This window comes from Theropithecus gelada, chromosome 3 (assembly GCF_003255815.1).
Source record: "Theropithecus gelada isolate Dixy chromosome 3, Tgel_1.0, whole genome shotgun sequence".
Taxonomy (NCBI): Eukaryota; Metazoa; Chordata; class Mammalia; order Primates; family Cercopithecidae; genus Theropithecus; species Theropithecus gelada.
Window position 1 is genome coordinate 160,358,368 of NC_037670.1, and position 72,089 is coordinate 160,430,456.

Consider the following 72,089-nt stretch of genomic DNA (forward strand, 5'->3'; position numbering starts at 1 on the left):
AGCTGACATCCTACTAGGGGAGAAAAACAGCAAACAAGTAAACCAATCACTGAATAAGGTTATTCTAGGCAGTGATAAGAGCAATTACAAAAATAGAACAGGGCGATGTGACTGTAGGTGATTGTTAGTGGGTGGGGATGACAGAGGAGGCCTCTCTGAGGAGGTGACATCTGATCCAAGTCTTGAATATCAGAAAAACACATTTGCCATAAAGATCCAGGAGACAAGAACGTTACAGGTAGAGGAAACAGCTTGTACAAATGTCCTACCTCAGTGGTTCTCAATCAGGGAAAATTTTGTCCTCCTGTCTAGTGACATTTGGCAATGTCTAGTGACGTTTTCTGTTGTCACAACCAGGGACGTGCTACTGGCATCTGGTGGATACAGACCGGGAATGCTGCTAAGTGTCCTACAGTGCACTGGACAGCCCCCCATGATGAAGAATTATTGGACCCAAAATGTCATTAGTGCCAAGGGCGAGAGACCCTGCACTAAATTAGGAACACGCTTGGCCCGTTTAAGGAATAGAAAAGAGGTCAGTGTCTGGGAATCAGTAAGCAAGGAACTGAGTGGTGGAACCTGTGTCAGAGAGGCAGGTCCCAGATGACAGAGGCCTTCTAGAACTTAGTAAGGGCTTTTTACATTTTACTTCCTGAAGTACCATAGAAAGCCATTAGAGAGTTTTAAGCAGGGAAATGACTTGATCTGATGTGCATTCTAAAATGATACTCTGGTTGCTGTCTGGAAGCTGGATTATAGTGGGCAAGAGTAGGAACTGGGAGGCGATGGCAGTCATCAGGCGAGAATGGCAATGACATAGAGTGGATAGTGGGAGAAGAATCGGATGTAAGCGGGAAATGAGGTAGAGCTGATGGGATTTTTCTGACGGATTGGGTTGAAGGTTGAGGGAAAGTAAGGAATCAAAGATTATTTCTAAGGTTTTGGTTTGAGCAAAAGTTTGGGAGAAGGTGCAGTTCACTGTGATGAGAAGACTGGGCAAGGTCTGGGCTTCAGAGAAGATATAAAGAGTTTGAAATGCATATTAGGGGCATCGTTAAGGTAATGGATGAAGGTTTAGTTATGATCATGTTTATCACAGTGCTGTTTGAAGTAGTTGTAAACAACCTAATTATCCAATAATAGAGGGTTAATTAAATAAATTTGGAACCAGTGTAAAGTAATATCATAGAAATCTATTTATTAACATGGAAATATGATCACAATGCATTATGTGAAAAAGATTATAAAATAGTATGCAGAGTATGAGCCTGTTGGATTCTTATCTCACTTTTTCTAACAAAATATATACTCCATGAAGTAACAATTTATTTTTATTTTTATTTTTAAGACGGAGTCTTACCCTGTTGCCCAGGCTGGAGTGCAGTGGTGTGATCTTGGCTCACTATAACTTCCACCTCCTGGGTTCAAGCGGTTCTCCTGCCTCAGCCTCCCAAGTAGCTGGAATTACAGGCACCCACCACCATGCCCAGCTAGTTTTTGTATTTTTAGTAGAGACGGGGTTTTATCATGTTGGCCAGGCTGGTCTCAAACTCCTGACCTCAGGTAGTCCACCTGCCTCTGCCTCCCAAAGTGCTGAGATTACAGGCGTGAACCACCATGTCTGGCTTTTTGTTTTGTTTTGTTTTTCTGGCCCTGAAGTAAAAATTTGATGTAGAAGTGAAATTATAAAAATACTAGAAGAAAATATGTGTGAAGTTTTTGCAACCATGATGTGGTAAAGCCTTGCACAGCAAGGTATTAAAAGCAGACACCACAAGGAATAGATGGATACACTTGACTATGTGAAAAGTTGAACCTCTTGTTGGGTGAAACCCATAGATTGAAGAAGACAAAAGAAAACTGGGAAAAATTATTTGTGATCAGCATTATAGAGTTAATATTGCTATTAGCCAAGGAAATTTTGTAAATTGAGAGACAACTGAAATAAGTTTATTTTTTAACTATCAGATTGGCAAAGATTAAAAGATTGATAAGATCTGTTGCTGCAGAAGGTGAGGAAGGGTAAATTGGCATGGTCTTCTTAGAGCATAATTTGGTACCATCGAAATTTAAACATGCTTATTCTTTTACTAAGTGAGACTACTTTTGACTGTTTAGCCTCCATTGAATAATTCAAAGACATAGGTACAAGATGTGCAAAACTGCATTGCTGGTAATGATAAAAACTCCAAAATAACACAAATATTATGCCACAGGAGTTACCTAAATAAATTGTAGGCCCTAACATGTGATAAAAGTATATGCAACTCTTTAAAGAAATGATGCCAATCTGTATGTCCTGATTTGCAAAATCATTTATGATGTTAAGAAAATCAAGTTGCAGAACAGTCTGTATAATAGAACCTCATTTTGTAAAAACCACTAAATAAAATCATAGATTGGTAGATATGGTTATATGTGCTTAGAAAAAGCTCTGAAAGGCTTATAAAAATTATTCAGTGTTATCTTCTCCAGGATGTAGGATTGTGGGGGATTTTCAGTTTCCATTTTTTTACCTTTTTGTATTGTTTAACTTTTGTTTCAAACATAGTGACATTTCTAAATATGCTTGGTAATGTTAATTATGCTGGTAATATAAATTATACAAAACATAGTGGCATTTTGGCAAAGGTGGAATTAACATAATTATGAATGTAAAATATGAGTGTAAAATTCTAGGCAGATGTCAAAGTCGTCTGCCTAGAATTTTCACCATTGTCCCTTCATATCTTAATATCACAATACATGCGATTAGATGATAAATGAATAGTGTCTTATTATTTGATAAAGAATTAAGTAAATATTACATCCTTTAATTCCACTGTTTCCTGACACATAAATGGATGCACCAAGTTGTCACAGAACCCCTTCCTTAATGGGAGACAATCTTTTATAAATCTTTGGATAACACAGAAGCAGCAGAAAACACAAGCTACTGCTGATTTATGTAAGATATGCAAAGATAAAACAAAGTATAAAAATACTGAGTAAAGAAAAGACAGCAGCTGTGGACTATAACATTCTACAAGCTCACTATGCCAAAAAAGAAAAAAAATGGTAGTACTGGATAAGGAATACACCTGTGTAAATAAACCATCTGAATCTCCTGTAATCCTGTATTGTTTTTTAGTGAGATACCTGTTTAAACCCACTAAATACCTATGAAAATATGCATAAAATTTACTTATGTATATATTTTCAGTAGTACATATATGTGTATACATGAATTCAAATTCATTCAAATTTGCATTCTGCAATAATGAAGAATTCTAACTCACACGTTGAAGTGTGTATGGTGTGTGTGTATTCTCTGTACATCTCTTTCTCTTGCTATCTACACATACAGATATACACAGAAGGTTATCCAGGCCTATATCAACCTGCTAACCATGGTTGACTTGGTGTGGATGAGTTTAAGAATTTTATTTTTTTAATGTTCATTTTAGCTGCCTGAACTTTTTAAAAATTTTCTATGATAAGCATATTTTCTTTCATCATATGAAAACAAACCCAATTATATATGTATATTTTAAAAAGAAGAAAGTAAATAGATGTCAATAACCTTTTCCGGAGATGTCAGGGGTGGGAGTGAGGTGGCTGTGGCTTAACCATAAATGGACGATGATCAAGTAGTGGCAGGGAGCATGGAAAATTCCTTTAATAGTGTTGCATGAGGGTGAGGAAAAGGATCAGACAGAGCTAGAAGTGGACATAGAGGCCAGCAATGGAAGGCTCACTCTATGTGTAAGTGGAAGTCTGGAACTCCAGCACTCCTGGTGGGTTTTCTGCAAAGCAGTCTTACTTTTTGTCTTCCATTGTCCCTTTAATCTGCTCAAGACACTGTCATTTCTCTGGCTCCTTTTATGTTAAAAAAAGTTTGGAATCACATTAGGTCACAATTGCAGCTAATTAACTCTAATTCTAAATTAATTAACTCTAATTAATTCTAAATTAATTAAGTCTACTCCAAGATAATAATCAATTGGAACTTGGTTTAATGTTACCTCTTCTCTCCTCTCCCCAGCGGGTCCCTGGCTGTAATGCTGGGGCTCTCAGGGTCCTCCTCTCTCTCTCAACCTCACCTTTCTTCTCAGTCCGGGCTTGCTAACTGTGCTTCTCCCACCAGGGTCAGACCAGGAGGAGGGATGCAAGTGAAGCTGGCTCTGTAGCAAGATGGCTTTGCCTTCTCTGGGCCAGCAGATGCTTATAGCCAGCCATCTCTGTACGTTTCATGGGTTCCTTGAAGATTTGCCTAGTGAGCCCTTCAAACTGCACCTTCCTAGCTGGCCTGTCACCCTTAATCCTCCCTCAGTGCTGCCCTCAAGCTCTACCCACCAGAATCACCCAGAGCCCCTGACTGCCGGGTCCCCTCTTTCAGGTAGCCTCTGCCTGATCAAGATTCTTACTTACATTTGCTCCCTGGGAGTGAGAGAACTTCCTAGACTTTGTCCTCTACCCTGCGGCCACAGGCTGCTCTGACCTTGTCAGGCATGGTCAAGATCCCAGTCCCTCCAGCCTCCCAACTGCAGGGGGCACATATTAATCTTGCCAAGCTTTCTCACCAGCTTGAGGTGAGGGCAGACATCCCTTTCATCCTTCCGTCCTTTGGGGATAAGACACACAGCATGCTAATGGCTCTGCTCAAAAATCCACTCTCAGTCCCCCTCCTTGGACCCTTTTTGTCCTCCACATGAATGAGATAATTAAAAAGTCATTATACTGGTTCTTCGTTGTGCTGCTCTGAAATTTCACACCTGGTATAGCAGGTGTGAAAACACCCGTTGGAATGTAGCAGTTATTACGTCATGGTGCCTTGGTCTCAGCTTCTTACTTAACATTCTGTTACAAGCAAATGGTGATGAGCCAGCACCAATAAAGAGGGGGAAGCTGAAGATGCAGGAGACACAGGCTGATGAAGTTGAGGTCTGAAAATTGATGAAGGAATTGGCCTAGCGGGAAGGAGGGGCCTCTATTCCACTGGGGCAGAAGGGATGGTAGAAAGCAATTTTTAGATTAGAGGAGGCAGGCAAAAAATTGATAGAGCTTCCATCTGAGGATTTCTATTTTCTCCCTGAAATAAGAGGTCAGAGGTTTCCTGAAGCACAGTGAAGAGGAAAAATCTTGATTGAATTGTTCTGAATCATTTGTATGATGAAATTCTGATGAAATTTTCAGCCCAGCTGAAGGTTGTAATACCCACTCCAATGGTGTAGGCTGCTGAAAGGGCTGATGAGTTCCCTCTGCATCAGGAGAAGTCTAGGTTAATGCTTCCTGGGCTGTCGGGAGAGAAAAGATGAGATGTACATAGACCAAAGAAAGAAGGGTGTTACATGACAAAGGAAGATCAGAAAAGCCCAAAGATAGCCAGACTCCCTGGGTTAGAGTGGAAAATTTTTATCTTTGCAAATAGACTCAAACTTCAGGTTTTAATGCCCTGAGACATAAAAGCCTTTACTACACATGAAGCAGCACCCAGCTGAATCCCGCAGCTGAAAAGAGGAAGATGATATGAAAGAGAAGTCCTAATGTGGTTCTGCAATTACTGACAGGTTTCAGGGACTGGTGACAGGGAAGAATGAAGTTATTTGGGCTTATTCATTTTCAGAAGCCACAATCTCGGAACCTCTGGTTTGTTCAGACCTGGTTAGACTCTCAATTTTGTTTCAGAGGAGTACATTGATATGCACAATTGAGAATGAAATTTTTCTGTGTCACAAGCCTCTATATCTATTGAATGGCAAGGGCAACTGGGACTCTGTTTAGTTGGTATCATGTATGAGCAAATGCTCCTTTAACTGGAGAGATAAAATTATAAGAATGGAAACTAATATTTTGACGGCAATACAAGGCCAGGGGGAGAGGGAAGAGAAATAGAAAGTGAAACATAAGAAATTCTCTCAAGGCCAGGCGTGGTGGCCCATGCCTGTAATCTCTGCATTTTGGGAGGCCGAGGCGGGTGGATCATTTGAGGAGTTCAAGACCAGCCTGGCCAACATGGTGAAACCCTGTCTCTACTAAAAATACAAAAAAAAAAAAAGTTAGCCTAGTGTGGTGCTGCATGCCTATAATCCCAGCTACTCAGGAGGCTGAGGCAGGAGAACTGCTTGAGCCTGGGAGGTGGAGGTTGCAGTGAGCCGAGATCGCACCACTGCACTCCAGTCTGGGCGACAGAGTGAGACCCTATCTCAAAACAACAACAACAACAACAACAACAAAAACCCAAAAACCGAATTCTCTCAAAACTAAACTGCTATTCACAATCAAGGGAAATTAGCAGAAATTTATGAGCTACAGTTGTAAGCAGGGAACCCTTCTTAGCATTCGCTAAGATAAATTGTGTGGGTGAACTCGAATAAACCTAAGTGACAGGCCAGTCTGATTGTTACTGAGTCGTGGGCTTTCCTCTTAACGTGCATAGAAGCCAATACTACGGCACAGGCTTTTGAGAAAAGAAAAAGCTTTATTGCAAGGCCAACTGGCAAGGAAATTGGAGGCAACACTCAAAATTGTCTCCCCAAGTCAGGGCCTGAGAGCAGGTTTTATACACAGGGAATAACAATCAGAGACACAGGAAAATGCAACGAGGCATGATCTGATTGGGCCATGCAAAGAGGTGGTGAGGTGTCCTTGCCTTTTAAGTCTGTAATGCAACAAAACACGGCACCCCTCTCTTCTTAATTTGATCCCTCTTCTTCAATCTGAGTACTTAGGTTCCATATGTGGTTGATGTTTTCACTCTGGACGCCTACAGGGTCACGAATTGGGTGGGCTTGGTTGATCTGGGCGTGCTCAGGTTATGTGACTTGCAAGCTGGAGGTCCGCTGCAACTGAAAGCAACTCATCATTTTGTTACATTTTGTGACTGATAGAGCTCAATCCCATTGGACTGATTCTGTTATTACATGATTAATATTGGCTCTTAAAATGAGCACTTCTGCTGAGGATGGTCACCTTACGTTGTCCCCTGGATCTTCCAGTGATTTTCATGGAGTTATGTTGTATTATTTATTGGACCACTGAGAAGCCATTTTGAATACTTGAGAGAATGAGAAATAATTTCTTTCTTTTTTTCTTTTTTTGAGACGGAGTCTGCTCTGTCACCTAGGCTGGAGTGCAGTGGTGTGATCTCAGCTCACTGCAAGCTCTGCCTCCTGGATTCATGCCATTCTGCCTCAGCCTGCTGAGTAGCTGGGACTACAGCGGCCCGCCACCACGCCTGGCTAATTTTTTTTTTGTATTTTTAGTAGAGGCGGGGTTTCACTGTGGTCTGGATCTCCTGACCTCGTGATCTGCCCACCTTGGCCTCCCCAAGTGCTGGGATTACAGGCGTGAGTCACCGTGCCTGGCCATGAAAAGTAATTTCTAAAGTGGAACTTGGGTTTTACTTCAGAACTCCCAGTCCTAGTCTTGTCACATTGGAAAGATTGGTGGGGTGGGGCCCTGGTATTGTGATATTGAATGTATGTATATGATGTGAACATTGTGATATTGAATGTATGTATATGATCTGAACATAATTTTCTTTAAAGGGATCAAAATCTTCCATCTGAAAAAAGTGAAATGTGGTCTAGTGACTTTTTATCAAAGAGTCAGTATCTATCAGAGCAAAATCTTGAAGACAATTGGGAATAAAGGAAACAAAACAGATCTCCTCAATAAGATTCAAGGCTTTTAGACTGCAGTCTATTTAAAATGTCCCGTGCTAATTATTGCCCGGATTTGTTCAGCTGAGAAGCTTCTGAAGTTGGCTTGCTTGAGTGTGAGGTACTCCATTTTAATGTTGCAAAACCTCCTAAGTAACCACAAAGGCAACTGTTTATCTCAAGCTTCACTTAAAACACCTGCTTACTGATACTTGATTATGTGTTTTGAGGCTTGTGATTGAGAGCCTAACACCTGGCTGATTAGACTGATGTTTGATCATGTTTTGAAAAGCAATTTTACTACTTAGCAAGCAGTTCTATGCTGAAGTGCATTAACTGGATCGAATGCCCCAAACCCTTATTGTTGTTTTTAAAAAATAACCATTACAGAATAATAGCTTGTTTTCATTAAGGAGGAAATGAACTTAAAAATTCTTACACTATTATGTAAGAGTATGATGCAACCTGTTGTTCATTAAGACAGTAGGTTTCAAAGTGTGGTACAAGGAGAACCTGCATGGAATTCCTCCGATAGATTATCTTGAATTGGAATCTGTGGTGGTGGGGCCCATGATTGACATTATGAGCTAATTCCTTATGTTGAGAAATGCTACTTTAAGGGAAGACAACTTTCACCTGGATCCTGAAATAGACCAGGTAGCTTTCTGGGTAGAAACTTACAGCTCAGAGCTGTGAAATCAGTCTGCACTGAGAGTCGGGAGGGTTTCTGTCTTTTCTTCAGAGAGCACGGTGCAGGTATGTGAGATCTTGTGTCTTGGCTGGCTGGGTAGTGAACCCCTCTCCAAGAGCCTAGGAGGTGAGTGAGTTAGGTACCCAAGGTGGTGACAGGTACCCCCTTTCCTCCTTTTCATTTTACAAATGGAAAAATTGAGGCCCAGACAATGGAAAGGATGGATTGAAGGTAGCGGAATATGGAGTTGAGGCCAGATCCCTGGTCTCATTGTCCTCACTTATTGCTCTTGAGCCAAGTCACCAAAAGGAGCTCTGTTTAGAAGGTGGGGCCCCAGCATGTCTTCTTTGGGTCTCTCCAGGGCCGCTTTCTGCTCTTTTCCCCTGTGCTGTGCCCAGGAGGCCAGCCTGCTGGAGCTACAGCGAAGAGCTCCCTGCCCTCTGGCGTCTGGGTGGATTTGGCCAGTGGGAAGCACCACTGCTCACCTAAGGGTACTGCATGGGTTTGGTGACAGGAATAGAATGACAAACTCTAATAGCCAGGTTCTCCAGAGAAGCAGGGCCAAGAGGATATGAATATATGAGGAGACTTATTGTGAGGAATTGGCTTGATTATGGAGGCTATGAATTCCTACATCTGCCACCTGCAAGCTGGAGGCCCAGGATGGCCAGTGGTATAATGCAGTCTAAGACCTTAGGCCTGAGAGCCGAGGGAGCAGATGGTGTGCATCCCAGGGCAAGGGCAGGAGAAGGATGTCCCAGCTCAGGCAGGCAGGCAGGAAGCAAAAGGGGTAAATTTCTCTTTCCTCTGCCTTTTGTCCTATTTGGACACTTAACAGGGCTGGATGACTCCCACCCACCATGGGGAAGGCCCATCTGTTTTATTGAGTTCACACATTCAAACAGTAATCTCATCCCAAAGCCCCCTCACGGACACACCTAGAAATAATTTTAATCTGGGCGTTGTTGGCCCAGCAAAGCTGACACAAAAAATTAACCATCATAAGTCCACCCCTTGTCACCTTGGCATCCATCACATCTCCTTAAACCACACTTAATATCCAAATAAAGACAATATCAAAGGTCATCATTCCATCTAACATGATACACACTCATCCTGTGTACAACTGAAAATGCACAACCCCTTCCCCAGTAGAGGCGGAAAAGTCCTCGTGTGATGTTTGCTCCCCTCCCTATATCCTGTAACTTAGAGTCTTGTGTCACTTAACAATGGAGACGCATTCTGAGAAGTGTGTGAGGTGACTTCATCATGTATGAACGTCATAGAGGGTACTTACACAAACCTAGATGCTACAGTCTGCTACACACCTAGGCTCTGGGATAGCCTACTGCTCCTAGGCTACCAACCTGTACATCAGGCTATTGTATTGAATACTGCAGGCAACTGTAACCCAGTGAAAAGTATTTGTGTATCTAAATATTTCTAAATACAGAAACAGTACAGTAAAAATATGGTATAAAAGATTTAAAAATGGTGCACCTATGTAGGGCACTTCCCAAGAAGGAAGCTTGCAGGGCAGGAAGTTGGTCTGGGTGAGTCATTGAGTAAGTGGTCAGGGAATATGAAGCTCTAGAACATTACTGTATAATACCACAACTTTATAAATACTGTATGCTTCAGCTACACTGTAATTCAGAAAAACTTTTTTTCTTCAATAATGAATTAACCTTAACTTACTGTAATTTTTTTACTTTATAAACTTTTAAATTAAAAAAAACTTTTGGACTCTTTAACACTTATCTTAAAATATGCTTTGTACAGTTGTACAAAAATATTTTCTTTTTTATTTAGAGATAGGGTCTCGCTTTGTCTCCCAGGTGGAGTGCAGTGGCACAGTTGTATAACCACTATAGTCTCAAACTCCTGGGCTCATGCAATCCTCCTGCCTCAGCCTCGTAAGTAGCTAGGACGCAGGTGTGCATCACCATGCCCAGATAATTTAAAAACATTTTTAGAGACAAGGTCTCGCTGTGTTGCCCAGGCAGATTTTTTTTCTTTATATCGTTATTCAATAAGCTTTTTTTTTTTTTTGCATTACAATTTTTTTTTTAACTTTTACAACTTTTTTTGTTAAAAACTAAGACACAAATACACACACTAGCCTAGGCCTACACAAGGTCAGGATCAGTATCACTGTCTTCCACTTTCACATCTTGTCCCACTGGAAGGTCTTCAGGGTCAATAACATGCATGGAGCTGTCATCTCCTCTGATGATAATGCCTTCTGAAATACCTCCTGAAGGACCTGCCTGAGGCTGTTTAATAGTTAACTTTTTAAAAAAATATATAAATAGAAGGAGTATACTCTAAAATATTAAAAATATAGTATAACAAATAAATAAACCACTAACAGTTGTTTGGTGTTATTACATTTTGTACATAATTATATGTGCTATATTTTTTGTTTTTTAAAATTTTATTTATTTTTCCATAAATTATTGGGGTACAGGTGGTATTTGGTTACATGAGTAAGTTTTTTAGCAGTGATTTCTGAGATTTTGGTGTACCCATCACCCGAGCAGTATACACTGAACCACAGTTGTAGTCTTTTATCCCTTGCCCCCTCTCATTCTTGCCCGCAAGTCCCCACAGTCTATTGTATCATTCTTATGCCTGTGTGTCCTCATAGCTTAGCTGCCACATATCAGTGAGAACATATGATGTTTGGTTTTCCATTCCTGAGTTACTTCACTTAGAATAATAGTCTCCTGTCTCATACAGGTCACTGTAAATGTTGTTAATTCTTTCCTTTTTATGACTGTGTAGTATTCCATTGTGCATATATATACCACAGTTTCTTTATCCACTCATTGATTGATGGGCATTTGGGTTGGTTCTACGATTTTGCGATTGTAAATCATGTTGCTATAAACATGTGTGTACAAGTATCTCTTTCAGATAATGAGTTCTTTTCCTCTGGGTAGATACCCAGTAGTGGGATTGCTGGATCAAATGGTAGTTCTATTTTTAGTTCTTTAAGGAGTCTCCACACTGTTTCCCATAGTGGCTGTACTAGTTTACATTCCCACCAGCAGTGCAGAAGTGTTCCCTGATTGCTGCATCCGCGCCAACATCTACTGTTTTTTGTTTGTTTGATTATGGCCATTCTTGCAGGAGTAAGGTAGCATCGCATTGTGGTTTTGATTTGCATTTCCCTGATCATGAGCGGTGTTGAGCGTTTTTTCATGTTTGTGGGTCATTTGTATGAGAATTGTCTATTCATGTCCTTAGCCTACTTTTTTGATGGGATTGCTTGTTTTTTTCTTACTGATTTTAGTTTGTTGTAGATTCTGGATATTAGTCGTTTGTCAGATGTATAGATTGTGAAGATTTTCTCCCACTCTGTGATGGGTTGTCTGTTTACTGTGCTGACTGTTCCTTTACTAAAGAGCTCTTTAGTTTAATTAGGTCGCAGTTGTTTATCTTTGTTTTTATTTTTATACAACTGGCAGCACAGTAGGCTGTTTATACCAGTATCACCACAAACTCGTGAATAATGCATTGCACTTTGCTGTTAGAACAGCTACAGTGTCACTAGGCGATAAGAAATCTTTAGTTTCATTATAATCTTATGAGACTACCATCATATATGAGGTCTGTCATTGACTGAAATGTTATGTGGTGCATGACTACTATGATCTAAAATTAACAATACTTAAATACTATGATATAAAGTCAATATATTTTATGTTATATGGTAAGGGAATAAGAGGAAAAAAGAGATACACAAACACAAATGGATTCACAGCAACATGTGGAGGAAACGCATGACAATTACAGGCCTCACTCTGTAACTTGTCACGTAGTCATAGCTGGTATTTATAACTACTTTCTTCCTCTGCCCACTCTATATTCCCTTTGTGTTTGGCAAGCACTTCAGCTGGCTGTGGTTCTTTACCTGGTGGAGTGACCCAAATCCTCATTCCTGAAGGGTCTGGCCATTTGCAGTCCTGCCTGGATTGGGATTTCCATCGACCTAATCACAGGGCATGATAATACTAAGAGATGCCCTAAGGGGTCTCCTGTATTCCAGCCACACTCTTCCTTACCTCAGTTGTGGAGCAGTAGTCCAATTTCCCATTGGCAGTCAGGGGCAATCACCCCTGGCAGCACTGTAACTCCTATAACTCCCTTCCTGATTCATAGGCATGAGGAGCCCAAAGTGTCTGGGCAGCAGTCTTAACTTCCGGGTCAGTGGAATCATTGTGTGTCTCCTGGTGGAAGAATTCCTCCCTCTGGAAATGAGATCTCTGGGCCAACAGAGCATAAAATCTGGGAATAGAAGGCAAAACTTTTGCCAGTGAGTCACTAGGAGTGATATTTAATAGTGCCACTCCAATTTCTACCTCTCGATTTATGGACCCATAAATCCTGGTGTAAGAGATGGGAAAAACCAAAGGTGTTTGCTACCCTCACACTCAACATAGAACACTTCTATGACCAGATGTGTGGTTTTTTCCCACCCAATGCAATTCTTCAACTCTGGATATCAGTTGGGTGTCCTATAATTCAATAAATTCTGACTCTGCCTACATGTAGTTAGAGTCAGATCCCACAGGTTAAGGGCTCAGTCCTACAGGCCTGTACCCCCTTTAGATGTCAATTACAAGGAGTAGGTTGTCACATATCACCTATACTTGTGACTAACGAGCTATAAGTTGGGTTTTCCACCACCCCTTTCTTGGGTTTGCTTAATTTGCTAGGAAGGCTCTTAGAAGTTAGGAAAACATATTTCCCAGTTTATTACATTAATAAAGAATTTGTAAAAGGATACAGATGAAAGCCAGATGAACAGATACATAGCCTGAGGTCTGGAAGGGTCCTGAGCTCCTGAAGGACCAGGGGCTTCTGTCTCTGTAGAATTGGGGTGCACACCCATACGGATGTGGTAGGCAACCTGGAAGCTCTCAGAACTCCATAGTTTAGGGGTTTTTATGGGGCTCTATCATGTAGGCGTGACAATTATTAACATCATTTCCAGCCCCTCTTCCTTCTCTGGAGAACAGGGGGATGAGGCTGAAAGTTCCAAGTTTCTAATCATGGCTTGGTCTTCCTGGGAAGCAGCCCCCATCCAAAAGCCCCACCAAGAGTCACCTCATTTGAACCAAAGATGCTCCAGTTACTCCTATTGATCCATATTCCTGACGCACAGCTCCTAAATACCGCCTATACCTCAACCTGGAGGTATTAAGGAGCTCTGTGTCAGGAATGGGGATCGAAGATCGAATACAAAATATCCTCCTGGCATCCCTAGCTGCAAGGTTTTAGGAGATCTATGCGTACATTTCTTTTTCTTTTTCTTTGCTTTTCTTTCTCTTTGAGACAGAGTCTCGCTCTGTCATCCAGTCTAGAGTACAGTGGTGTGATCGTGGCTCATTGAAGCCTTGATCTCCTGGGCTCAAGCCATCCTCCCGCTTCAGCCTCCCAAGTAGCTGGGACTACAGGCACATGCCACCATGCCTAGCTAATTTTTTTATTCTTGTGTAGAGATGGGGTCTCACCATGTTGCCCAGGCCGACCTCAAACTCCTGAACTGAAGTGATCCTTCTCCCTTGGCCTCCAAAATTGCTGGAATTACAGGCATGAGCCACTGTGCCTGGCCTATATTTCTTCTTATTTCACATCTGGCTTTAGAAGAAACAGCACCATGTATTACATTTGATGCTGATTCGCCAAGCATCCCCATTTGCCTGCACTGAAGGGTTTCCCAGGACATGAGCGTTTCCGTGCTAAAACTAGGACAGTTCCATGCAAACTGGAATGAAGGAGCTCTTTTAAAATTTGACTGGAGATAAATCAAAAGTGGCTCAGGATTTCAATTAACAACTGTGGCTTGGTATAGACCACTTTACTTCTCCCATTGGTCTCTAATAACCAAGTGTAGTTGCTGTTGTTCTTTTAAAAATAATTTTTATTTTATATTTAAAAAAAAAGAGTTAGTATGTGATACAAAGTTAAAATGTCTTAAAGGGATATGCTGATAAGAAAGTCTTTCTTCAGTCTTGGCCTCCGCCAGTTTTTTTTCTTTGGATGGAAACTGTAACCAGTTTCTCTGAATGTCTTTTCAAAGATATTTTATGCATGTTTAAGTATATAAATTTATTATTTAAAATATACACATGGTTGCATACTATACACAGTGTTCTTCTCCTTGCTTTTTTCTCTTAACAGTGTGTCTTTGAGGTTGTTCAACAATAGGTAATAAAGAGCTGCCATTTTTCTAAGTGGTTTAATAGTATTCATTTGCCAGATTTATTGTCATTTATACATTTGGAAAGCACCTACTAACAGACTTAGAGTTTGCCTCTAATTCAGTGTTGTTATTAACACAAACTATGCTGTAATGAATCTTTGAGCATCTGAGTCAAAGGGAATGTGCATTTAAATCTGTGAGATTTAATGTCAAATTGCCGCCCATACAGTCTGTGACAATTTACACTCCTACTGGCTGTATAGAAAAGCACCTGATTCCCCACAGCCTCAGTGGACATACACCGTCTTACTCAGCCAAGGTCAAGACTCGGTCAAGGAAATCCTTGTTTTTGCTAGTAAATCGGATCTTCTCCCATTTTACTTCCTCACTGGTCTCTACCAAGGCAAAACGAATCCTCTAGCCAAAGCCATTTCCTGCCTTTAGGCTGCCTTTGCTGAGTCAGCTCATTAGCCTTAATTGTCTTCAAAATGATCCTCAGCTGTGTCATTCTTTCAAGACCTGCAGAGTTATGGGAAATGCTGTCAAAGCCAGGGGTGTGTCTGTAGGGATAGAGTGAGGTCTGCGCAACCAGTAGCCAGAGTTGACAAATGGAGAATAAATCATCATTTTGGGGGCTCTGAAAATAGGTGAGTCCACTCACAGTGAGGAGTTGGAGAGCTTCATGCCAGGGACACACTAGAATTTAGACTTCGTGCTTTTTAATATCCATAGTGATAGTACTTGGGAGTGCACAGGATATCTTTTTTGTTGTTGTTAATTTAAGTTCTGGGGTACACGTGCAGAATGTGCAGTTTAGTTACATAGTTATACACGGGGAGTGCACAGGATATCTTTGTGGGGCAGTGAGATTGCCTGATCCAAATCTCCACCATCCATACCTCCCACCTCCAAATGCTTTGTTTACATGGAGAAGGAGATGTGACTCTCTCTCTCTCTCCCCGGGTCTCCTCCATCCACCAGTGGTGCTGGAGTCAGCTCACACAGCATGCGAGAGATGATAAGTTTTCAGGAATTTTCCAAGCTGTTTGTTAAATATAGCCATTATAAAAATTAGAGAAATTTACAATTAAATATATTTATTACAAAGGTCATAAATACTCAAAACACATTTCTGCCAAATTATTTCCCTACATTTTATTTCTGCTTTAGAGGATTTTTACATCTCTTGTGTCTATATGGTGGAAATGCTATACAGTGTTGTGCTATGGTGTACCTCTTCTCAACTATGTAGTTGGTGACTTCACGCTGGTGGCTTGAAATTGACCATGGTAGGAGTACATGCACCTCAGAATTGGCAAATACTATAAATCAGTGCTTGATTTATTGTTTTGTTGGCCATCTAGACTTAAGCAAGTAAAGGGGAAAATGTGAATTATTCAGATTAAACTTAAAAATCTGTCATGACCAGTGCTGAAGCTGAAAGAAAATTGAATTCAGTGAACATAATTTGTACAAGAGTGGGGTTATCACTGTAACTGGATCCTTGGGGTGTTGCTTTGCCAGCCAGAAACTTCTGCTGCCAGTGGCACCTTTGCCTGAGTTTTGCTCTGGCCTGATGGCCGCTCAGCCTGGCAGGCTGTGCTCAGCTCATGCTACTGGCCTGGATCCTGTACCTGCCAAGGGTGAGCCAGGCAGGAGCAGTGAGGGGTGTGTGAGTGAGCATGGCGTCTGGACACTGCACACAGCCAGACATGCCGCTGCAGTGGGGCAGGCAGCTCCAGGTACTGGCACGGGCACCAGCTCCCTTCAAGGCTGCAGCTAGACTAGGCATACTTTAAGCAACTTCCATAGTTGACACCAGGGAATGTGGTGGCACCTGGAAGCTTGGAGATGACAGGAACCACAGAGCCCTGAAAAGGGTGTCACAGTCCTGGCTCAGGGATCTCCTAGGTGTGGGCTCCCTGAAGGGCTGCAGCTCTTCTCTCCTTTTCTCTTCTCTCCTTCTTGTCACCTACAAAGTGGTGAGCAAAGGGCATGTTTCAGCCCTGTCTGTGTTACAGCTCTTTTAGCTCTGCCATTAGATGGGTCCTGAGTTCTTGTCCTGTGTCCAGGAAGAATGAGGTACGTGGAAAAGTGGAGGGTGAGCAAGATGAAAAGGAGATTTATTGAATAATAGAACAGCTCAGAGGAGACCCACAGTGGGTAGCTCCTCTCCCTATCCAGGGTGTCCCAGTGAGTGGTCAGCTCTCAGCAGAGAGGGTAGCTCCTCTCTGCAGGTGGTTATCCATCATCTCTCTGTCCTCTCCTTGAGTCTGGCTGAGTCTGAGGTTTTTATGGGCCTCAGAGGGGAGGAAGTGCATGCTGATTGCTTCATGGGTGGCCATAGGCGGGCCCTGGGAAAAGCACCACAAGTTCCCCTCTTGTTTGTGACTGGCAGCCCAGCCCCCAGACTTCAGGCCCTCCTTGGCTTGAAAGTGGGTCTTCACCAGGGGCCCACGCCCTTCCACCCAGGAGCCTGTCTGCCTCCTGCCACTGTTCATGGCATCCAGGCTGTTCATGCCAAGGGGCACCTATAGGCCAGAGCCCAGCTGTCCTCAGCTCCCCCTCAGCCTCCCTCCCAAGCTTATTGGTGCCTAAAGTCCAGAGGGGGCTTCAGCGGCAAGGGGGTGGTGTCTCAGTGTTGCCCTGAGCATGTGCACACCCAGCTGGGCTGCTATAGCACCTGGGCTTGGTCCCTACTTTGCTTTGAGATAGGAGTGGGTGCTGACAGTGGAGAGAAGCCAGGCAGTGGGAGCAGGAACTTTTGAGCCTGTAGGGGGCAGGAGGACCTTCCTAGGTCCCCAAGAGTGCAGAGATGCCTGGGTCTGCAGTCATGGCAGGGTGGCTGCAGCTGCACCTGGGGAGCTCCTGCCTTGCCAACTTGGAAGGGGTGAGGCTCCCACTTTTCCCTGGCTCCTGCCAGCTCATGGAGCATGCAGCCCTGGCTATACCTCCTTGCAACCTGGGTTGGGGGTTCCAGGTCCTCACTGGGCCTGGACCAGCATCCAGCTCAGAGGTGATGCGGCTGTGAGTTCTTCCTGTGGCCCTGGTGCTCAGGGGTGGCCTGGGGCTCCCCTTTGCCTGGCTTGTGGCCCTGCCTGCCCCAGAGGGGCACCTCTGGGAGTGGATCTCAGGCCCCGGACCTGGTCATTGGGAGCATCAGGCTCAGCGGTCACCTCAATGAGGGGCAGATCCTGGGGACATGGCCTCAGGTGGACCCCTGCAGAACCTCTTCCTGAGGTGCAGGGACTTGGCACTGTCTGTGGGGTGGGTGTGGTGGCCATGTCACTGGCCAGGTCCTCAAAGCGGGCACCTCTCCCACTTTCCACCCTGGGCCCCTGAAGTGTGGCCCCAGCTCCACATTTCAGGTTTGGTTCCATGCTCCATGTGCAAGCATGGCACTGCCCTGGGCCCAACTCTGCCTCGGGGCTCCTCTCTGCCAGCCCCTCTGTGCCTGATTGACTGCTCTCCCACTGGTGGGTGGCTCAGCCTGGCCCCATGGCAGCAGCTCCCAGGGGCAGGTTCCCAGGGTGGTGGGTTCACGGAGACTCCCCGGGACGGGCTCTGGGGACTGCCCACCTTGCCATCTGCACCTGAGGACCCATGGCCTGCTCCTGTACCCCACTGCAGCTGGAGTCATGGCAATGGCTGCTTCAGACAGACTGCCACTGCCATCATCAGTACCTCTCATCAGATGTAAAGAGTTAACCGTGAGATGCAACTCCATTTGTCAAATCATGGTTAAATTGCAGCCATTGTTTAGTAAAAGATACAAGTCTTCAGCAAAAATCAATGAAAGCATTCTGGGAGAATCAATTGATTCTATGGGATCTCCAGTAAAGATTATCATGTATTTTATTATTATTTATAAATTGTGTCACACATCCCTTGTATCAGTAAATGTATAATCTACAAAGAGATATGCTTACCTTCACTTTTTTTTCCTTTGAGAGCTGGTTGTTAATTTTTTAAAAAAAAATTTTTTTTATAGAGACGGGGTCTTCCTATGTTTCCCAGGCTGTTCTCGAACTCCTGGGCTCAAGGGATCTGCCTACCTCAGCCTCCCAAAGTACTGGGATTCCAGGCATAAGTCACCATACCCAGCCTGGTTGTTGTTAAGTGTTGATGAGCACACTACTGTCTCCAGTTTCAGAATTCTGTGACTATGTATTGATTTAATGCTATTTTCTCAAAATAAATGATGCCATTTTCATTAGTCCACACTGTATGCAGTAAGGTTGAGAGGTGGTGAAGAGGATGAGTTTACCTAACCACTGTGTGGCACTTTGATTATGACTAGCACTGAGGAGCTGGCTAGCTTGGGACCAGGCCTTTTCTTCTGAAACTTCCTTCTGTTCAATGGCTAGAAGTTTTTAGCACTTTTCTAATTCAGGAGTTGGAAGCCCTTCTAAATTAACAAGCCAAGTTCTCATTTATTCACTAAGGTAGCACGTACCAGGGGTCCATTTTAACTTGTAAAAGTTATCCAGGTTGTGGCCAAAGTCACCATATAGAATTATTTTATTAAGATAAAGGTCATTGGAACATAAAACCAAATTATGTGATTTTTTTTTTTTTTTTGAAACAGAGTTTTGCTCTATCAGCCAGGCTGGAGTGCGGTGGCATGATCCTGGCTCACTGCAACCTCCGCCTCCCAGGCTCAAGAGATCCTCCCACCTCAGCGTCCTGAGTAGCTGGTATTCCAGGTGTGCACTACCACATCTGGTTAATTTTTATATTTTTCTATAGAGACAGGATTTCACTATTTTCTTCAGGCTGGTCTCAAACTCCTGAGCTCAAGTGATCCACCCACCTCAGCCTGCCAAAATTCTGGGATTACAGGCACTAGCCACTGCACCTGGCTATGTGATTTTTTTAAACTTCTGACATGGACTTGATATTTTTATTTTACTCCTCCCCTGCAGGGAGATTCACACCTTGCATTTTGTGATTCCAGCAGTAGAGCACATTCCTTGTAACAATGCCCCAAGCCACTGCTCCAGGGACCCAGAAAATCTGTGTTGGTACCCAAAGGCCAGGGTGTCCTAGAGATATCTGTCAGGGGTCAGGAATGTGGGTTTGTGATGCTTTTTTGACTTGGTGTGTCACCTAGAATTCTTCTAGGCAAACAACAGATACTACCTCTGCTTGTATAAATAGTAAGGAGATTTATTGAATGGAGAATAACTAGATCAAGGAAACCCTAGGAAGGTATCTTAGCTTAGGCTGTTGTAACGAAATATCATAGACTGGGTGACTTAAACAACAGATATTTATTTCTTAAAGTTATGGAGGCTGGGAAGTCCAAGATCCAGGTGCTGTCAGATTTGGTCCTTGGCGAAGGCTCTCTTCCTGGTTTGTAGATAGCTGCCTTGTCACTGTGTGCTCATACGACCTTTCCTTGGTGTGTGCTTGTAGAGAGGAGAGAAGAGGGGAGGAGAGAGGAAGATACTCTCCATCTTCCTCTTCTCATAAGGCACTAATCTCATCCTGAGGGCCTGTATTATTAGTCTGTTTTCATGCTGCTGATAAAGACATACCTGAGACTGGGTAATTTATAAAGAAAAAGTGGTTTAATGGATTCACAGGTCCACGTGGTTGGGAAGGCCTCACAATCAAGGCAGAAGGTGAAAGACATGTCATACATGGTGGCAGGCAAGACAGAATGAGAACCAAGTGAAAGGGGTTTCTTCTTATAAAACCATCAGATCTCGTGAGATTTATTCACTACCATGAGAACAGTATGGGGGAACCACCCTCCTGATTCAATTATCTCCCACTGGGTCCCTCCCACAACGTGGGAATTATGGGAGCTACAATTTAAGATGAGATTTGGGTGGAGACACAGTGAAACCATATCAGGGCCCCACCTTCATGCCCTAATCTATTACCTTTCAAATGCCCCACCTCCAAATACTATCATATGAGGGATTAGGGCTCCAACATATGAATTTGGGGGGAACACAAACATTCAGTCCATAACAGAAGGCCATAGAACCAGGTTTGGAAATCAAGCATGAACAAGAAACTAGGCATCAGCTAGGACTACAACCCAAATCACATTAAAAAAAAAAAAAAAACAGCCTGGCGAGGCCCCTACAATTGCTCTTGCCATTGCTGGACACTGGACACCTCTGTTTGTACCACCTCTGCTGCTGGCCCAGGGCATGGGATGTCCCCACCCCTAGACATTCAAAACTGCTGCCACGGCTGCTGTCGTGATACTGTAGGGATGCTCTGCCTCTTTTCTTTGTGTGTAAAGGCCTGAAGGACTTTCCTAAGGCCTGATTGTCCAGGATGCATGAGTCTCAACCCTTTGCCTGGGCATAGCTGCAAGGGAGGCTGGGGAAAAGACTATTTGGCTTTTTTCAGGATCTCTAGTGGGAAGAGATCTGTGTTCTACTTAGGAGCACAGGGAAATGTGCTCCAATGGGATTCAATTGCTGAGTAGCCACAAAAGAAATAATGTCCATGACATTTGGTCACATGTACTGCAGATTTATATGCTCTCATGTGCCACAGCTCCCTGCCACATGGGAACTTTCTGGTTGTCTTTAGCTCCATGGGACCACTACTCACTGGGCCTTCATCCTGTTCTCTATTCAAGATGCTCTCGAACCCCCTTCTCTTCTGTGGGGGTGAGTCTGGAAAAGATGCCGGTACGACCTTGTTCCTGTTGTATGCCCCCAGCCCAGGGCTCCCCCAAGGCATGCTGGATCATGGTGTTTCTCCTGCCATGTGGCTCAGATCTCTCCTTACTCAGCAAGCAAAAGGGTGTAAGAAACAGGGCTGGGTCCTTACATCTTTGTGCTTCCTGTGGCGTCTCCACCACTGCAGCGTAAGTCCAGTGCTAAGACCTTATGTGTCATAAGGAGGCAAGATCTCTTCTTTGTGTTTCATGCAGAAAAGTGCCTTGTAATGACTTTTGGTTAGAAAGTGTCAAAATAAAATGTCATATTTGTTTGGTGCTATAGAGTTTTCAAACATTTCTGCAATAATTAGCTCATTTTACTGTCGTAGCCATCCTCTAGTTATTATTTCCATCGTGGAGATCAGGCTGGTGAGACCTAAAGGGCCCGAGATTGCACAATTGCCAACAGGCAGGGCTGAACTTGGCCCCAGTTTTTCTTATATCTCACTTGATGCTCCATGGATGGTAACACGGTGTTGTGAGGCTTCTAATGGCAATATCATGTGCAGCTATAGAGAGGCCAGTCACTCAAGACCCAGTGTCCTTGCTTGACAGTGGTACCTTCCATGGAGTCTGCAGGGCTCTGAAGGCCCCTCTGTGCTAGTTGGCACCCTGTCCAGAGCTCTGTCCTGGCCCCTGAGACAGCACGTATGAGCCAAATTCCCCCTTCAGGTGGAGGGAAGCTCTCAGCCAGAGCAGTGTCCTGGGTCTCCCCAGGCCCCTTCTTGCCTGCAGGGCTCACTCACTCAGCTCAGGAGGCTCTTCCTCTCCTGCTGCTTAATGGAATCTCTCAGAGGCAGGCCAGAGCGGCTGGTGAAGTGGCCACACAGTCCTCTAAGAGGAGCCCAATGGGTGGAATTCACGACAACCCCAAGCCCTGAGGTTTAGAAGACAAATGACTTCTGTTTCAGACAAACGGGAGTGTCAAGTTATTCCAGTCTGATGAGATTACAGCTCAGGGGATCATGAGGAATCAATTCCTCTAGCAGAGGGGAAAAAAAACAAAAAACAAAAAAAACAGCTGGCCCGGGAGCTCTCAGGGCCTCCTGCTGAAGGTAATGTGGGGGTCACAGGCTGAAAGGGTTCAGGTGAGGATGGGATTAGAGCAAGAGGGAGCTGGCATATAAAACAAGCCTAGAAAATAGGAAGCCACGAGCCCAGGGAACGTCAGGAAGGTTTGCAAGCAGAAGCATGACTTTGACTATCCAGCGATGCCAGCTTCTGGGTCTCTCTCCTCTGTAGAGACACAACAGAGGAGAGATAAGAGTCTAAAAGAAATGTAAATGAGGTGGGGCTGTCAAAGGAAAGAACATGGAAAGAGAGGAACACAAGGAGATGGGAGAGAGCGAGACACTTGCCTCAGGCCCAGAATGTAATGGGGCACCCACAATCTTGGAAATCAAGATAAATAACATTTTAAAGCACTATTTATAAAACCCAAAATTAATGCAAAATAATCTATGATGAGCAAAATGCCCAACATTTTAAAGAAAGACAACATCAGTAACAGTGATGAATTGAACCATATTGGAACCTGAGGCAACAAGAAAAATCAATAATATTGATCCTGTCTTTCTTCAAAATGTTGGCATTTTGTTATCATGATTGTTTTGCATTCGTTTTGACTTTTAAAAAATATTGAATTAGAGTATCAATCATCTTGATGGCTGAGTTTTTTGGTGCCATCTTAAATTTTGTGTCTAAGGCAAAAACCTTGCCTCAGCCTAGTCCCAGCCCTGATGCATAATAGTCCTTTATACCCTGTGGCTCATCCTGGCCACAGTGCAGAATGGAGCTGCAAAACACTTTTCCAGAACCACAGGAAGACCCCTCGGCAGGTCTTTGATTTAGTGTTTGTCCTTATTTGGGGTTGTTTTTCCATTTGTGAGACCAGCCGACACAGAGTCCCCTGAGTGCAGTGTGACACTGGCACAGATCTGTGAAGGAGCTGCTGGCATTGGCGTTTGATCTGTGACAAAGAGATACCATCCCGATCAATGGGATGCTAATTGTTCTGAGCAGGAATTGCACCTGTCGGCACTCTTGATCCTAAATTTCATTAGCAGTACTTAATTCTACCCAGTCCCCTTCGTTTTCTTAGCAAATGAGTTTCTTTTCCATAAAGCAAACTGTCTTAGTTTATTTATGCCACTATAACAGAATACCCAAGACTGGGTAATTTAAAATGAGCAGAAATTTATTAGCTCATCATTCTGGAGGCTGGGAAGCCCAAGATCAAAGGGCCAGTGTCTGCCAAGGACCTTCTTGCTGCATCATCCCATGGAGGACGGCAGATGGCAGAAAGGCTAAGAGGGCAAGAGAGAGAGATGAAAGGGGACTGAAGTCTTTTTCTTTTTTTTTTTTGAGATGGAGTTTCGCTCTTGTCACCTAGGCTGGAGTGCAGTGACGTGATCTCAGCTTGCTGCAATCTCCACCTCCTGGATTCAAGCGATTCTCCTGCCTCAGCCTCCTGAGTAGCTGGGATTACAGGTACCCACCACCATGTCCGGCTAATTTTTTATATTTTTAGTAGAGACAGGGTTTTGCCATGCTGGCCAGGCTGGTCTTGAACTCCTGACCTCAGGTGATCCACCCACCTCGGCCTCCTAAAGTGCTGGGATTACAGGCATGAGCCACCGTGCCCGGCCTGGACTCACCTTTTTATAATGAATGCACTCCCACAAAAATAGCATTAATTCCTTCATGAGGGTGGAGCCTTCATGGCCTAATCACCTCTCATTAGGCCCCACCTCCCCACACTGTTGCACTGGGGATTAGGCATTGCATACTTCTTGGAGGACTCAGTCAAACCATAGCACAAACTTACAAGATCTTGGTAACTGTCTCCGATCCTTATTTTGTTTTGTTTTGTTTTGTTGTTATCATCAGTAAGAAGAAAAGAGGCCCCAGCCTTGGAGTAAAATGTGAACTGCATTCTGATACAATAACTTTGGACAGCTTGAGCACATTCTGGAATTGCAGAAATGAGCTCATCTGAGAAGCAAAGCAGTTCTTCTCTACTTGTTGATCAGGAGAGGAAAGTGAAAGTGCCACCGACGCCCATGGCGATCCCAAGCACCCTCTGGGCTCAGAAGGTGCCTTTGAGGACAGACACCTTTGGGAGGCCCCAGACAGGTGCCCACCATTCACTTCTTGGGAGTTCTCCTGACAGAGCAAATCACTTGTTAATTTTTTAGATAAAATGTGGGATTCCCAGGTTGTAATTTTCCATTCCCATTTTGGAAAGTCTCTTATCCTTGCAGTGAAGCTCTGTGTTCCAAGGTTGGCAAATAGTCTCCTTTGTTCTTATGCTGGTCCTAGGCCATAGCAGCTTTCTGTTTGTTCCTCATCTCACCCCAGGGACTTTCTGTTCTCTTTTCACTTGGTTGGAAACTGGCTAGGAACTAGAAGTGGAGCACAGTATGACATTTTACCATTGACTTGAGGATGGGTGAGCCACTTAGCTTTTTGCTTCAGTTTTTTCAATGGCTCAATATTAACATCCGACTTCCCACTACCTTTTGTTTCTATTAAGAAGAATGCCTTGGCCGGGTGTGGTGGCTCACGCCTGTAATCCCAGCACTTTGGGAGGCTGAGGAGGGCAGATCATGAGGTCGGGAGATGGGGACCATCCTGGTTAACACGATGAAACCCCATCTCCACTAAAAATACAAAAAATTAGCTGGGCGTGGTGGCAGGTGCCTGTAGTCCCAGCTACTCGGGAGGCTGAGGCAGGAGAATGGTATGAACCTGGCAGGCGGAGCTTGCAGTGAGCTGAGATCGCCCCACTGCACTCCAGCCTAGGTGACAGAGCAAGACTCCGTCTCAAAAAAAAAAAAAAAAAAAAAGAATGCCTTTAGTGTGAGAAGATATGTTGATTAAACATAAAACTGTATGGATGCATGGCTGCTGATATTCTACAGATAATTCTGAGAATCCTACTATGTGCTAGGCATCATTCTAGGCACAGAGGGCATAAGGATTGCTACAACATGGTTAGGGTACAGTTGGGGACACAGACAAGTCAGAGGCTTTGATGAAAGTATTCATTTAGTACAGCACCTGGTACAAATAGCAGTCATTGTTTCTACCCTCTTTCCATCTCCCTGCCTCCCCCTCCTCCTCAGCATCACCATGCACTGTCCTGGGCCTTGGGGATACAAAGATGAAGAAGCTATAATTCCTTTCCTCAATTTACTAAAAATCTAGAGGGCAAGTAGACATGTTAACTTATAATTTGTGTGGATGAGATAAAAGCTATCACAGCCATCTGTCTCAGTTATTCCTCGCAACAACCTGTGAGGTGTGGGGTGCTGTTCACATTTTGCAGATTAGGAAGCAAAGGCTCAGAACACTCACAAGACATCCTTCAGATATGCAACCTGTAAAGCAAAGTCAAGATTTAAAGGTATCCTGATGCCAAAGTCTGGGCTGTTCTGTCTTATAAAGATGTTGAGCAGCATTTGTCAAATGAATATTCTTTCATGGGATGCATTCTAAATACCCAGAACAGGTAGAGGAAAGGGCACAAGAGATGCTTAAAAGATTTTAAAAGAATTTCTACATTCCTGTAATCCATACATATAGAGGAAAAGAGAAAGAGAAAACAGCATCCAAAAGCTATCTTCTGTGAATCAGTTAAGCAGAGAAAGACACAAACTCAATCAACATTCAAACTTTTGCAAAACATTACGTTACCAGATGATGATTGATGGCTGAAAACTGTTTTCTTCTGCTGGGAGGGTTTGGCTGTACTGTCCTGAGTTACTGTGTATTCTATCTGTTGCCCAGGTTGGAGTGCAGTGGCTTGATCGTAGCTCACTGCAGTGTTGAACTCCTGGATTCAAGCCATCTTCCTGCTTCAGCCTCACTAATAGCTGGGACTACAGGCATGTGCCACCATGCCTGGCTGTTTTCTTCTCCTCCTCCTTCTCCTTCTCCTCCTTCTCCTCCTTCTCTTCTTCCTCCTCCTCCTCCTCCTTCTTTTTTTTTTCTTTTTCTTTTTTTCTTTTTTGAGACGGAGTCTCACTCTGTTGCCATAGCTGGAGTGCAGAGGCACGATCTTGGCTCATTGCAACCTCCGCCTCCCGGGTTCAAGCAATTCTCTGCCTCAACCTCCTGAGTAGCTGGAATTACAGGTGCCCACCACCACACCTGGCTAACTTGTATTTTTAGTAGAGATGGGGTTTTACCATGTTGGCCAGGCTGGTCTTGAACTCCTGACCTCATGATCCACCTGCCTCGGCCTCCCAAAGTGCTGAGATTACAGGCGTGAGCCACCATGCCAGCTGATTTCTTCTTTTAGTAGAGTTGAAGTCTCACTATGTTGCCCAGGTTGGTCTCAAACTCCTGGGCTCAAGTGATCCTCCCACCTTGGCCTCCCAAAGTTCTGGGATTACAGGTGTGAACCAATGTGTCTGGCCAATTCTTTTTTGTTCTTATATGAAGGAACAAATTTGGGTGAGTGATGGAGAAGCTGAGGTGGGAAGACAGCTGAGACAGGCAGGGCTGGTGGTTACTTTCAGTTCTTAGGAGTATTTGATGAAAACTTTACACCCTCTGGCTGTCAGGTCTATCTAAGGCCTCAAAATATACCTTAGCATATTCTAAAATGACAGGTTTTCTCCTAACATGAAAATTGCTTTTTTAAAAATTATAGGCCGGGCGCGGTGGCTCACACCTGTAATCCCAGCACTTTGGGAGGCTGAGGTGGCAGGTCACGAGGTCAGGAGATCAAGACCATCCCGGATAACACGATGAAACCTTATCTCTACTAAAAATACAAAAAAATTAGCTGGGCATGGTGACAGGCACCTGTAGTTCCAGCTATTTGGGAGGCTGAGGCAGGAGAATGGCGTGAAGTCGGGAAGAGGAGGTTGCAGCGAGCCGAGATCCTGCCACTGCACTCCAGCCTGGGTGACAGAGCGAGACTCCACTTCAAAAAAAAAAAAAAAAAAAAAAATTATATATATATATATATATAAAAGTAGGAGGCCTGGTACAATGGTTCACACCTGTAATCCCAACGCTTTATGAAGCTGAGGTGGGAGGATCATTTGAGGCTAAAAGTTTGAGACAAGTCTGAGCAATGTAGTGAGACCCTGTCTCTAAAAAAAGGAAGGGGGAGAGAGAGAGGGTGGGGGAGGGAGAGAGAGTGGGGGAGGGAGGGGAGGGAGGGAGAAAGGAAGGAAGGAAGGAAGGAAAAAAAGGGAAACAAAGAAACAGGAGATATACCTAACGTAAATGACGAGTTAATGGGTGCAGCACACCAACATGGCACATGTATACAAAGAAATAAATAGCAAGAAAAAGATCATAAAAGTAATACATGTTCATTAAAAAAAAGACAAACAGAAAAGTGTGAAAGTAAATGAGCATCATTCGTTACTCCATCATGATATGCACACCCACATACACCCACACACATTATATTACAAAAATGAGATCATACTGGTAATAAATACCTCTTGGGTGCCTGCACAATTGTCTTATTTTGGGAACATCTCAATAATCAAAGTTGGATGGGTCTTCAGAATCAAGTTTATGTTGTTTGATGAGCCAAAAGTAATTGGTTTTGGTAGACATTTGATCCAGTCTAGACGAATCTAGATCCATTTTCCCCCAAAAATTGGAAATTTTTTTTCTGCTATGGTTACTGAAGCTATTCTGGTTTCTTCCCTTTCCTCATTCTTAGTTATTTCATTTGTTCTTCAATGCTAATTCCAAGAAATAGCATAATATCTTCCTAGTAAATCCATCTACCTTGCCTTGACTTTTCCCTCTTCCTTCTTTTTTCTTTCTGTTTATGCTAGCTAGAATCAATTCTTCTTGCTTACAACCTGAAGAAGCTTAATACATACAATATCATATTTATTGCTTCATAGCCTTCTCCCACTTGATAATACGTTCCCATGTCCATAGATGCAGAGACCCAGGTTCATGTCTAATGGTTGTGTAGCATTCCACTGTATGGATGTACCATATTTATAAAACTGGAAGAAAACAATTTTCAGCTCTTAATTCTGAAACCATTGTCTAGAAATTAAAAGCTCCTTTTTTTTTTTGAAATTTATGGACAACCTTGCGGCAAATATTATTGTATATGCATCTCTTTGTACTTGTTTTATTATTCCTTATGACAAATTCTAGAAGTGAAGTTAATAGATCAAGGAGTTTGTATATTTGAAAATTGTATGTCTATTACCAGATTATCTTCCAGAAAAATTGCACCAATTTATACTACCAATAATAGAGTATGAGCAACCAACCTAGATATTATGGATCTTTCTGTTTATTGGCAATATGATGGAAGAGAACTAAAAAAAGGGCAATATATTTTTCGTTTTGTCTATAATATACTTCTGAAGAAGTTTCAAGAAGAACATACAGCTATGATGAAGGCAAAACTCACTCCGAATCCACTACCCATTTGAGCCAACTTCCCCTCACATATTTTTCTATGCATATATAGATAGAACATGTAATTTTAGGTAAATAAGAGTTTTTAAAGAAACAAAATACATTAGACACATTAGAAACACCCAGCGTAGATAATCATTCCCAACCCCTCTGTCCTGTTAGAGGTAGCCACTATCTTCAATGTGATGTTTATTATTTTAATGCGTGTTTCTATACCATTATAATAGATGCGTAACCATGAATAACGTATACTTTTTTACCTATTTTAAAATTATATGCTGTATCATATGGTAACTTGCTTTTTTTAAACTCAATATTACATTTTTAAGATCTATCAGTGTTGATAGATGAAGCTCTAGTTTATTCATTTTAACTGCCGTAGATTATTTTGTTGTTTTGACTTACTCCATGTTTTAAAATATACATTTTCTATTATCTATTGATAACTAGGAATTCTTTATATATTCTGGTTATTTGTGATTTAAGTATCTTCTTTCAGTGTACAGCTTATCAAATCACTGCACTTTGTCATTAATTTAATGCCTTTTAATCTTAATTGTTTATTTTGTGTGTCTTGTTTATCTCTAAATTCTAAAGACACAATATGATATTTTCTTCTGAAAGTTTTGAAGTTTTGTTTTTCACAGTTAGATTTTTAACTCAGCTGAAGTTGATTTTTGTGAACAGGATAAGGCGTAATTTGGACAACTAACTGTCCCAACTCCTGTTGGTTAGTGAGTCTTCTCCTTGTGGATTGGTACAGCCATGACTCTCATATATCAAGGTCTGTGTCTGCATTTAACCTATTTTGCTCTATCGGTCTATGTTTCTTTCTCTGTGTTAATGCCATGCTGTCTTAATTGCTATAATTTTCTAAGTCTCTTATTTGATAAGATAAATCTCCCTAACTCTGTTCTTCAAACAATCCTAACTCTCCTGGCTCTTTGTATTTTCTTAAAAATTTGAGAATCGATTTGTCAAATTTGGTTAAAAAACCTATTGTGATTTTGACTGAATTGTATTGGTTTGAATTGACATCTTTAAGATATTGAGTCTTCACATCAATGAACATGCTATATAACACTGTTTAATTAGGAGTTTCATGTTTGCTAACAATACATCATAGTCTTTCTCCCAGTAGGTTTTACACATATTTTGTTAGATTTCTCCTTGCCTCATCCCCTGAGAATCTTACCATTTTTAGGGCTGTTGTGTATGGAATCCTTTTTTGGTTGAATATTTTCTAATTTGTTATTTGTGTGTCTACCGAAAGGCTATTGATTTTTCTGTGTTGCTCTTGCATCCAACATCTTACTGAATTTTTAATTAAATAGAGTATATATAGATTATTTTTTATATTCTATGTGGATAATCCTAACATCTGCAAACAAAGATGGTTTTCTCTCCACTTTCAGTGCTTACTCCTCTTGTTTCTCTTAAGAACACTTTTTAAGAATGCTGTATTACATTAGAACCTACAGAAAATATTAAATGACAGAAATAATAGTGGGATTATTGTGCTATTCCCGACTTTAATGGAAATGTTTCTAATATTTTACCACTAAGTATGATGTTTGCTGTAGGCTTTTTGTTGTGGTTTGAATTGTGCTCCCCCAAAAGATGTGTTGAAGTCCTAACTCTGGATACCTGTGAAGTGTCTTTATTTGGAAATACGGTCTTTGCAGATGTAACCAAGTTAAGATTAGGCCATACTGGGTTAGGGTGGGTTCTGATCCAATAACAGGTGTCCTTATAAGAGAGAGATTTGGACACAGGCACACACACAAAGGAAGAACACCACATAACTATGGAGGCAAAGCTTGGAGTGATGCATCTACAAGCCAAGGAACCCCAAGAAGTGCTGGCATCCACTAGAAGGGAGGAAGGGGTGAGGAAGACTCCTCCCCTAGAGACCAGAGAAAGCTGGTTCTTCTGACACCTTGATTCAAACTTCTAGCTTTCAGAATTATGAGACAATAAATTTCTGTTGTTTTAAGCCACCCAGTTTGTGGTAATTTGGCACAGTTGCCCTAAGAAATGAATACACTTTTGCTATGTACTTGATATTAAGGATATTTTCTTTTATTCCTAATTTGTAAAGGGACTTTATTTTTTCATAAATGTGTGCTAAATGCTATGCTTTTTTTTTATCATATTGTTTTTTAATTAATCAGTGTTAAGTATATTTTATTATATAACTTCATTTTCTGATATTGGAATATTCTTTTATTACTAGGATAAACTGATGAATTAAATTTGGTAGTCTTTTGTTATTTTATGTTGACATTTATAAACTTCATTTTCTTTATATTTTTTTGTGCCAATATTTATAAATGAGTATGGCCTTTAATTTCTCACAATATTTTGGATCAAAACAATATAATAGATTTTTGTCTTTTTCTAGTCTCTGATACAACTTGTGTAAGACAGATATTATTTGTCCTCAAGGTGGGTAAACTTGCCTGTAAAACCACATGGGCCTGGGGTCTTTTTTTTCTTTCAGGAATTGAGGGTGATGGGGAAACTTTTGGTTACTAAAGCAATTTATTTAATAATTATTGATTTTTGTCAGGATTTATCTTTATTCTCTCTTCTATTTTGTCTAAGATGAGGTTTTGCTCTGTTGCTCAGGCTGGAGTATAGCGGTATGGTCATAGCTTACTGCAGCTTCCAACTCCTGGGCTCAAGCAATTTTCTTGCCTTAGCCTTCGAGGTAGGTGGGACTATAAATGTGTGCCACCACTCCTGGCTAAGATTTATGTTTATTTAAAAAATTATTTTGAGACAGGGTCTTGCTCTGTTGCCCAGGCTGGAGTGCAGTGGCTCCCATCACGGCTCACTGCTGCCTTGACCTCCCAGGCTCAAGCAATCCTCCCACCTCAGCCTCCCAAGTAACTGCGACTCCAGGCATGCACCACCATGCCTGGCTAATTTTTCATTATTTGTAGAGATGGAGTCTCCCTATGTTGCCCAGGCTGGTCTCAAACTCCTGGGTTCAAGGGATCATCCTGCCTTGGCCTCGTGAAGTGCTGGGATTACAGGTGTGAGTCACTGAGTCTGGCCTATCTTTATTCTTGAGTCAATTTTGTTATGCTTTTTTCTTTAGAAAATTATTTCATCCTACCCTTCAAATTTATTTGTATTAAAATTTATATAATATCTTATGATTTAAAAAATCTATACTCTAGCCTTAGTTTTGTGTGCTTTTTTCTCTATTTTTGTTATTTTTCCCTATTTTTATTATTTATTTTTTAAAAACAGAATTAAAAAAAACCCATTTTTGATAGAGGTTTTTCTTATTTTAAAGAACCAGTTTTTAGATTGTTTATCTTCTCAGTTGTCTCTTTGTTTTCTATTTTAATATTCTCTGTTATTTACTTTCTTCTCTCATTCTTTTACTTGCTCTTTGAGTTAATTTTTAATTTTCAATCTTTTTCTTATTTGTTTCAAACTTGAATGTACTTAAGGTTCTAAATTGCTCTCTAGGTACAACCTACACTGCACTCAGAAATTTTCTATTTTAATATTCTCTGTTCTTATTTACTTTCTTCTCTCATTCTTTTACTAGCCCTTTGAGTTAATTTTTAATTTTCAATCTTTTTCTTATTTGCTTTGATCTTGCTGAATGTACTTAGAGTTCTAAATTGTTCTCTAAGTACAACCTACACTGCACTCAGAAATTTTAATACACAATATTTTCATTGTAGTTTATATAAAAAGATTTTATGATTTCATTGTTATGTCTTCAACATATGCATGATTTAAGAGTGCATTTTAAGCTTTCAAACATAGGAGCTGTTGTTTGTTAAAACTATCTTGGGCCTTAAAAGAAGTTTCAGCATATTTAAAAGGATTGAGATCATACAGAACATGGTCTCCAATCCAGCATAAATTAAGCAAAAAACAAAAAAACAAAAAAAACAAAAAAAAAAACAAAAAACAAAACAAAACAACAACAACAGAAAAAAGGACTCAAAATCTCTTATGTTTGGAGATCAAGAATACTCTCACAAATAACTCATGTAGCAAAGAAAATGACAATGAAAATTAAATACATCTTGAACTGGATCATAATGAAAATATGACACATCAAAACTTGTAGGATGCAGTTTAAGGACTTAAAGATAAATTATCACATGAAAATGCACATATTCTAAAATAAGGGTGAAAATCAATACACTACTTAATCACCCTTCTCAAGATGTTTGGAAGCAGCAGTGGCGGCAACAAATAAGAATCTTCATTAAGGTGCCTACAGGGTCGTCTTCAATGAGGGTTTGTGTTTATTTCTGCTCGTTTTGCTTTCATATCTAGAGTTTTATGGTTTTGCTCCTGCCTTCATCTGACCTCTCAGGCTCTTAGTCCAGATTCAAGTCTTAGGATGGTATATTGGGATTCCCACTCCATGGAAATATTGGGAATGATACAAACCAGTGGCCTAATTCCTGATCATGAGGTTCTACTTTCATCTCAGACAGCAGATTGGTAGCTTTGTTTCTTAGCCTCTTTTCATGAGTCTGGAACCCAAGTCCTCTTGTTACCCCTGATTCCAACGGTGAAGCAGAGGCCATTTTTTTTTTCCTGTTATAGGCTGAATGTTTGTGCCCCTCCAAAATTCATACGTTGAAGCCCTAACTCCTAGTGTGGCTATATTTGTATTTAAGATTAATTGAGATCATAATGGTGGGCCCCTTATAAAGAGAGACAGTAGAGAGCTTGTGTTCTCTCTCTCAACCCTGGCATGAGTGCAGAGAAAAGGCCATGTGATGACATGGTAAAGAAGGTGGCTGTGTGCAAGCCTGAAGAAGAGCCCTTACCAGACACTGACCCCTGCCAGACTTGATCTGGAACTTCCAGTTTTCACAGGTGTGGGGAGATACATGTGTAAGCCACTGATCTGGTATTTTGTTACAGCAGCCCAAGAAGATTGAGACACCTTCCTTTGGGAGATGGAGCCATTTGCCGCCCCTCCTGCTTTTGGGCTTCGTAGCCTGTATCTTCTGTCCTCAGCCCTGATCACTTTGCATTGCAACAGCTCCACAGAGATGTTTATCTTATTTTTTAATCTATGACTTCTAGTTTTTTTCTTCTTGCATAGTTTGTCTGTTGTCAGGTGAGCTAGGGGGTATATCATAGTGTGAGCATACGGTTTGAGATCCTTAGTGTTTTCCAGTAAGGAAGAATCACAAGGAGACAGAGATGCCATTAAACTTACCCTAGAAATCTGTAAGTGTCAAAGGCCTGACCAAATTGCCTTTTTTTTTCCTTGTAGGGATAAGTGTTTAGAATCAACTGGTTACTGTTTCATAGACACTAATTCACCTGAGGCTTCTCTATTGACCTGTACTTTCCAGACTGTCCCTGGGGAGGGCTGTCCGCCATGTTTTCATGGGGGGATGAAACATCCCCTAGTCTACTGATCCCAGTGTCTCTCCAAACTTAGCTCACTCTGGCTCTTTGTGCTTTTCCACCCATGTGACCTACACCTCCAGGCTTCACCTGGCCAAGCAAACATGGCTAAGTTGCATCTTTTCTATGCACAGAAATGAGATGTAAGTTGGGCAACAAACCCAGTGATATATTTGTTTGCAAACGTGTCAAAAGATGCTCCTAGACATGATATGGAACTCTTGGTTTTCTCTTGCTGCTCACTCCATGGTGGCTGTTTAGCTTGGAGAGGCAAACTGTTATTTGCAGGCTGTATAACATTGGTGATATGGAGCCTTTTCCTAACATTGCCTCTTTGTATTTCTCATTGCTATAGGATTATATAGTTGCATCTGTGGGTTTCAGCATGTGGCGTTAAAGTTTAACAAACCAAGAAGCAAATGGAACAAATGGCTGCAGATGCATTTCTCATGGCTTTAAGGGGTCTGTGTAGTAAAGTTGAAATATGATGGGCTTTGAGGTGGTTCAAATCTCATTCATCTACCCATTGGCTGTGTGACCTTGGGCAAGGTCTGTGGGCTTAACTTTTGTGAGCTCACTTATGCAAAGAGCATTGCAATGCATATTCACAAGGTTAGTGTGAGAGTTAAATACATGGAAAGCACCCAGCCTGTGCCTGGAGGTGCTCAGAATATATTCGTTTTCTTCCCTCCTTTCTCTGATTATTCTGCTAGTTGCCAGACTGTAGCAAAGTCGCCCCACCTCACTGCACCGTGTCTTTCTAGTTTTCCATGAAAAACATGCAAAATCAGTGGTTTGGTGACTCAGATGTTCTTCTAACTCTGTAATGCTGGGAGTCTGATGCAACAGCTACTGTTCAGGCTACTTAGGCAGTTTTTCTGGTTTGTCCGTGCTCCCCGCCATGCCCACCCCTGCCATGATTAATTCCTTGGCTAAGGAGTCATGCAGCTGTTTATGACTAGATTGATTAGGGGAAAAGTAAAGATCATTTTTAAAAGGCTTAAAGGGACAATAGAGTGGCTTAGAACTTGCCAGAAGAGGGGTTGAAATTTGAAGTTGCTGAACACACCAATGGGAACAATCCCTTTTCCATCCGAGAAGGCCGACTGCGTGACTGCATTTCTGCTCTTACAGAATTCATTGCAAGGAAAAGGGTAAATAGTGGATTTGCTGGCTCAGGCAATTTTAAACCCTGGAAAAACTATAGAAAAGTTGAACTCTTTCCTTGACACCATCCCACCTCCTCTTTTTGTGTCGTTTCTTTCCTTCCCTTCATTCTGTCCTATGTGGTATCCCATAGACCTGACTTCCCCAGTTCTCACAAAAATCTACCTTTTCTTCCCGCAGATCGAGTGCTGTCTTGGTGCGTGATTGTCAGACGGCTGACAGGGGAAAATAGATTTGAGAAATCAATTCAGAATCAGGCTTCTGTCTATAAGGTTATATGTAAACTCTTCTAGGGGCCTTTGCACGCTAAAGGAATTGCTTCTTAATGTAATCATATATTTAATTGGGTTAGGTTATTCTACGCAAATTGTAAAAAGAGTTAATGGTACAATGTGACTGCCTTAAGAAGCTGGATAATTTCAGGCTGCATTCATATGAACACATACCAAGGAGGAGGCGTAAATCCCAGTCCGACTCCACGGGGATCCGGCTTCCTGAGGTCTTTACGTGTAGTTCTGGGCTTCTCTCTTTAAGAGGCACCTAGACAAAATGGGATACATTTGGTTCGGGGAAGAGTGAAGAGCAGAGGGAGGGCTACCTTCCACTCTCATGTGGAATGCCTTTTAGGAAAGGGGCAGCCCTGTTCAATAGCATGGTGCCAAGAGGAAGAAATAGGAACAATGGGTGAAAAGTACAGGGACTTTTTTTGCCCAGTATGAAGATGGCGCTGTTTGAGTCAGAGCTGCCCAAAGATGCCATGGGCTGTCAGGGGGAAGCTCTCAAGGAGATTCCAGCCCAGATGAGTGACCACAGCTGTTCTTCTTTCCATCTCTTCCAGCCCAGATCACCAAGGCTCTCCCTGAGTGAAATCCCAGGGATCATCCTGTGACTGGAGGTGATTCTTGGAGTGGGGAAAATTCCCTCCCAGAGATTTGCATCATATTCCCCAGGCAAGTGTAAGGCCGAGCCCTGAACAGAGCTGGTATTATTCGGATGAGAAGAAATAAGTGATTTCCAGGGGCCAAGGCTTTATTTCTCACATTGACATAACATTCCAGCTGTGGGAAATAGACATTTCATTGATTTACTGTGGCGGTAGCTCTCTGCAGGCTCCTGAATGCTTATGGCTATGAATCACTTTTACTTTGTCTCTATGGACAAATCCCCAGCAAGGTAAGGAGGCATCCTGCCAAATCCAGATATGCTGTTTAGGTGATGGAATAAATTTAAATTTTTTGAGGATCAAATTAATTTTTCTGACCTAGACAATCCCTCTCTTCCAAAGAAAACTATTCTGAAAGATTTATAGAAGCTATTCAAGGATATTTGGATCTTATGCAAGTTTGACTTAATCTTACCTGTTCTAGTAGAGCTTTAGGAATTACATTTTCTATAAACTAACAAGAAATGAGAGAAAGTAGTGCTTGACATGCACTTTTGACTCTCTCACAGCCCAGAAACTTAAAGACCAGCCGTTTTATGAGCTGTATTTTATAAACTCTGTATATCCAATTGTGTTCCTTTCTTCTTTCTTTGTTTTTTAAAATTAGAATTCTTTCCTTTAAGAATCAATATTGGTGTTTAATAAATCATTATTTACAACAATGCTATAGAAAGTTTTCTAAATTGCTAATGACTCAAATAAATGAGACAATACAGCAAGTATATAAAATCAAATATATAGATAAGTCACAACTTTAAAATTCCTACTTGACTTTTCTTCTGTCCCTGAGGACTGTAAATAATACTGCCATAACAAAATACCATAGGTTGCATGACTTAAACAACAGGGATTTTTTTCTCACAATTTTGTGGACTGGAAGTCTGAGATCAGGGTGTCAGCATGGTTGGGTTCAAGTGAAGGCCCTCTTCCTGGCTTGCAGGTAGCAATGATCTCATTGTGTCTTCACATGATAACTTCTCCTATTTGTGTGCATACAGAGGTACAGAGAGAGAGAAGAGAGAGGGCTTTGGGCAAAGGGGTGCACACACAAACTCTCCAGTGTCTCCTCTTATAAGGGTGCTAATCTCATCAGACCAGGGCCCTGCCCTCGTGGCATCATCTAACCCTAATTACCTTCCAAATGTTCCATCTCCAAATACCATCACCCTAGGGGTTAGGCCTTCAACATAGGAATTTTGGGAGGACACAAATATTCAGTCCATAGTACTTGGTATTCAGTAGTGCTTTTAAATGGAAATACATTTAGTAATCAAAACTGATTAAACATATTTTTAAAAGGACCTATGTACAAGACATTTTATTCAGCAGTGTTTTATATTTCTTCTTGTAGAGACCTTTCACCTTCTTGGTTAGCTGTATTCCTAGGCACTTCATTTTCTGTGTGGCTATTGTAAGTGGGATTGTGTTCTTGATTTCATTCTCAGCCTGGATATTGCTGGTGTGTAGAAATGCTGATCTTTTACATTGATTTTGTATCCTGAGATTTTATTAAAGTTGTTTATCAATTCTATGAGCCCTTTGGCAGTCTTTAGGATTCTCTAGGTATAGAATCATATCGTGAGCAAAGATAGTTTGACTTCTTTTCCTATTTGGATGCCTTTTATTTCTTTCTCTTGCCTGATTGCTCTGGCTGGGACTTCTAGTACTGTGTTGGATAGGAGTGGTGAGACTGGGCGTCCTTGTCTTCTTCCAGTTCTCAAAGGGAATGGTTTGAGCTTTTGCCCATTCAGTATGATGTTGGCTGTGGGTTTGTCAAAGATGGCTCTTATTATTTTGAGGTATGTTCCTTAAATGCCTTGTCTGTTGAGGTTTTTCCTTTGTCGTGAAAGCATGTTGAATCTTACTGAAAGTATTGTCTGCTAAAAGAAATCAGATATGACACAAATAAATGGAAAAAACATTCCTTGCTCATGGATTGAAAGAATCAATATCATAAGAATGGCCACATTGCCTAAAGCAATTTTCAGATTCAGTGCTACTCCTCTCAAACCATCAATGTTATTTCTCACAGAATTAGAAAAAACTATTCTAAAATTCATATGGAACCAAAAAAGAGCCTAAATAGCCAAAGCAATCCTAAGCTAAAAAAACAAAACAGGCCAGGTGCGGTGGCTCAAGCCTGTAATCCCAGCACTTTGGGAGGCCAAGGCAGGCAGATCACTTGAGGTCAGGAGTTTGAGACCAGCCTGGCCAATATAGTGAGACCCCGTCTCTACTAAAAATACAAAAAATTAGCTGGGTGTGTTGGCACGTGCCTGTAGACCCAGCTGCTCAGGAGGCTGAGGCAGGAGAATTGCTTGAACTGGAAGGCAGAGGTTAAAGTGAGCCAAGATCACACCACTGCACTCCAGCCTGGGCTACAGAGCAAGACTCCATCTCAAAATAAAACAAATAAAACGAAAGTTGAAAGCTTTTTAAAAAACACATTTTATTCAACCTGAGAATATGTTGGTATACAATGGATTTTGAATAATTGACCTAGGTCAAGGCTAGAGGTTGGACCCATGTTCTCACTCACACGTGGAAGCTAAAAAAAGGGGATCTCACAGAAGAAAAAGTAGAACAGAGGATACTAGAGACTGGGAAGGGTAGGGGAAGGAAGGATAGGAAGAGATTTGTTAAAGGATACAAACAGCTAGACAGGAGTAATTGGGTTCTGTGTTCTATAGCACCTTAGGATGACTGGAGTTAATATAATAACATAGTAGGCCAGGCACAGTGGCTCACGCCTATAATCCCAGCACTTTGGGAGGCCAAGGTGGGTGGATCACCTGAGGTCAGGAGTTTGAGACCAGCCTGGCCAACATGGTGAAACCCCATCTTTACTAAAAATATAAAAATCAGCCAGGTGTGGTGACACATGCCTGTAATCCCAGCTTCTCAGGAGGCTGAGGCAGGAGAATTGCTTGAACCTGGGAGGCGGAGGTTGCAGTGAGCCGAGATCGTGCCCTGAACTCTAGACTAGGTGACAGAGTGAGACTCCGTCTCAAATAACAACAACAACAACAACAACAACATAGTATATATTTTCCAATAGCTACAAGAGAGGATACTAAAGATATACTAATTACCCGTACCTTATCACCATACATTGCATGTATTAATACATCACTGTACCCCATGGCTATGTGCAATTATTATTTATCAGTTTAAAAAATAAAAGCAAAGGAAAAGGCTAGAGGTTAAGAGCCACTCTTGTATTTGTCTTTCCCATTTCATCAGTGCAGGGAGCAGCACGCAGTCGTTGGCTCCTACTTAGTACAGGTGCACTGAGAGTTCTGCACCAGGGGCACGAGTGTGAACAGACCATGGCTGCTGCCCTCAAAGTGCTCCCATCCTGGATTGGGAGCCCCTGGAGAGCAGGGATTGTGTCTGGTTTATCTCTGTGCTTTGCCAGATTACCCAGCACAGTGCTTCACATGGAGTTGCTGCTCCGTAGACATTTATTGAATGAATAAATCGAATATGTGGCAGTTCATACTGTTTGAGCAAGAGCTTTTTACCAAGCAGAGAAAAGGGCTTCTAATTTCCTGTGACTTCCTCTCTTGCTTAAGGTTACATTTTTTTGAGTCAGACAATCCAGAAAATGTGGAAATAAGTCTCAAAATCCAGGTGGAGGCAAACGGGTAGAATGAATAACGCCTGTCTTTTTTATCTTCTTTTCTCTGTCTTCTTCTGCAGAACTTTTAATCTGTCCGTCTAAGGCAAGGTCAGCTAGCATTTTCTGTAAAGGGCCAGTTAGTAAGCACTCTAGGCTTTGGGGGCCACTGGGACTCTTCTCCTTTGAAACTACTCAACCTTGTTGTTGTAGAGATAAAGTAGCCATGGACACTACGTAACAGATAGACATGGCTGTGTTCCAATAAAACTTGACTTGAACAAGCACTGGGCTGATTTTGGCTACAGCCCGCTGGCTCCTGTTGTAGGGTTTGGATCAATTAGCCAGCATTCATTGAAGTCAGCAGAGCTACATTTTAGCCTTTAGGTGGTGGGCCTGCTCTTCAGTAAGGGCCCTCTGGTTTTCTGAAGAAACTGAGATGTGTTTTGAATGACACCTGAAAGCACATGATCCAGAGGGTTGGAAAGCCATTCTGACATGCTTGACGTAGCTACAGTGCCCTGACACTTACAACTCACGTGATTTTGTTTGGCAGAGACATCCATGGTAAACACTGTTTCAGTGAAGTGGTGTGGATGGGAGCTGGATTGCATTTGGTGGCAGAGTAAGTGGGAGGGGACACCACAGTGGGAGGCAGGGACAGACTTTGTGTCAGGGGTCCCGCAAAGCCCCTATATTCAGAGATGTGTTAGAAGCACTCACGGGACTCAGTGTAAAATTGAGATTTATTGCAATAATGTAATAAGGGTACACATCCAATTGTAAGGGAAAAAGAAAGTAGGCAGCTCTGAAGGAATCCACACGCAGATTCTAGAGGAAGCCCCTCCAGGCTTCCTTATTCTCTCTCCCTCCTATGAGGGATCTCATAGAGCTCACACTTAACCCATCAGTGAAAATGCAGCAACATGTGTGTGATGTTTCTGCCCAGGGAGTTCCCCTGGAGACTCCCAAGGTTTTTTGTTGGGGGCTGGTCACATAGATGCCTATCGCATGGCTCACACCAAAATTCCAGGCTCCTAGAAGGAAAGCAGGTGTTTAGCATAAACCACATTGTTTGCATGGGCAGGCACTATAAACCATCCTTATCATTTAAGGAACGTTTGAGTGTCAAGTTTCAAGACACCAACCTTGCAAGCAGACCTTTCCAAGGGTAGTAGTCTCAGGTCAGATATGTTAACTCTTTTATTTTCTTTCTTTCTTTCTTTTTTTTTTTTGAGACAGAGTCTCACTCTGTCGCCAGGTTGGAGTGCAGTGGTGTGATGTCAGCTCACTGCAACCTCTGCCTCCTGGGTTCAAGTGATTCTCTTGCCTCAGTCTCCTGAGTAGCTGGTATTACAGGCATGTGCTAAGTTTTGTATTTTTAGTAGAGATGGTGTTTCACCATGTTGGCCAGGATGGTCTCAATCTCCTGACCTCATGATCTGCCCACCTCGGCCTCCCAAAGTGCTGGGATTACAGGTGTGAGCCACTGTGCCCCACCATGTTAACTCTTTTCTCCACATACCTCTACTCAGAGACATTTGAATAGATAAGGGAAGAAGCATGATAGGGTAGGAAGTAAAGACAATGGTTATTTTGTGTCTGGTATGAATTTCAAGTCTTCATGTTATAATGCTGTACAGGCATACCTTGTTTTTGTGTGTGTGTGTGCTTTGCAGATTTTTTTGTTTTTTGTTTTTTTTTTTAAATACAAATTCAAGGTTTGTGGCAACCCTGCATTGAGCAAGTCTATTGGTGCCATTTTTACAACAGCATGTTCTCACTTTGTGTCTCTGTGTCACATTCTGATAATTCTCACAACGTTTCAAACTTTTGCATTATTATTATATCAGTGACCAGTGATCCTTGATGTTACTATTGTAATTGTTTTGGGGTGCCATGAACCATACACACTTAAGATGGCAACTTAATCAATCAATGTTGTGTGTGTGCTGACAGCTCCACTGACTAGCCGTTCCCCCATGTCTCTCTCCCTCTCCTTGGGCCTCCCCATTTCCTGAGATACAACAATATTGAAACTAGGCCAATCAGTCACCCTAAAATGACCACTAAGTGTTCAAGTGAAACAAAGAGTCACAGATCTCTCACTTTAAATCAAAACCTAGAAATGATTAAGCTTAGTGAGAAAGGCATGTTGAAAGCTGAAATAGATTGAAAGCTAGGCCTCTTGTGCAAAAGTGGTAGCCAAGTTGTCAATGCAAAGGAAAAACTTTTGAAGGAAATTAAAAGTGCGATTCCAGTGAACACACAAATGATAAGAAAGCAAAACAGCATTATTGCTGTCATGGAGAGTTTTAGTAGATAGAAGATCAAACCAGCCACAACATTCCCCTAAGCCAAAGCCTAATCCAGAGCAAAACTCTCTCTCTCTCCAATTCTATGAAGACTAATAGGGGTGGGGAAGTTGCAGAAGAAAAGTTTGAAGTTAGCAGAAGTTGGTTCATGAGGTTTAAGGAAAGAAGCCATTTCCATAACATCAAAGTGCCAGGTGAGACAGCAAATGCTGATATAAAAGCTGCAGCAAGTGATCCAGAAAATCTAAGATAACTGATGATGTGCCTCCATAAAAAAGAATGAAATCATGTCCTTTACAGCAACACGGTTGGAGCTGGAGGCCATAATCCTAAGTGAATTAACCCAGGAACTGAAAACCAAATACCACACGCTCTCACTTATAAGTGGAAGCTAAATATTGAGCACCCATGGACATAAACATGGAAATAATAAACACTGCTGGCTACCAGAGGCAGAAGGGAGAGAAGAGGGCATGGGCTGAGAAAGTACCTGTTGGGTACTATGCTGACTCCTGGGTACAATACACCTATTCATGTAACAAACCTGCACATGTATGCCCTATATCTAAAATAAAAGTTGGAAAAAAAACCCAACAAAAATCCATAAATGAACAAATAAATTTGAGCATTGTTTAAAAAAAAAAAAAGGAAGATAATTGATTATGGTGGCGACACTAAACAACAGATTTTCAGTGCAGAGGAAACAGCCTTCTGTTGGAAGAAATTGCCATCTAGGACTTTCACAGGTAGAGAGAAGTCAATGCCTGGCTTCAAAGTTTCAAAAGACACGTTGACTCTCTTGTTGGGGGCTAATGCAGCTGGTGACTTTAAGTGGGAGCCAATGCTTATTTACCATTTGGAGAAATCCTAGAGTTCCTTTTTTTTTTTTTTTTTTTTGAGACTGAGTCTCGCTCTGTCACCCAGGCTGGAGTGCAGTGGGGTGATCTCTGTTCACTGCAAGCTCCGCCTCCTGGGTTCACACCATTCTTCTGCCTCAGACTCCCAAGTAGCTGGGACTACAGGCGCCCGCCACCATGCCTGGCTAACTTTTTGTATTTTTTTTTAGTAGAGATGGGGTTTCCCTGTGTTAGCCTGGATGGTCTCGTTCTCCTGACCCCGTGATCTGCCCACCTCGGCCTCCTAGAGTTCTTAAGGATCATGCTAAATCTACTCTGCCTGTGCTCTAAAACAAAACAACAAAGCCTGGGTGACAGCACATCTGTTTACAGCATGGCTTACTGAATATTTTAAACCCACTGTTGAGAACTAGTGCTCAGAAAAAAAATTCCTTTCAAAATATTACTGGTCACTGACAATGCACCTAGTCATCCAAGAGCTCCGGTGGAAATGTCCAAGGAGATGAATGTTGTCTTTGTGTCTGCTAACACAACATCCAATCCCAAGCCCGTGGATCAAGGAGTAATTTTGACTTTTGAGTCTTACTACTTAAGAAATACATTTCATAAGGCTATAGCTACTATAGATAGTGATTCCTCTGATGGATCTGGGCAAAGAAAATTGAAAACCTTCTGAAAAGGATTCACCATACTAGATGCCATTAAGAACATTCATGATTCATGGGAGGAGGACAAAATGTCAACACTGGCAGGAGTTTGGAAGAAGTTGATTCCAGTGCTCATGGATGACTTTGAGGGGTTCAAGACTTCAGTGGAGGAAGTAACTACAGATGTGGTAGAAATAACAGGAGAACTGGAATTAGAAGTGGAGCCCAAAGATGTGACTCAATTGCTGCAATCTCATGATCAAATGTGCACATATGAGGAGTTGCTTTTTATGAATAAGCAAAGAAAGTGATTTCTACAGATAAAAATCTACTCCTGGTGAAGATGCCACGAATATCTTAATGACAACAAAGGATTTAGAATATTACATGCAGTTATTTGATAAAGCAGTGGAGGGTTTGAGAGGATTAACTCCAATTTTGAAAGAAGTGTTACTGTGGGTAAAATCCTATCAAACAACATTGAATGCTATAGATAAATCTTTTATGAAGAGTCCACTGAACTTCATTATTGTCTTATTTTAAGAAATTGCCACAGTCACCCCTACCTTCAGCAACCACCACCCTGATCAGTCAGCAGCCATCAGCATCAAGGCAAGATCCTTCACCAGCAACAAGACTATGACTGCTGAAGGCTGGGATGATCGTTAGCATATTTTAGCAATAAAGTATTTTAAAATCAAAGTGTGTCTATTGTCATTTTTTAACCATAATGTTATTGCATGCTTAATAGACTACAGTATATTATAAACATACCTTTTATATGCACTGGGAAACTAATAAATTTGTGTGACTCATTTTATTGCAATATTAATTTTATCGCAGTGGTCTGGAACCAAACCCACAATATCTCCGAGGTGTGGCTGTATATGCCCCAGAGGGAGGGTGATGAGGTGTTGCGCTCTGCCTCCCCCAAAACATTACGAGTCTTCCTGGTTCTTTATTGCTGGTCATGCCTGGCTGGAAGAATCTCCTCCTGGGTCTTCCTGCCTCCAGTCTGCTTATTCCAGGACATTATGCTCAGGCTGCCGGGACATGACTTCTTGGCTCTCATTTGTTCTATTGCTTCTTATGGTAAAAAATCTAAACTGCCTTCCTATTGCCTATTTTATTGAGAAACTGAAGTCATTATATTTATTTAATGTCATTTACCTATCTTGCTTCACCTTTCTCTCTTAACTGAGGGCATAAAATATCCCTGTCTCTGCTGAAGGCTGATGCCACCAACTGTGTCCTAAGTCCCATCCTTTGTCCTCCTCTCCCATTTCTCTTGATCTAACTCCATCACTTATCTCTCCTCTCCTATATTCAACCTCCTCCTCTTCAAGGACTTTTTATCCTTAGAGCACAAACATACAGTAATTGAGTTACTTCTATCATTAAAAAATCCCCCAAAAAGCCTCCCCATGATCTCTTCAGTTGCTGTTCTTTCTTCTTCCATTCTCATTCAAACTTCTTGAGAGAATTATTTTTTAGCCAGGTATGGTGGCTCACACCTGTAATCCCAGCACTTTGGGAGGCTGAGGCAGGTGGATAATGAGGTCAGGAGATCAAGACCATCCTGGCTAACACGGTGAAACCCTGTCTCTACTAAAAATACAAAAATTAGCTGGATGTGGTGGCACATGCCTATAGTCCTAGGTACTCGGGAGGCTGAGGCAGGAGAACTGCTTGAACCCAGGAGGTGGAGGTTGCAGCGAGCCAAGATCTTGTCACTGCACTACAGCCTGGGCAACAGAGCAAGAGTCTGTCTCAAAAAATTATTTTTTAATAATCTCTTCACCTCCAATTCCATCTTCATTATGCTGAAATTTGACTTCCACCTACACAGTTCTACTGAATGTTAGGAGCCTATGAGCACCTAATTGCCAAATCCAATAGGCACTTTCTATTCATTATTTTCCTTGATCTCTCTGCTAAATTTAACACCATTAATCACTCCTGCCTCCTTCGAACTTTTATGTTCCCTTGGCTTCTGTGACACATAGAAAAATGTTCTGGTTCTCCTCATCTCTATTTGACTACTCCTTTGTGGCTCCACTTCCTTCACCAATCTTCTAATTGTTGGTGTACCTCGAGGTTTTGTCTGTTGTGTACTTATCTTCTTCTTATGTTTATTCTTTCTGAGCAATTACTAGCTGGATACCAACTCCCAATTTATGTAAGTGCAGACATGTCTCCCAAGCTCCAGACCCATATATCCATCTCCAGCTAGATGTTCCAGAGGAACCTCAAATATATCATATCCATAATTGATTTAATCAGTTTCTACTTCTTGGATTCTCCATCTAACTTAGTAGCACCACCATTCACTAGATGTGTAAGAGAGAAATCATCTTTATTTCTTCCTTCCTTCATATGCTCCCTCTTTTTTCAATTACCAAGTCCTATCGATTCTACCTCCTAAATATTTCTCAACCAAATTACCTCCCCATCTCTGTTACCAAAACCCTAGCTTAGGCTTTCTCTATTCTTGCATGGATGACTTCAAAAGCTTCTATTAGGTTTCCCTGGCACCCATCTTACCTCCAACAAACCCATTCACTCAACAAATACTTATAGAGCATCTACCATATGCGTTGTTCTGGGGGTTATGGATATAGCAGTGAACAAAAGAGACAGTGTCTGTTGTCACTGAGCATATATTATGATAATAGGTGAGAGAGAGAGAGAGAGAGTGTGTGTGTGTGTGTGTATATAAGTGTCTAAATAACACATTAAACAAGAAAATTCCAGATACCAATTGAAAGACAAGATAGTGGAATAGAAGGTAACTAAGGGGTAGATATTCAGAATAGAGTTGTCTGAGCCAGTAACATCTGAGCAGAGACCTGAATGATGATGAAAAAGAGCCAGTCTTAGAAGATCTGAAGGAAGAGCATTGTGGGTAGGAAGAACAGCAAGTAGAGGCAGGTTCTGAGGCAGGTTCCCGTTGGTGTGCTTGAAGAACAGGTACTAGGCTGTTGTGGCTGGACAGTCTAAAGTGAAGGGAATAATAGTCTAAGAGGAGGAAGGATCATGTTGAGCTTTATAGGCCATAGGTAGATTTGGGAATTTAGAGTATCTTGGGGAGCCATTGAAAGGTTTTCATCAGGACAGGGATATGATTTGATCTACCTTCGAAACAGACCATTCTAGTTGCTGCATGGAAAATGCATTGTAGGAGCAAGACTCAAAGTTGGGGAACAAGATAGGAGATGACTGCATTATTCAAGTAAGAAATGATGGTGGCAGGGCTTAAGGGGGCAGCAAAGAAGATGGCAAGAAGTGATATTAATAGAATTGGAAGAGAATTTGGATGTAGAATCAATAGGTCCTGATAAGGAAAGAATCAAGAAAGTCTCCCTTCAACCTCCATTAGTAGCTCAAAAGTGATTTTCTAAATGCAACTCAAGCCATAGTATACCATTCAACCGTAACCCTCGGTAGTTCCTTTGTGCTTATCAATTAAATGCTAAACTCTGTAGCCAAAGAGACAAGGCCATCCCTGATGGGTTTCTGCTTTTCTCTTCAGAATACTTCCTTGGCACCCCTCCCTCCCTGGCTGTTAGATGCCTCTTTTGTGTGTGTGTGTGTCTCAGCATCCTGTGCCTTTGGTACCTCTATCATAGCTATCATAGCACTAACATCATATTGCAATTGCCTGTGTATATGTTGATAAGCTCCTACGATGTGAAGACTTGGTCTTGTTCCTCATTTTATTTCTAGTGCTTAGCTCCTTGGTGCTTAAAGTTTAGTCCTTGAGCCAGCAGCACAGGCATCGTCTGAGAGCTTGTTTGAAATGCCAAAGCTCAGACCTCACTCCAGATTTAGTGAACTGGAATCTGCATTTTAGCAGCCAGATCCCCGGGAGACTTATATGCACCTTGCAGTTTGAGAAGCTGGCTTGTTTCCTGACATACAGCAGACACTCATCAAACCTCGAATTGAAAAGAGCCAGCAAACCAATCCAGACTCCTCAGAGCTCAACAATGTTTCCCTTTTGCTGAAATAAATCCAAGTCAAAATTAGCTTTACTGAAGTTAGTTACATCCTACTAGATGCTATGGACACATTGAAAAGTGTCTGCCACTGCATGACTATTGACTCCTGTTTAAAGTAACATAATCAGTGGTTACGTTCACTTCAAGGATGGGAGCTAAGCACCTCAGGGATTTCAGACTTGATTAACTCAAATGTACTCAATTAACTCAAATTCTTTTCTTATAGAATACATTGTAATTTTTAGTAAAGTCACTCATATAATCCAACACCTAACTTTTTCCTTTGAATAGTTAATACTCTAATTAAGTGTCAAGAATAAACTTTTCCATACCAAAGGTTCTCTGTTCCCATAGGACCTATTAGCAAACCATGCACAAGTGCTAATTAGCTCATTAACACTTCACTGTTATTCTGGAAGATGCTCTCAAGTTTTTTTTTTTTTTTTTTTTTTCCCCCCTAAATAAATCTATAAGGTCAGAAGTTTTCAGTTTTACCTTTTATCTCTCTCTCTCTGGACAGTCTTGCTCTGTTGCCCAGGATGGAGTGCGGTGGAACAGTCTCGGCTCACTACAACCTCTGCCTCCTGGGCTCAAGCGATTCTCCTGTCTCAGCCTCCTGAGTAGCTGGGATTACAGGCGTGCACCACCACGCCCAGATAATTTTTGTGTTTTCAGTAGAGACAATGTTAAGTTTTGCCATGTTGCCTAGGCTGGTCTCAAACTCTTGACCTCAAGTGATCCACCTGCCTTGGCCTCTCAAAGTGCTGGGTTACTTTACCTTTCTTATAAATGTGGACAAGTTGTACCTTATCTGTACAAACCACAAAATGGGACTAGCAGTCTACTCCCTACCCAGTTCCACAGAGCCTTCCAGGGTGATGAAGATTTAGGAATCTCAGGTGCAGGAATTCTGATGTGCATTACAGACTTCAGTCCGTCTGGTCACTCATTGTCCCTCAGGCATGGGTGTCAACACCAGAGCCCAAGGACAGCTGTGCCCGGTCAGCTAGTAGCAGACAGGCAGGGACCTTATCTTCTCAGCATCTTAGGTACTTGGAATTCACTGCTGCATGAGCTCAGAGGTTTCTCCTTCACATAAACCCTGACTCCAGAAACCTTAATAATCCCATCACCTGAAGGCAGATAATCCACCTTGCTGAGAACAGCTCTCACTCCCTCCCTAGAAATCATCAGAGAAGCAAGAAGTGGCTCTTTTTCTGTAAAACCTATAGGAAATTACTGAACTGGTTGCTTCTCAGGTTGAGGAAATGCATGGTGAAAATCAAATGTTTCATGCTGGTGGCAGTGGCTCACGCCTGTAATCCTAGCACTTTGGAGGCCAAGGTGGGCAGATGGCTTGACATGGTGAAATCCTGTCTCTACTAAAAGTAAAAAAATTAGCCAGGTGTGGTGGCACGTACCTGTAGTCCCAGCTACTCAGAAGGCTGAGGCACGAGAATTGCTTGAACTCGGGAGGCAGAGGTTGCAGGGAGCCAAGATCTCGCCACCGCACTCCAGCTGGGTGACAGAACAAGAATCCATCTCAAAAAAAAAAAAAAAAAAAAAAATAAATCAAATATTTCATTTTCATTTTTAAAATGGGAAAATTTACTGCAGGGACATTGGAGTGAAAGCAATTATTCTCTTTTGCTGTTGTTTTTGTAGCATCTGTGTGGGATGTTACAGAGAGCAGTGGCTGGAGACAGGGTTCTGGATCTCGTTCTCTTTGTCCATACTTGTTAGCATTACATTCTTGTCACCTCTCTTGTCCATAGTGTTTTCACTAGATAGCCTCTAGCATTCCCTCTAATCCCAACATTTTAGGACTCCTTGTTTCTGTTTTTCCTGTTTTTTTTTTTTTTTCTTTTTTCTGGGGAGAATTAAAAAGTGAATTAACTCGAGCTCTGACCCTCTCTGAGTATCTAAAAAATTCCAGTGATTCAGTAGCCAGTGGTGGTGTGCTGGGAAACGCTTAACCACCAGTGCTGATTTGTAACATTTGCCAATTTCTGTGGTGTAAATAATCTCATCATGGCTGACTTCAAGCTCTCAAGATGATGTTAACCTGCTCACAAAATTTGTGAAAATTTATCAGTCAGCTCTTGCAAGCTGGGATGAACTGTCTCCAGCACACCTTTGTGAACAAGCCTCATTGTATGTTATTCTAAAAGGAGCAGGACTTACACAGCAAAGGGCAGGGATGCTTCCATTATCTTGGCTCTATGCCTGGTTATGGGGAAATTTAGGATGAGCATCAGGAAATTGTGGAAGGTTAGCACTGACATGTGTGGCCAAACACCGAGAATAGGAGTGATTCCCATTTATCAGGATGTCTGACAACTCTCCGGGCCTTCTGCCAGGAAGTCATCATACCATTCCTGTATGCTTGGAGAAGGGCACGCAATGACACTCAGAAATTGGATTGCCAATAAGAATTATTCCAAGTAGAGAGGTAGAGTCTTTTCCATGTGCCAGAAATAAGAAGGTCTGGGAGTGGGTTGGGGCTTAATATTACCTTCAGTGTAGTCTCTCCTATTTAGTTTTGGGCTCATTCCCTGAAATCAACTTTAAATTGTGGGCTGGTACTTCTTTCCTGCAGGTACGCATTCATCTCTTGTTGCTATTTCTGATGACTAGTACCCTAATTTTCCTACCTTTGTAAAAAAACATCATTTAGTTCCCAGGATATGGTCAGAGAGATATTTGTATTTTGTTTTTGTTTAACCACAATTGAAAGCATAATGGAAGGTCATAGGCTTAAGGTCATAGGAAGGAGTAGTGAGTGAGTTATACTGAGAACAATTTCATTCCTTGGTCATGAGATGTGTACTGTTTCATTGTAAGAACTTCAAGTAGGAAGATGTTCTAAATATATTCTGTCTTGTAAGGGAGACACCAGTATCAGATGAGGCCCAGTCCTTAGCAAAGTTAAAATGTGAATAGACCCGGAGCTTAGCAGATTCGTAATGTCAAGACAGAACTTGGTGTGCAGATGCCAGGTGTTGATATGACTGTTTTGGTGAAGACCGGGCAGGAATCCTAGTATAGTTGTATAGCCCTGAAGTTCTTTGTCTTCTTCCCAGGGCAGCATGAAGCAGCCAGTAATGTTCATGGTTAGGACATACTAGAAACTAAGCAGGTGAATTATGGGTCCACAACTAGGTTGAGTAGGAGGCAAGGAGCAGGAACAAAGGCTACAAAGTAAAAAATCCTTGACAAACCCAAAACGTCTATCTCATAAGTGAATATTGTTGGGCTCAAGAGAGCTATGACAAGAGTAGGTGAACTGGCTCAATTATCCCATTTTCTTAGTAGACAGACACATGACCCCAGAAAGAGCCAGGCTCAGTGAGGGAAGGTAAAGAGCAAACCCAAGGTCACATATCTAAGAAACAGCCAAGTCAAATAATAAACTGGAGTTCATTTGGGATCAAAATTCTACAGAGAAATAGAACCAGTACTGTGCATACAGACACACACATGTATGTATGTATATATGAATGTATATTTATATGTATATACACACACTCCATATATATATATGTATATACACACACATGCTGCATTAGTCTGTGTTCACACTGCTATAAAGAACTTCCCTGAGACTGGTTAATTATAAAGGAAAGAGGTTCATTGACTCACCATACTGCATGGCTGGGGAGGTCTCAGGAAACTTACAACCATGGCCAAAGGGGAAGTTGGCACCTTCTTTACGAGGCAGCAGGAGAGAGAAGTGAGAGTATAGGAAAAAACTCCCACCATCGGATCTCGTGAGAATTCACTCACTATTATGAGAACAGCATGGGGAAAACTGCCCCCATGATCCAATCACCTCCCACCAGGTGCCTCCCTCAACACCTGGAAATTACAATTCAAGACGAGATTTGGGTGGGAACCCAGAGCCAAACCATATCACATACTTAGAAATATACATTTATATATATACACACACACACAGACACATATATATACACATACATAGAATATATATACACACACATTGACTGACCATGGGGTGCCCAGATTAAACATTGTGTGTGTGTGTATATTTTTACTATATATAGAAATTTTTTTATATGTCAGAAATATATTCATATATACATATAAATATATATTTGTGTGTGTCAAATATATATTTGTATGTATATATGAATATATTTCTCATGACATAAAAAATTTCTATATATAGTAAAAATATATATATTTCCTTATATAGTAAATATACATTTATATATATTTCCTTATAGATATATAGTAAATATATATTTTCCTATATACAGTATATATATATTTTACTATACATGTAAGGAAATATATACATTTCCTCTCTATATAAGAATATATGTATTTCTGGCCAGGCATGGTGGCTCATGCCTGTAATCCCAGCACTTTGGGAGGCCAAGGCGGGCGGATCATGAGGTCAGGAGTTTGAGACCAGCCTCTCTACTAAATATACAAAAATTAGCTGGTTGTGGTGGCGGGTGCCTATAATCCCAGCTACTTGGGAGGCTGAGGCAGGAGAATCACTTGAACCTGGGAAGCAGAGGTTGCAGTGAGCCGAGATTGTACCACTGCACTCCATGCTGGGTGACAGGGTGAGACTCTGTTTCACGGAAAAAAAAAATATATATATATATTTCCTTATAGATATAATACATATATATTTTCTTATAGATATATAATAAATATATTTCCTTATTGATATATAATAAATATATATTTCCTTATAGATATAAATATATATTTCCTTACATATATAGTAAATACATACTTATATACTATAAAGAGGAAATACATATTTATACTATATAAAAATAAATTTAATACTATATAAAAATATAAATTTATACTATATATAAACAAATTTATACTATACATAAATTTTTCCTATATATTGCATATAGTATAAATTTCCTATGTGTAGGACATTTATATTTGTATATTTTAAATATATAGTTCCATATATAGTGCAAATACATATATATTTCCACATATATAGTAAATATATATATATTTCCTTATCTATGTATAGATAAGGAAATTTGTCATGAGAAATTGGCTCATGGGACTATGGAGGCTGAGAAGTCCCACAGTCTGCCATCTGCCATGTGCAAGCTGGAGGCCCAGGAAAGAGTGGTGTAATTCAGTACAGGCGTGAAGGCCTGAGAACAAGGGGAGCAGATGGTACAGATCCCAGTCTGAGGGCCAGAGAGAAGATGCTATGTCCCAGCTCAAGCAGTGAGGCTAGAAAGGGGGTGAATTCCTGCTCCCTCCACCATTTGTTCCCTTCAGGCCCTCAACAGACTGGATGATGTCTGTCCGCAATCTGCTTTATGGAGTCCGCTGATTCAATTGCTAATCCCATCCAGAAACACCCTCACAGGCACACCCAGAAGCAATGCTTAATCTGGGCACCCTATGGCCAGTCAAGTTGTCGCATCAATTTTATCATCGCACCCCCCACACAAAAGCGCCCATTCTGCCTTTTCCGGAGCATGGGTGAGGAGTCCTGGAATAACCTGTACAGGAAGGATGGCACAGTGACGACGATTTGCCCGAATGACGGAGATGCAAATTAGCTTGTGTGTGAAGAAGCGTTTTAATGAGAAGAGGAGCACTACAAAATGGTGTCTATGTTAGGATTGTAAGTGTTGCAAATATTTATACATATGGCTTATATTTGGAAGGGGATAAAGAAAAATGAAAATTAAGGTAGGCTGGTAAGGTTATGTGTGAATATTTTATAAACCTTCCTTTCTTAATTTTGTAATGTTTGAATATACTCAAATCTTTTGTGAAAAGGATTTTCTATTTTTTAGAGAACAAAAATGAGCTGGAATTTCCCTGGAGGAATTGAAGTCAGGCAGAAGGAAGAATTTCTTTGTGGGATATTTAGACTCCAGGAAGTGCTTATGAAAGCGCTGGGACGCCATCGTATTGGTGGCCCCTGGAGCAGGGGACAAACCAGGTTGCTGCGAAAGGATCTTCCCATCTGGAGATTCCTATATTATTCCCATTTCACAAATGGGAGGGTCTGGTTCATAGTATTAACTGAGATGCAAAAGCGACTCTGTGTGTAGGTGGCATGGAGAGGCCTTAACAGCCGGGTTCATGACATAGGGAAAGTCCAACTTTGGTAACTGCTTCTGATCTCCTCCATGCGTGTTCATTCCTATAACTGATCCAAATCCTACCAGCAGCTGCAGCAGTTAGGCACCAGGTTCCCCAATTCCTCAACAGAACAAAGGTTGTTCTAACATGAGAACTTTGCATCAACTTTTGCAGTCATAAAGGTCTTAAACAGCCTTAAACAAAAGCAAAAGCAAAACAAAATAACAAAAAGACCTGCTGAGTGCAGGGAAGACGATAGGAGCAGCTGTCTAGGTGGGCAAGTTTTCTTGACACGATGGCAGGGCTTCACCTCTGCACCGCCAACCCAGCCAGTCTTCTGCTCCAAGTCAGAGCTCTCCAATGTAAACTCCCTTTTTCTAGGTAGGAAACTTGTTGTTATTGCTATTTTGGTAACTTGGATTGCACTGTGGACACATCTGGTTTGAAACACATTACAGTTGAGCCTTGAACAATGCGGGGTTAGGGCTGCTAACCCCTGCACAGTTGAAAATCCACATATAACTTCTGATGCCCCCAGAACTTAACTACTAACAGCCTACTGTTGGCTGGAAGCCTTACAGATAACATAAACAGTTGATTAACAGATATTTTGTGTGTTACATGCATCATATGCTGTATTCTGACAACAAAGTAAGCTAAAGAGATTGTTATTTAGAAAATTGTAAGGAAGAGAAAATACATTTATAGTACTGAACTATATTTATCGATGCTGTAAGTTTACATGGTTTACACGATAAATCATCTGTCTGAAGTGGTGGCAACCGCAGCTGCAGACCTCAGACCTCAATCTACAGTGCATATCAAGCAATGCAACTTTTTCTTGTAATGTCATGACTTTTTTCTGCTTCTTGGGAGCATTTCCAGCATCAGTAGTGGCACTCCATATGGGTCCCATCGTGTTATTCAAGGTTTATGGTATTGCACTAAACATGATGAAGAATACATGGGAGCTACAAAAGATCACTGTGGCTTGTGATCAGCAATCTACTGATGGAAGGAACTGCTCACATGGAGATGATGAATGTCACATGGTGGTTCTTTTTTTTGTTTTTTTAGAGAGAGGGTCTCGCTCTGTCACCCAGGCTGGAGTGCGGTGGTGCGATCACCACCGCACTGCAGCCTCAACTTCTCTGGCTCAAGCAATCCTCCCATCTCAACCACCTGAGTAGCAGCTGGGACCCCAGGCATACACCACCCCACCTGGCTAATTTATTTTTATTTTTTGTAGAGATGAAGTCTCCCTATGTTGCCCAGGCTGCTCAATTGATTCTCCTGCCTTGGCCTTTCAAATTGCTGGGATTACAGGTGAATGTCATATGGTGTTTTAAGCAGAGAGTCACAGCACTGGAGCTCACTGCAATGGCAACAGAGAAAGTGGCTACAAAATTATTACAGTAGTATAGTATGTACCACAGCGAATTTTATGCAATTATGATTTAATACAGCACTTTGGGAGGCTGAGGCAGGAGGATCTCTTGAGCTCAGGAGTTCAAGACCAGCTTGGGCAACATAGGGAGACCTCACCTCTATTTAAAGGAAAAAGAAAAAGAAAAAAATACTGCATCTTTACATTTGTTTACGTTTCTCTTGACTGCAAAGAACACCATGCACAGTATATAAGTGTATACATAGTTTTGATAATTTTTACTTTTTATAATAGATTGTACATATTTTATGGTAGTAAATGATAAAACAGTTTCAAAGTCTCACATCATAGACCCTAGCCAAATTGAAGGCACATCATAGACCCTTGCCAAACCGTAGGCACATCATAGACCCTCGCCGAACCGTAGTTCCTTTTAAATTGTAGGAGACAGCGGAGATGATGCACATTTGGTGTTCCTGCATTGCTTCCTGCACTGAGCCACAGCTCCTTCTCACTGTTGACCAGCACACAGGAGGTGTCAAATGACAGACCTCACTAGCTCTGAAAAGCTGCCTTTGTTTTGTTGATTGGTGCCTCTCATGATGACACTTGGGTTTAGCCAACCAAACACTGTTTCAAAGTGACTGCAGGGCCCTTCTCCCCTAGAGCCACTGTGAAATCCCATAAATGCATTTATTCCTGGTCCCCAGCCTGGCCTGGCGCGGTGGCTTACGCTTATAATTCCAGCACTTTGGGAGGCTGAGGTGGGTGGATCACCTGAGGTCAGGAGATTGAGACCAGCCTGGTCGACATGGTGAAATCCTGTCTACTAAAAATACAAAAATTAGCCGGGTGTGGTGGCACGTGCCTTAGTCCCAGCTACTAGGGAGGCTGAGGCAGGAGCATTGCTTGAACCTGGGAGGCAGAGGTTGCAGTGAGCTGAGATCGTGCTATTGCACTCCAACCTGGGTGACAAGAGCAAAATTCCATCTCAAAAAACAAAAAGAAATTTGCTGGGCGCGGTGGCTCACACCATAATCTCAGCACTTTGGGAGGCCAAGGTGGGTAGATCACCTGAGGTTGGGAGTTTGAGACCAGCCTGACCAACATGAAGAAACCCCATCTCTACTAAAAATACAAAATTAGTCAGGCATGGTGACGTGTGCCTGTAATCCCAACCACTCGGGAGGCTGAGGCAGGAGAATCACTTGAACCTGGGAGGTGGAGGTTGCAGTGAGCCGAGATCATGCCATTGCACTCCAGCCTGGGCGACAAGAGCAAAATTCCATCTCAAAAAACAAAACAAACAAACAAACCAAATTCATTGCCTCACAATTCTAGAGGCCAGAATGTGAAATCAAGGTATAGACAGGGTCAGTCTCTTTTGAGATGTCTCTCCTTGGCTTGTAGATGGCTGTCTTCTCATGGTCCTTCTAGGCCTGTCTGGTGCTAATGATCTCTTCTTTTAGGGACACCAGCCATATTGGAGTAGGACCCACCCATATGACCTCATTAATTAAGGTAACTAACCTTAATTACCTCTTTAAAGACCCTGTCTCTAAATACAGTGACTTTCTGCAGCGCTGGAGGTAGGATTTCAACATACGAGTTTGGAGGAGCGGACACAATTCAGTAATTCAGCCCATACATGTGGCAAAGGAAGGCTTTATTGATGTGTCACCTTTGAGTAGAGGCCTGAAGGAAGTGAGGGAACCAGTATGTGACTCTGGGGGAAGAGCATTCCAGGAAGAGAGAACAGCAGATGCAAAGGCCCTGAGGTGGGAGCATGCCTGGCTTGGTTCAAAGACAGGAAGCTGTGTGGCTGGAGCCATATGAGAAAGGAAACGAGCAGTGGGGAAAGCTGGCGTAGAGGCAACAAAGAACAGATCATATAGAAGCCAGAGAGTGACTAGGTCTAACCTACAGGGTCCCCTTGGCTGCTGCTTTGGAAGAGACCAAATGGGGCAAGGGCAGAAGTAGAGGCGGCTGCAATGGATCAGGGTGGTGGCAATGGACTGGTGAGAAGGGCGTGTTTCTAGATGTATTTTGGAGGTAGAACTGATAGGATTTGCTACTGGATCAGATGGGGTGGTGTGAGAGAAAAAGTCAAGGATGGCTGCAGGGGTTTTGGCCTGAGCAAATACATGAAAATAAGGAGTAGCCATTTATGGAGATGGCAAGACTGGAGGAAAAGGGCGGTTTGCGGGGAAGATCAGGAGCTCAGGTTGGGACATGTCAAGTTTGAGATGTTTATTGAAATTCTAACTGGAGATATTGACTAAACAGGTGAATATTTAAGTCCGGATTTCAGGTGAGAGGTTCAGGTATAAAGATACAAATTTGGGCACCACTGGCATATAGTTGTTATTTAAACCATGAGACTGGATGAGATGGCAGAGAGAGAGTAAATAGAAAAGATAAGAGATTATCTATGTATGAGCCCTGGGGTTCTCCAACATTTTTCTTCAACAGAAGAAAAAAAATCCAAATTACAGAGGCCTAAGACAACCCCCTTTTAGGTCTCCAAGTTAAATCTTTACCTGAGATGGTTATTGTTATAAGACCAGGAATAATTTTTTGGTTTCTTGTTGTCTTAACATTACCACATCTCCTAGAAGCCCTCCTTGGCCTCCTGGCCACCAGAATTTGCTCTTACCAGTGTCATGGCTGGAGTGAGTCATGGAGGGCACACAATGTAAGCTACAGAGAATCTTCAAATCTAACACCTGGCCAAGTCTCACCAGAGAATACTCTCAGTGCAGGATTAATATTTATGAAGTTGCCCTTCTCGGTCGGGGTCTAGCAAGTCTTTGGTTTCTGGAGGCCAGCCACAGGGGTTGTGTTAACACAGAGGAAAACCACAAATGTTGCTAGAGCCCTGTAAAGGGCCATGAAGCTACCATGTACATGTAACCCAACCCTGCAGGGAGAGGGCCTGCAGAGGCCACACTGTGGGGCGGCATACTGAGATGATGGACGTCAACTTGGAGATGCAGATGGGGATTGGTTGAAGTAAGCACCGGTTTGGGCCCACAAGAGGAAATCTGCCCTTCTGCAGAAAGGTTTAAGGTTTTAAACCTGCCCATCTTTGAAGAGCAGATATGGGCAGGTTTAAAAAAGCAAAACAGGGTTTAGTGTTCCTGTCTGGTCTTAGCTGTTGGCATGGTGAGGTCTCAAGCTGCCTAGTGCTTTTCTTTACATAGGCACAGGCCACCACGTTATCCCTAAGACTCATTAGAGAGTGGGACATGGCCTCTGTGTGTCCTTACAGTGAAGAGTTTCCAAGCTGAGGAGCTGGTGGAATGACCGGGGGTGTGGGGGTGTAGGTGGTGCAGTGAAGCAGCGTTATGTAACGTTGACTCACACAATTAGTCCTTTCAAATCTCGTTCCATCTTTTTGATGACATCAAAAGGCATATCAGGCAGTGCTGGTCTTTAACACCTCTCTTATCCTTGCTAATCTTCCTGCGTAACACAGAGAAAGCAGCCTGTGAGCTCAGAGCGTTGGGAAGCAACAGGGGCACCAGGAACTTGAGATCATTGTTTTATTTATTTATTTTTCACTTTATCTTTTCAGTTACTTCTTATTGATCACAAATAATAGCTGATTTTCCATAATAAATTCCATAAATAATTTAATTAAAAACAGCGACTCAATTTAAGAAAAAATATTAAAAAATAATAGGCTGGACACAGTGACTCACACCTGTAATCCCAACACTTTGGGAGGCTGAGACAGGTGGATCACTTGAGCTCAGGACTTTAAGACCAGCCCGGACAAGACGGTGAAACCTCATCTCTACTAAAAATACAAAGAAAAAAAAAATAGCCAAGCATGGTGGCAGGCACTGGCAGTCCCAGCTACTTGGAAGGCTGAGGTGGGAGGATCGCTTGAGCCCAGGGGCAGAAGCTGCAGTGAGCCGAGATCATGCCGCTGCACTCCAGTCTGGGTGACAGAGAGAGACCCTGTCTCAAAAAACAAAACAAAACAAAACAAAACAAAAAAAAACAAGGGTTCTGTGGATATGGTAAAAATCCTGACGGTAATATAGGAATGACTGAAGTATTAGAAAAGTGGCCCCAGTGAAGGATCACATTTGGCTGCATGGAGTGCTAAGTGCCTTTAATAATAGCAGAGATTTCTAGGTTGGAAATCACTGCCGCTAAGAATTTGGAAGACATTGCTCCATTGTCTTCCAGTTTCCAGCGTTGCTGGGGAGAAGTCAGAAGTCACCCTGACCCCTGACCCTTTATCAGTAATTTTGTTCTCCTCTCCCAGGAAGCCAGCAGGATCTTCCGCTTGTTCTCAGAGCTCTGAAGTTTCATGGCAAGGTGCCTTGGTGTGGACCTCCTTTCAGCCTTTGTGCTGGAGACTCAGTGAGACCTTTCTCATATGCACCAGCTCTGGGACATTTTCTGGAGTATAATAATAATTTATTTTCTGTTAATATTAATTTTATGATGATTTTTTGTTCTTATTGTTTTCTGTTTCTCTGTTATCTGAAGAGCTCCTGTTTCTTCAGATGCTAGCTCTCCTCTTCAGTTTCTCTACTTTTGTTCTCTTTTCCCTCCTGTTTTTCATCTGTTTGTCTGACTTTTTATTTTCTGGGTGATTTTCCTCAACCTTTTAACACTTTTATTTATTGAGCTTTGAATTTTTGCTCTTATACATTTATTTTCTAAGAATTGTTCATTTTTCTGTTTTGTGAAAATTCTTTTTTAGAGCATAGTATTCTTATTTCCTAGACAATATCTTCTTTGTATCTTTCTTAGGATATATATATATATAAAATATATATATTTGTTGTTGTTGTTGTTTGGCTTTATTTTCTTTTTTCTGGATAGTCTTTGTTTCCTGTAAGTTGATTTTTCTTTTTTTGTCTGTGTTTTGTCTTTCATTATAAATGCTTTCCTTAAATGTCTGGTGATCCTTTGCTGTCACTTCATGAGTGTGAGGAATTAAAACGTGATTAGGGCTGGGCATGGTGGCTCACACCTGTAATCCCAGCACTTTGGGAGGGCGAGGCAGGCAGATCATCTGAGGTCAGGAGTTCAAGACCAGCCTGGCCAACACGGTGATACCCCATCTATACTAAAACTACAAAAATTAGCCAGGTGTGGTGGCAGGTGCCTGTAATCCCAGCTACTCAGGAGGCTGAGGCAGGGAGACGCACTTAAACCAGGGAGGTGGGGGTTGCAGTGAGCCGAGATCATACCATTGTATTCTACCTTGGAAGACAGAGTGAGACTCCGTCTCAAAAATAAAAAAAAGGTGATTAGAATATACAACATAACTTAAGACAGGGACTCAGATATTTGTATGCCAATGTTCATAGCAGCATTATTCACAACAGTCTAAAGGTAGAGACAACTCAAATGTCCATCAACTGATGAATGGTTGAACAAAATACGTTATCTATATAAAACGGAATATTATTTAGCCATCATAGACATGCCTTTTTTTTTTTTTTTTTTTTTTTTTTGAGACAGGGTCTGTCACGGGCTGGAGTGCAGTGATGTGATCATAGCTCTTGGCAGCCTCGACCTTCCTGGCTCAAGCGATCATCCCACCTCAGCCTCCTGAGTAGCTGGGACTACAGGTGCAACCCACCATGCCCAGCTGATTTTTTTTTTTTTTTTTTTGTAGAGATGGGGGTCTCACTATGTTGCCCAGGCTGGTCTCAACTCCTGGGCTCAAGCAATTTTCCCAACTCAGCCTCATGAGTAGCTGGGACTACTCATGAGGTGTGCCTCTACACCTAGCTAATTTTTGTATTTTTGTTGTTATAGATACAGGTTTCCACCATGTTGTCCATGTTGTCCAGGCTGGTCTTGAACTCCTGAGCTCAAGTGATTCACCGTCCTCAGCTTCCCAGAGTGCTCAGATTATAGGCGTGAGCCACTGTGCCTGGCCAGAAATTCAATTCTGATACAAGCTACAGTGTAGATGAATCTGGAAAACATTATGCTAAGTGAAATAAGCTAGGCACAAAAGGAAAAGTAGTGTATGATTCCACTTACATGATGTATCTAGAATAGGCAGATTGGTGGAGACAGAAAGCAGATTTAGAAGTTACCAGGGGCTTGTGGGAGAAGAGATGAAGGAGTGATTGCTTAATGGGTACAGTTTCTGCTTGGGGTAATGAAAAAGTTACGGAAATAGATAGTGGTGATGGTTGCACAACATTGTGAATATACTTAATGCCATTGAATTGTAAACTTAAAAATGGCTAAAATGGCATATTTTATGTTTTATATAGTTTACTACAACAGGGGAAAAAAAGTGAATGGAAGCCCTGAGGTAGGAATTACTGAAATTACTCACAGGGCCACTGTGAGTTCTGGCTGGGCCGCTTCCTTAGGGAATCCTGGATTTCAGAACCTTTAGACTGAGAAGCCCCAGTGAAGGCTCTTTCAGTGACTTGCCTGAAGCACACAGACCTGTGTACTGGTGTTTTGAGAGGCAGTGAGAGGAAGAGCCTGGGGAGGAGAAAGGGCTCAACATTTACAACAAGTTTCTACTGAATCTGCTGTTCTCAGCATGACTAACACCTTCACCCAAGCCTGGTGTTCCCTGACCCAGAGGCCTCTGCCTTACTTGTTCCAGAAAACACACTTCCAGGCTGCCTCTAGGGAGAGGGAGAGGAGCAGTCACCCGGTTGTGCAAAGGGGAAAGGTACCTTGAGGTCAAAGTGTTTCCGGGATGAATTTCCAGCTGTCAGAGGTGCTTAAACCAGAGCAACTCCATCTTGAATAGGAGCTGGGTAAAATGAGGCTGAGACCTACCAGGCTGCTTTTCCAGACCTTTAAGGCATTCTAAGTCACAGGATGAGATAGGAGGTCAGCACAAAATACAGGTCATAAAGACCTTACTGATAAAACAGGCTGTAGTAAAGAAGCCAGTCAAAATCCACCAAAACCAAGATGGCCACAAGAGTGACTTCTGGTCGTCCTCACTGCTACACTCCCACCAGCACCATGACAGTTTACAAATGCCATGGCAACGTGAGGAAGTTACCCTGTATGGTCTAAAAAGGGGAGGCATGAATAATCCACCCCTTCTTTAGCATATCATCAAGAAATAACCACAAAAATGGGCAACCAGCAGCCCTTGGGGCTGCTCTCTATGGAGTAGCCATTCTTCTATTCCTTTACTTTCTTAATAAACTTGCTTTTGCTTTGCACTGTGGAGTCGCCCTGAATTCTTTCTTGCAAAAGATTCAAAAACCCTCTCTTGGGGTCTGGATCTGGACCTTTTTCCCGTAACACAACCACTCCTTTTATTTGTAGACCTTTCTCCATCTTCACTTCCAGAAGTTTCTGGTTCTTACAATGTTCAGATCTTTGGGAATCCTAAAGTCAAAAAATAGGCTGCTTCTCAGCTGTACCCACTGCAGTTTAGGGATCAGATTTTGTGGATTTATATCATGTTTTTAAAAAATCAATTTGTTGTTTTAAAGAGACCTAATTTCTTTAACCCAGACTTATGACCACATTAAGTTTTCAAAAAAAATTCAACTCTCTTTTAATAGCTGCTTTTGGACTTAATTGCATTATGGCCAAAAATGTGATCTGCCTATAGCGTTTCTCACATTTTAGGAAACTTCTTTTGTGATCTACCGTATGTTCAACTTTTGTAAATGTTCTCTTGTGTACTTGACTCTTTGAAGTAGGCAGAATGGGATTATTATTATCCCTGTATTTTAGGCAGCTAATCAGGAGTCCAGAGAAGGTTCAAGACTTGTCCAAAGTCCCACAGTAAGGCTGGACCAGAACAGAGGAATGGGGAAGAAAGTATCAGAGCATGATGTGAAGCATACAGACTCCAGTCCCATTGCCTAGGCTATGGCATGTGCCTGTCAACTGACAGCTGGAGATCATGATAGTTCCTACTTGCTACCATTGTTTGGAGGGCTTCCTATGTAGCGTAAACACTCAGAATCTGTTATTATTATTCCTTTTTACTCTTCATCCAGGTTTCACAATGCCTCTTGTATAGAGGAGTCATTCCAATAAAGATGACGTCATTAGAAACTTTTGCAGCTACTCTTCAACCCTACCATTTCTATTATATCCTGGCCACTGTGCGTAAGAGAGATTATGGCTACAAATACCACAATCTAAGCATAGAAAAGCTTCCTGGAAGGAATCCATAGAAAGGGCACACAAGTCAATTCAGCAAACTCTGTATTGAGGGCCTACCATGTGGCTAGTGTACCATTCTTATCAGAGTTATTTTCTGTCTTTGGGGGTTCATTTATGCCTTAAAAAATGTAAATGCTCACCAAAACTTTTGTGTAGTAAAAACAACAAAAATGCTTACAGAAAAGGTTAAAGGTAGCTGGGAAAGTGGGGGCAGTGGTGATGGGAGGTAGCCATTCATTTTATGGCAGAGTTTTCTAAATAAAAGGAATTATCTGGGCTGCCCAGACTGTTGGGTGCTAATCCCTACAATAATTACCCACAAAGCTTTCAGAGCCACAGAATCCACCAGCTGGGAGGGAGTGCGGCCAGTGGTGGATGTCCATTGAGCTGTTTGTGTTGAAGCCGAGTTCTCCCTTTCTCTTTTGTGGACACAAACAGCTGACAGTCTTAAAATAAAGGCACTTTGCCTGCCTCTGATCTGGATGCCTGGAAATAGGCCAGCCCCCCATCTCCGTTGTTGCAGACCCTGTGTTCCACGTCTGTCTCCATTAAACCAGTTTTTACATCTGTTCTTTACTTTGAATCTTCCCAACTTCTGGGACAAAATGAAAGCATTGTTGATGATTTATTTCTTTACTCTCACCACTATTGCGTGGAATGTAATATGAAAGGACATTTAAAAACACTTTTTATTTTGGAATAATATTAGACTTTGAGAAAAGTTGCAAAACAGCACAAAGCAGCTGGGTGCAGTGGCTCATGCCTGTAATCCCAGCACTTTAGGAGGCCGAGCTGGGTGGATCACCTGAGGTCAGGAGTGCAAGACTAGCCTGGCCAACATGGTGAAACCCCATCTCTACAAAAAATACAAAAATGAGCCGGGCATGGTGGCATGTACCTGTAATCCCAGCTACTTGGGAGGCTGAGGCAGGAGAATCACTTGAACCAGGAGGCAGAGGTTGCAGTGAGCTGAGATTGCGCCACTGCACTCCAGCCTGGGCGACAGAACAAGACTTTAAAAAAACAAAAAACAAAAGAAAACAAAACCAAAACTTCCCCAGAACCAAAACAGCACGAAGCATTTTCCTATACCTTTCACCTGGCTGCCCTAATGTAAACAACATCTTCTAGAACCGTAGTACAATGGTCAAAACCAAGAAATTGTCACTGGTACAATATTAGTAACTCAACTATAGGCTTTCTTTGGAATTCACCTGTTTTCCCATTCATGTCCTTTGTCTGTTACAGGATTCCATCCAGCTCCAGTGTTGCATTTAACTGTCATGTCTCCTCATCTCCTTCAGTCTGTGACAGTTCCTAGGTCTTTCCTTTTCTTTCATGGCCTTGACACTTTTGAAGAGGAATGGTCAGGTGTTCCGCAGACTATCCTTCAATTTGGGTTTGTGTATTGTTTTTCATGATTCGATTGTGGTTGTGTGTTTTTGGCAAGAATATCTCAGAAGTGATGTGTCCTTCTCAGAGCGTTATGCCAGGGGGTACGTGGTGTTGATAGGGCTCATTCCTGGTGCTTTTTCCTTGAACACGGGTGAAGGTATGTCTGAAGGGCTTTTTCACTGTGAAGTTATTATGTTTCCTTTTGTAATCAATAAATATGAGGGAGATACTTTCAGATTATACAAATATTTTGTTTTTCCTCAAACTTTTGCCTACTAATTTTGGCATCCTTTATTTTATTTTATTTTTTATTTTTTTGCTCAGCCTGGAGTGCAGTGGCACAATCTCAGCTCACTGCAACCTCTGCCTCCCAGGTTCAAACAATTCTTATGCCTCAGCCTCCTGAGTAGCTTGGACTATACATGTGTGCCACCACACCTGGCTAATTTTTGTATTTTTAGTAGAGATGAAGTTTCACCATGTTGGCCAGGCTGGTCTCCAATTCCAGACCTGAAATGATCTACCCCCCTCGGTCTCCCAAAGTGCTGGGATTACAGGTGTGAGCCACCATGCATGGCCATTACTGTGGAGTTTTAATGGTGATTGTTTATTTCTTTCTTCTATATTTATTAAATGAAGTTCTTTTGTAAGGAGGAGCTATGTCTTATTGCTAATTTTCTTATTCGGTTTCTTATTTATATCGGAGTAGATTCATGTATTCAAAAACCACAATTACTTTTGCACCAACCTAATTTTTAAAAATACTATGTATTATAATTCAGGATTATTGTTATTTATTTTATTGTGAAAATTGTTTTACCTTTGGCCTTTATGGCTTGGCCTTTCAGGTTGGTTTTTATGCCCTTTCAAGAGGGTCTTATCCATTTTTGAGCACTTCTTTACTTTTGGGTGCAAGATACTCCAGGATCACATTACGGTTTTCCTGTCCAGACCTAGAATTAACTACTCCTTCAAGGAGCCTTGGTTCTTTTACTGGAGAATGATGTTCAGAAACCAAGATCAGGGTGCTGGGTGTGCTCATAGCCACTGGGGTGCCATTGATCAAGGAACATTTTCCCCTTCTAAGTTTTTTTGTTTTTGTTTTTGCTCCCACCTGTCATATCGTGCCTAGAATTCTGGGTCTCCTATAAACTTGTGTAATCAAAGCCAAGTCATCCTGATACACTCCAGCTACCTCAGAGATGGACTGCTGAATCTGGAAGGTTGTGGAGTCTCCTGTTAAAATGCAACTGTGCCTGGATTATAGGATGATGTGATGATGTAACACTAAGTGGAAATAGGTTCCCTGTGAAGGAGAGGAGCAGTCCAGGGCTGAGGACAGCCATGGCCTTGGGGGCGGGAGGGGGACATTAAAGAGAAAGTGGGTAATCATCTGCAGTTGTTCTATCTTACGCACTTCCCTAAGGGTAAATCTACCTTCAGTCCACCTTTTTACATTTCCCACACAGAGAGCAGCCCTCTTTCATTCTTTCTTTTGGGAATGTGCAAAGTGTGTGAGTATTTTGGGTCAGAAAGTTGCTGAGGACAGAATATTGGCAAAAATATCTAGGGAATCCTTCAATTACCTATTTTGAGCTCACATAGGCCTCGATATCCACTTTCCAAAATGAGTTTCCCTGTAAAAGTCTGTCCTAGACTTGACCTACTGCTGTAATTCTGGTCCTTTAATTGATCTCTACTCTTCTCTTCTTTCTCATGTGCATTTGATCAACTATAAACTTCTGATAATCTATACTTCCTTTCTTCTTTGGCTTCTGACCACCTTCCAAGGTTGGATTCCCCCACACTGCACCCCTTTCCCCCATCCCAACCCTCCAACATCCAGTGGATGGTCAGAGCATTTGTATTCTGAGGGTCCAGGTGAAAACCAAGGGAATACCCATACATCTATCAAGGAGGCTCATTCCCAGCTTTGGAGATGGAGGAAGAAGAGGTGAGGTGGGAGGAAGAGGGGCAAATGACAGAATTGGAACAATGCTAACGATTTTCTGTTCCCCTTGCTGAATTCTGATGCCCCAGAGTCCTGCTGCAGCCCCTGAAGTTTTGCTGGGCACTGGCACCTCGGGGATCTGAATGGCTTACCTGCTGAGCAAAGGTCCTCCACCCTGCTAAGTCTTGGGCTATTTGAAAAGCACACTGTGTGGCTCTCTTTCCTGGAGACTAGTGACAGCACATTAGTCTGTCTGACTCTGTTGGAAGGAGCTGGCACTTTGAATTATCAAGTGTCTCTATGAATAGGAGAGGACAGGGGCTCTCCCACTTGGCATTTGTAGTGGCAAATCATGTCTTGGCAAGCTGTCAGGATTCTCAGCACTGACAAAGTGCTGGGGAAAGAAGACCAGCCAGCTATCATTTATTTATGCTTTCAAAGGGCTCTGGAAGCACAGGTAATGATGGGGGTGATGGACAAGCCCTGTCATGTATTAATAAATAGGAAGCTGTTCACTGGGAGGAGGGCTCTCCTTTCAGATGGGTCATATGGACTAATAAGGCTCCCTGTGGCTCCAGGCCTGGACCTCCTAATGACTTATTAGTCAGAGGAAGCGAATGATATTTCTCCCCCAACCCCTTTTCACCAACTTTGTCTGTAGAACTTGAAGGATTTTCATTAGCAAGTTCTTTAAAAGAAGGCAGATATGATATTACCTGGGAGGGACCCAGAACTTATGCTTGGGGGCTGGATTTTAAAAATAAACTAAATGAATTAAAAACCTTTATTGGATGTCCATGAAATGCCAGACACTGAGCTAGGCACTGGGGACACAAAGATTAGACTACTTCGTAGTCTAATTAGATTACACTGGCGTGTAGTTTGCTGTTGACCCAGGTATTCCGGATCAAGGGCAACGTTTGTGTAAAGACTACTGGATCAAGTCGTCTGTGAGTAGTTTTAGAGCGTTTGTGTACTCAGGGGAGATTGAAAATAAAAGTAATTCATGGCCCAGTTTTCAAAGGGTGTATGGATTGATAGGGAAGGCAGAAAGAAACATACTTGATATGGTGGGAAGACACTTTAGTGGAGACTGAGGCAGCAGGACTTTGAAGAAGGGAGAGGCAAGTGCAGGCTGGAGTTTGGAGAAGGTCATGAGGAAATAGTGGGAGATACATTTGTGAAGAGGGGATGTGATGGGGGAGGGCAGGGCCTCCAGAGCCAGGCCAAAGAATTGAACATGACATGGTGGGGGATAGGCAGCCCCTGAAGGTTTAGAAAGGAAGGGGGATGTGTTAGTTTCCTGGGGCCGCCATAACAAAATACCACAACCTGGGTGGCTTAATACAATGGAAACATATTGTCTCACAGCTCTGGAGGCCAGAAGTCAGGAATCAAGGTGTTGGCAGGGCCACGCTCACGGAGACTCTGAGTGGAATCCTTCTTTGCCCTCTTCCTAGCTTCCGGTGGTGGCCTTCAATCCTTCACATTCCTTGGCTTGCAGTTTCATTGCTCCAGTCTCTGCCTCCATCTTTACATGGTGTCTTTCCTATCTTCACACTGACTTCTGATGAGAACTCAAGTTGTATTGGATTAAGAGCTCACCCTACACCAGTATGACCTCATCTTGTTAATTACATCAGCAATGACCCTATTTCCAAAGAAGATCACATTTGAGGTACTGGGGCTTAGGACTTCAACCCATCTTTTTTGGGGACACAATTCAACCCATAGCAATTGGGTAAGTTGGTACAAGTGGGATGTTGGTGAGATTCGTCTGAATGGAGTATGCTGATGACTGAGTGGGAAGGACTTCCTGCTGGGGATAGGGCAGCAGTGTGACTGGAGAGGTAAGGTTGGCCATGGTGCGGGTGGGTTATGAAAGAAATGCCTGCAGGTGAAGGTGAAACTAAGAGAGTAGTCACAGTTGAAATACAGGCTTTAAATCTCTGTGATTAAAAGAATGATACTGTGATGTACATTTAATTAATTAATTTAGTAAACATTACATTTAGAAGGAAATAAATGTTTCCTTTGTGTGAGTAGGAGGACTGTGAAGATTGCAAGTTTAGCTTTGGATGTAGAAAGTAGTTGGAGGAAGCCGTGTGTGGTGGCTCATGCCTGTACCCCAGCACTTTGGGAGGCTGAGGTGGGCAGATCAAGAGGTCAGGAGATAAGAGATCATCCTGGCTAACACGGTGAAACCCTGTCTCTACTAGAAATACAAAAAGTTAGCTGGGCGTGGTGGCATGCACCTGTAGTCCCAGCAACTCAGGAGGCTGAGGCAGGAGGATCACTTGAACCCGGGAGGCGGAGGTTGCAGTGAGCTGAGATCGTACCACTGCACTCCAGCCTGGGTGACAGAGCAAGACTCCATCTTAAGAAAAAAAGAGGTAGTTGGAGGTAAGGACCCAGAGCATGGGGAGTTTTCAAGAAAGATGTGGATGTAGGAATCTTCCCCTGGAGGTGGTAGTTAAGACCCATGAGGAGCCCTTGAGTTGTCACCTGCATCCTTATCTGGCATTTGGGTTGCTGTTTCTAGTTTTGATTTAGAGCATCTGTGTTGGAAACTCTTCTAATTGTGCACAACTTCTTTTTTCCAGTGGGGGCAAGACTTCTGTCATAATATGATGCACATTTGTTGAGGGTGCAATGGGCTTTTTTGGTGAGGATTGTCTCCTTAAGAATTAGATAAAAATGCCTTAGGAGTTGGGATGCAGGAGGACGATTTCAGGCTGGCCTAACATTCTTGTTTCCAGGATATTCTTGTTCATGCCTTCATACGCCTTGAACCCTCAATTGTTGGGATTGGAATCGGGTTGCTTTTAGATCTCCTAAAACTTAGCACAACTGCATTCTTGAAATAGATTGCTCATCTGTAAATATCTTGAAATAGTTTCATACCTTTTCTTTTTGTGTTCCAAAATCGATGTGATGTCAGGGCTCTCAGCGCTTTCTTCTTGCCTGATTATCTTTAAACATGCTTGACTCCTTTAGTAAGTGATATGGTTTGGCTGTGTCCCCACCCAAATCTTATTTTGAATTATAGCTCCCGTAATTCTCATGTGTCATGAGAGGGACCCGGTGGGAGATAACTGAATCATGGGGGCAGGTTTTTCCCGTGCTGTTCTTGTGATAGTGAATAAGTCTCAAGAGAGCTGATGGTTTTAAAAAGGGGCGTTCCCCTGTATATGCCCTCTTGCCTGCCACCATGTAAGACGTCCCTTTGCTCTTCCTTCATCTTCCACTATGATTGTGAGGCGTCCCCAGCCAAGTGGAACTGTGAGTTCATTAAACCTCTTTCCTTTATAAATTACCCCCAGTCTCGGGTACGTCTTTATTAGCAGCATGAGAACGGACTAATACAGTAAGTCTAGTTGAAATTGGGCTCACTGTGCTGCTCATCAAGCCCTTGCATTATTCTGTGGAGATCTGGGTGGTCTTAATTATACCTCATTAGACCCATTGAGCATCCTCAGGAGAGGGAAGCAGGGGACGATGAGAATCTTTATATTTCATGTGGTTTGGCTTTGCATCCCCACTCAAATCTCATCTCAAATTGTAATCCCCATGTGATGAGGGAGGGACCAGGTGGGAAGTGATTGCATCATGTGGGCGGTTCCCCCCATGCTGTTCTTGGGATAAGGAGTGAGTTGTCACACAATCTGATGTTTTATGAGGGTTTGGCAGTTACTCTTTCTCTCTCCTGCCACCTTGTGAAGAAGGTCTTTGCTTTCCCTTTGCTTTCTGCCATGACTGTAAGTTTCCCGAGGCCTCCCAAGCCTCGGGAGCCAAGTTCACATGTGGAACTGTGAAGCAATTAAATATCTTTCCTTTATAAATTATCCAGTCTTGGGTAGTATCTTTACAGCAGTGTGAGAACAGACTAATACAGATGAATATAGTTATAGTTACCAGTATTAGAATTATCTCTGGGCCTCTGGGAAACACTTTACAACTCAGTCAAATGTGAGCACAAGAAACATGGACAAGTTTATTAAGGATGCAAATTCATCTGTGTGCTAAGGACTGACGTCTCAACGTGTGCAGGGGAGAACATAACACAGTTTGGAGGAAGGAAGTGCTCCTCCTCGGTGGCCAGCCCGAGCACACCTCCTGCAGCCCAGCATCCTGTATTTGGAATCTGCTTCCACGCCATCCCCTTTGACATAATGAGCCCACAGCCTTATGAAAGCATACCTGTGCTTTCTCTTTATAAACAACTTCAGAGGGAAAGAGTGGGAGCAAAATACAGACATGATTTTTGGCAAAATGGTTGTCAAGTTGATTCACTACGTGGCAAAACTCTAAACAAAATCCTTTCCTAAAAATGGGTCAGGAAACAAGAGGCAATCCTTAACCAAAATAAAGAACTGTGGCAAGAGAAAATTAACAATAAAAGATACTTTCTCTTCGTTTCATCCTTTCTAACTTAGCAGGCATATTAAGTAATGTATTTGACTCTCGTAATAAAAATCGTGACTATTTCAGGAAAATGGAAATAAATTTCATCAAATGAGAATGTTCTGGGCCAGAGGTATGTGATTTTTTTTAAAAAACCCACTAATTTTTTTTCTTTCTTTTTTTTTTTTATTATACTTTAAGTTCTAGGGTACATGTGCACAATGTGCAGGTTTGTTACATATGTATACATGTGCCATGTTGGTGTGCTGCACCCATTAACTCATCATTTACATTAGGTATGTCTCCTAATGCTATCCCTCCCCCCACTCACAATAGGACCCGGTGTGTGATGATCCCCTTCCTGTGTCCAAGTGATCTCATTGTTCAGTTCCCACCTATGAGTGAGAACATGTGGTATTTGGTTTTCTGTTCTTGCGATAGTTTGCTGAGAATGATGGTTTCCAGCTGCATCCATGTCCCTACAAAGGACACGAACTCATCCTTTTTTATGGCTGCATAGTATTCCATGGTGTATATGTGCCACATTTTCTTAATCCAGTCTGTCACTGATGGACATTTGGGTTGATTCCAAATCTTTGCTATTGTGAATAGTGCCGCAATAAACATATGCGTGCATGTGTCTTTATAGCAGCATGACTTATAATCCTTTGAAACCCACTAATTTTTAACCAGTAAAACTTCCTTTTGAAGTTATGCCTTTTCAACTTTCTGAAATAAAGGAGTTTAAACTTTTAAAGGGTAACCTACCTGGGTCACACAACCAAAACATTCTGCATTTGGTTTGGTTACCCTCAGAGATGAATTCCTTTTCTCAGCACCATCAAATACCACAGCAATACCTTTTCCCCTGGCTGTGGTCAAGGGGTGGCAGCTATCCAGGTTTTAACTGGGGTTTTTATTGATTATTACCATTATGGAAAGAATTGCTAATAATGACATGAAATGAGATTTAAACTCATAGCTATGGAACAAGATGCACTACAGGATTTATGCAATGGTACATTCAAAAAGAAAAGGAAGGAGTGAGAAAAAAATTGAAAACCAATCCCTGTTACCCCT